General features: G+C 39.5%; 3 protein-coding genes across 3 annotated transcripts; 2 read left to right on the top strand and 1 right to left on the bottom strand.

The window, feature by feature from the left end:
- Positions 1–24,578: 24,578 nt before the first annotated feature.
- BEX5 (brain expressed X-linked 5) lies at positions 24,579–24,920 on the top strand. The gene has a single exon (XM_063082988.1). The coding sequence runs from the start codon at positions 24,579–24,581 to the stop codon at positions 24,918–24,920; it is 342 nt and encodes a 113-aa protein (XP_062939058.1).
- Positions 24,921–53,845: 28,925 nt separating this feature from the next.
- On the top strand, positions 53,846–54,869 carry TCEAL6 (transcription elongation factor A like 6). The gene is made up of 2 exons (XM_063084354.1): positions 53,846–53,933; positions 54,258–54,869. The coding sequence occupies exon 2, from the start codon at positions 54,285–54,287 to the stop codon at positions 54,867–54,869; it is 585 nt and encodes a 194-aa protein (XP_062940424.1). The 5' UTR covers positions 53,846–53,933; positions 54,258–54,284.
- Positions 54,870–63,901: 9,032 nt separating this feature from the next.
- TCEAL2 (transcription elongation factor A like 2) lies at positions 63,902–64,911 on the bottom strand. Its single transcript, XM_063084355.1, has 2 exons — positions 64,835–64,911; positions 63,902–64,510 (listed from the first exon to the last, which is right to left on the bottom strand). Exon 2 carries the CDS (start codon positions 64,481–64,483, stop codon positions 63,902–63,904), a length of 582 nt encoding a protein of 193 aa, XP_062940425.1. The 5' UTR covers positions 64,484–64,510; positions 64,835–64,911.
- Between the last annotated feature and the right edge of the window lie 7,178 nt (positions 64,912–72,089).

The raw sequence follows: 72,089 nt of genomic DNA, 5'->3' as shown, positions 1-72,089 counted from the left end.
CTAAAGAAAACAGAGGGCTTTGAGAGGTCCTATGGGTCTCTTACCCATTGTCCTCCAAATCCTCCTCCTTGCTCCTGACCACAGTGTTGGGTATGTGACATTGGCTGACCTAGTCATGGTATACCATTTCCCTGTCCAGACTAATTGGTTCACTTACGGGTACTTGACACAAGTCCAAAGAGTTGAAACCTTTTCTTGATGATATTTTGGAATAGCTGGTGGTTATTGAAGCCAATAATTTTACCCTCCAAGATCCTTTAAACTTCTCATATTTATGACGGCCTTAGGCTGCTTATGAGAAACTATTTGCATCGAAAAGGAAAAGAACCAAACCAAAACAAACAAACCAAACCTATGTCCACTACCTACTGGTGTCTTTATCAGTCCGTTGCTACCTCCTTTCTTAGGTCTTAGAAACCTGTGGCTCAGTCGTTCCTTATATCACACCCATTCACCAAGGATCTCTTATTAGTTCAGTACTGTTCCAGGTGCTAAGAATAAAAAGGCAAATAAGACAAAGCCCCTACTTCCAGCCACTCAGAATACAGCTGTTCCTATGATTTGTCTGTTCCCCTACTCTTTCTTAGGGCGTTTGGGAAAGTTATTTAAACCCCCTGTACCCCAGGTTTTTTTTTTTCACACACTCTGTTCAATCCACGCTGGCCTCTTTATGCTGTTGGATAGCTCCTCAACACTCAGGTCATGGCTTTAATGTTACCTCCTCGGAGAGGTTTTCTCTTACTTCCCTTTACTTATTGTACTTCCCTTACTTCCTTTGCTTCCCTTACTTTACCATGTTGTAGCTCTCTCTCAATGTACCATGTATGTTCCCTTCATGGTACCCATCGTTCCATATGCATTTGCTCCCTCTGCTCTTACAGCAATAATTTGTGCATATCGTTTACCCGTTGAAGTGAAAGCACTGCGCTTCAAAGACTTAGTAAGAGAATAGAATGTTAAAATAACTAATTAAATACCTGTTTGTATGATTACACATTAAAATGGTAAAACATTGCATTTCAAAGACTTAGTCAGAAAAAATGTAATATTAATTAGTAACTTTTTCTAATCGTTTACATGCTGAAATGCCAACAGACTGAATGTCAATGAATCAGTAACAAAAATGAATGAAAAGTAACTAATTAAAAATTAATGTATAGTGTTCCCTGTTGAAATGAAATCAGACCACAATTTAAAGACTTAGTAAGAAACAAGTTGCAAAGTAGTTAATGTGTTTATACTGTTTCCATGTTAAAATGATAACATACTGCTTTTCAGACTCAGTTAAAAAAATAATTAAAATTAAATAAATTTTGTTCTTGTTGGTTACATGTTGGAATAACATACTGTATTACAAAGACTTAGAGAAAAGAATGTAAAAAATAATAATTAATAAAAGTAGTTAATAATGTTTTTATTGCTTCCATTTTGTAATGACAACATACTGCATTTCCAACTTAGAAAGAAAAACATGTTAAAATAACCAAAACAGAATTTGTATGTGTTGTTTTCCTGGTGAAATAACAGATGGCATTTCAAAGTCTTATTTCTGCTTCTGAGCTACCTGTATAATGCCCACCAAACTGAGAAGGTATCCTGAGACCAAGGAACGAAGCAGGCAACTCCACTTTACAAGGAGTTTAGTTATTATTGTTATTATTATTGATGGGTGGTTACTTACACGGTTCTGGAGAAGTATCAGTCCATCTAAGTGTGGTTACTTACAGGGGTCAAGAGGAGTATCAGTCTATCCTAGTGCTGTGCGGCTGCTTCTTCCACAACCTGAGGGGGGAGCAGTTGAATCTTATAAGGGAGTTTGGGATAAAAATGGAGCTCTGCCAAAGAGAGAAAGTCTATGGAAGTGGAATATTCCCAGGCACCTCACAGCCTCCTGTTGCTTATCCTCGGGGTTGCTGGCATCATTCCCCTTATCTTACAGGAACATAGCATTCTGTTACTTTTCCTCCCTCAGTTTCTGTGCAAGGGAAGGATTGCAACTATTGAAGCCAGAGCTCTGAAGGCCATGAGGATGGAGTGAGTTCTGACCAGCATTCCTACAACTTAGGAATAGAAAATAACACAAAATTAATGAATAACTTTCTCATATTTTCCATGTTGTAATGAAAATGCATAGTATTTTTTTTTATAGAATTGAAATTGCTTATGCATATTTTTGGGGTTCAACATTGAGATATGTCGGTCAAATCAATATTACTAGCATATGTATTGTTACAAATCATAATTATTCTTTATGCCCCTTGAGCAATCTCTCTCCCTCCCCCCTCCCTCTACTAATTACCCTAGATTTCTTCTCTCCTTCTGAAAGAATAATGGTTACTCTGTTGATTTGTTGCCTAGATGTTCTGTCCAATGCTGAGGTGTGATCAGGTCCCCCAGTATTATCATAGAGCAGATACTTCTTCTGTCACTCTGAAATGGGCTTTGTGGAGAGAGATGTCTTCTTTTCTTTATCTCTGCTGGTGACTCTCCTTGTGTCGATGTACTCCAATGGCTGGTGGAACATCTGAGTGGTGGTTGTGGCATCTAGCCACTTTCATGGCAGCCATGGTCATTGTGGTGGCTGTGGTGTGCCACCCACATGGAGGTGATGTTTTTGGTATGCTCCTTTGTGTTGGTGGTGTGCCTGGTTGTAGGGAGTGTCCAGTCCCCTTCTCCATGCCTCGGGTCCCCAGGCAGGCCCCAAGTTGCTAGCATGGTGTGCCTGGTTGTGGGAGGGGGGTCTGGTCCCCAAATCCATGCCTCAGGTCATTGGGCAGGTCCTGAGGTGCTGGCGTGGTGTGCCTGGTTTGGGGAGTGGTTCTGGTCCACTTCTCCATGACTCGGGTCCTTGGGTGGGCTCCAGGGCACTGGCGCAGTGTGTCTGGTTGTGGGAGGGTGGTCTGGTCCCCAACTTTACGCCCCAGGCCACTGGGCAGGCCCCGAAGTGCTGGTGGTATGCTTGGATGTGGGAATGTGGCCCGGTCCCCAGCTCCAAGCCTCGTGTTCCCAGGAGGGCTCCAAGGTGTTGGTGATGTGAGTGGTTGTGGGTGGGGGTCCAGTCCCCAGCTCCAGCCTCATGTCCCCTGACGGGCCCTAGGGCACTGGTGGTGTGCCTGGGCCAGAACTAATTTTTAGTCCTTTGCTTACTTTTAGAACAGAGGAACTTCCTGTGGGAACAAGTACGTGCGCTGTGTGGTTGAGCTAAATTGCTGCTGTTTTCCTAGGGAAGGCTTGTTGTGCAGCTTAGGGTTTAATGGTTGACCTTATAGGTACTTCCAGCTCTCCAGAGACCCAGTTCACCTGGGTTGTGTAGAAACTCTGATCTGGGCCTGAGTTTTTTCATCAAACTGCACTCCATGCAATTCTGCATTCCTGACCAGTCTCCTTGAGTGATCCTGTGCTGATTGTGGAGTGGACTGGCTGTCCTTGCTGTATTCCAGTGTTCTCCCAGTGGGCCTGTCTCTCCCACTGCCCATGCTCCATACACTTCGCATGGGATGTGCCCTGCACTGGTCCCTTACAATGATTCACCAGCTCCCCTTTTTCAGCTGTTCTGGCTCCTCACTCCTGCATGGGTCCACAGGAACCCTATTAGTGGTCTTGCTGTCCTGGGGGCCACCAAGGCCCTCTTCTCCCCTGCTGCCTCCAAGCAATCCATCTGAAGGGCACAGCTGCGGCTTCTGCTGGCTCCTGCTCCATGTGCTCAGCAGCTTGAGCTCTAAAGTGGCAGCAGCTCAAAACCCTCAGAGCAGTTTTTTCTTTCTCTCATCAAGGTTTCTCCCACCTTCGTGAACTCCGTAGGTCTCTCCTCTTCTTCCCCTGGGCTCCAGTGGCCCCAGCTTGGTTGATGTTACATTTTTATAGTTGTAAATTGGTTCATTTGTGGGAGAGAGTGATGCTGGGAACCGTCTATTCACCATCTTCAAAATGCACAGTATTTTAAAGACCTACTAAAAATTAACTAACAATTTATCTATATTGATTTCAGGCAGAAATTATATTTTTTGACATTGTGTGAGATAAAATATGCTATTAAAATTAAACTCACCTGCTCCTTTTAACTTTTTCTTTTGGTTTTTACTTTTGCCACTGTGGCTCTTACTATATATTGTCTACATCAGCTGGATTCCTTTGTCTGAATTACAGTTTGGATCAGTCAATGGAAAAGTGTAGCAGGGTATTGGGAAGGGCACAAATGAGGAGACATTGGAACATTTCTTCCCCTGCCCCATCCTGTTTTGGTGCCATGGTTCTGTCAGTGGCTGGATCCCACCATATCCCGAGGTGAAAAGTAGAGCACTAACCAAAGGGATAAATTAGGAATACTATTGATGTAGTATTGAAAATGTGAATGACAAGTTTAGAATGACGTTTAGAAATTCCTTTTGCAGGATTACTGGTGTGCAATTCTTTGCTTTCAGCAGATTGGAAGAATGACCTAAATGACTCAGCTAGGTGTATTAGTTCATTTCTGTTGTTTACAACAGAATACCTGAAACTGAGTAATTTATAAGAAATAAAATTTATTTCTTACAGTTTCGTAGGCTGGACAGTCCAAGGTCCAGGGGACACATGTGGTGAAGGCCTTCTTGGTGCAGGCTTTGCACAGCAAGACAGGGTATCACATGGCAAGAACAGGCTGAGCAAGAGAGTAAACTCCTCACTCTTTGTCCTTTGAAAGCCATCAGAACCATGTCCATTACTCCACGAATGGATCAATCCATTCACAAGGGCATAGTCTTCACAATCTAATTGAATCTATTAGATCTAATGAGATTTCTAATTAACCCTCTTAACACTGTTACTGTGGGAATTAAGTTTCCATTACCTGAACTTTTAGGAGATGTATTTGACCCATAGCACTAGGGGATGATTAAAAATAATTTTTAAGTAAGTCATAAAATATTCAAAGAACTAGACTGCTGATTTTACAACAAAGGTCCTCTGTCACTATTGGTTAGTGTCACAAACACAGACTGGCATAAGTCCAGGAATTCATTTTGCTTCCTGTACAAGGCCTTATTCTTTAGGACTCATTTTAACAGCATACTTTATTAGAAACCTGGAGCTACCACACTACATCCCATTAGAGTTTTAAAGTAGAATAAGAGAGTCTCAAGGATAAGGAAGCTTCAGAATAAAGAGTTCCACTTTCATATAAGCTATAGTAATCTAGAAAGGGCATCATTCTCACCTTATCAAGGAGAAAAAATCAAATAAATTACAATCATAATATTATTTGAACCCATCAGAAAGCTGAGGTCTTTATAGTGCAACCAAGTAGACTGAATTCCAACCAGGGTCAGGTCTTGCCAGGGAGAGACTGGATGCATAAACCTGTGGTACAGTATAGGAAGAAGGGGCACTAGCCGCCATACCAGTGGGTTAGAAGAAATTAGCTGAACTTTTAGTGAATTGCTAGAGTATGGGCTGGCATGACAGTATAAAACCCCTGAGAGCACCACACACAAGGAGAGTTCACACTCATTTTCAGGCTTGGGTCGGTGAACCTCTACTAGTTGTTCGCAAGAAAAATCATATGGAGAGTGGGAGACCAAAGAGCCCTTTCCTGGGCTTTTCAGGCCTACAGGAGGGGATAAGTCACTGCTTCAGAAAAATTATGAACTCTCAAGCCCTGCCCATACCCTTCCTTCTCTCATATGAATCAAAAGTACTGAGCAAACTTTATCACCCACAGGTCACAGGTAACAAACATTGCTGCCTTGAGATGGGTAGAAGAAAAGAACACTCTACCATTGGAAATGGGGCAGGAAAGTGTCCTGGGCTCATATCTTTTACCAATAGCACTGAGACTGTGCAGGCAGAAAACTCTTCTGCACACAATTTATCACAAATATAAAGCACTTTGGCATCCATATGGAGTCTCCCCCCCCCCCCACAAACCTGTATACACAGGGCTTACTTAAGATTGAGCCTGAACCAAGAGAATGAAGAAAACCCTGCCCACCAACATCAGGCTAGTAAGCACCACATAAAAAGCAACAGAAGTTTACTACTGTGGGAGGTGTGAAAGTGAGGAACCAGACCCTGTCTGTGGTACAGACATGCAGAGATGGCTGAAAACAGAGGATGGAGCAGGAATTTTGAAGGAAAAGAAAAAAAAAAAAACTTCTGGCAGCCCATAACTCTAAGAACAAGAGAACACTAGAAGAATTTGCAACCTGTGGTGCACTAAAAATAATCACATCAAAAACAAAAACAAAACCCAAGTCAATTCTTAATTATATTTGAATCCAAACTATAATATGAGCAAACATTAATGGTGTTAGAAAGCAATTCTCCGTGAGTATCTCACATTTATGCATGTATTCTGTACTGAACCACATTTTCAAGGGTTTTCTTTTAAGCGAATGGTATTAGAAGAGACAGTGTTTGCCTCCAGGACAGAAGGCAGAGTTTTTTGCTGTCTAGGATAATGAAGACATTGTTTCCCTTTGGCATAGAAGACAGGCATGGTTGCTATTAGACCCTTTGTAAAAGATTTCGGTTTCCTAAAATGAGGCTTTTTTATCTGTGATGCAAACCCACTGTGTGCAGTTTTGCCTGAGACCCTGAACATCACTCCTGTGGGACTTGGAAGACTGTGGAACAAGGAGAAACAGCACAAACAGAAAGGTCATGCTGCCTGCTGTGCTGTAAGTGATAAATTCCTTCTTCTCTGACTCAGAAGTCTCATTCCTTCCATCAGAATCTCTGAGACTGCAGCAAGCTAACATTTAACTTGCAAGTAGGATAAAATCACACATCCTTCCCAGTTCTCCAGAGTTCTGATGATGATGGTGATGATGGGATGTTGACAGAAACATGGTTTTCTAAAAGAAGAAAAGACAAGGGTTGTTGTTGTGGGTTAGGAGATATGAGAATGCTCTCCAGGATGCAGTAGTGAATATCCTCTCCTCAAGTGATAAGTGGGGATTATGAAGTGTTTGTAACTCCCTTACTTGCTAATAAATGCATAGAGACTGAGTAACAAGAGGTAGGATTGAAATGAGCTGCATTAAATGATATTTTTTTTTTTTTGCCTGCTGCTCACTCTCATCCAGGGAAGAGGACAAAGGGATTTTATAATGATAATAAGGCAGCAAGCCCTTCAGCCCCTTTCAAAAGGCAACAAGGCTGTGGCTGTTGAGTCAAGCGGTCCAACAGTCAAATAATATGGTGTCAACAGTGAGAATATAAGAACTTTGGGTGGACCATAAAGAGAATGCTGAGCTTGGGCCACTAAGGCAAGTTGAAAGCAATAATAAATGTAACACCTTTCTTACTGGTGGGATGCACCTCTCACTCTTTCCTCCATGCCACTCATTTGTCCCTCCTCCTATACCCCAGTCTTGCTTTTATAAAAAATCTAAATGTACTGAGAAAGCTTGAGAAGGAAAGGGACTTAAACTTTTTTAATGTGGGAAAATATAGCATAACGTAAAATTAACAATTTAACCACTTTTTGAATGTACAATTTAGTGGTATTAACCATATTTACTTTTTCCCCAAAAGTGGCCAATTAGAGAGATGTGGTGCTAGTCTTTATGCCCCATCACCACCACCACCACCAAGAAAAAAAGGGACCAAAACAATAGAAAAAACCACGTATTTTGACTAGAATGACTGAGCAAATATGCTGAGGAGTACCAGGAGAGTAACAAGATCCTTGTGAAGCACAGAAGATGGTAATAGCACCATAAAGAAGAGAGAAGGGCATCTACCTTCTGCCCTGCTATAGGGACCAGCTCAGAATCAGGCGGAGAGAAGGTTAGCTGGAAAAGACCCCAGCTGTTTCCACACCCACCACAAACACCAGGGATCCCCACCACAGGAGAGTCCCCCAGGCTTTGGGGGACCAAGGACCAATTGGAGAGTAGCTGGGAGTAGTTGTAGCTGCACCATCTAATAGTGGAAGCTCAAGCCCTCCTGCCCTGAACAGCCATGATGGAGCACAGTCCTGGAGCCATTTTGTCTAGAGGCCCTGCCTGCATTCTACCATGTTCACATGGGCATTTGAGGGACCACAGACCAGGGTGCTTGGAGCCTAAGACAGACAGAAAGACTAAGGCCCCAGTGTCTTAACCCCTGCAGCACCCCCTTCTCCCTCCCCCAGGTGAGCAGGCAGACAAGCTGACTGGAAAAGCCACCAAGGTGCAGAGGTTCCCCACATCTGCAGCCTTCCCTGCGTGGCCCACAGAGCTGCTGAACCCATAAGTGCCCACATTGGCCCATAGCCAGCCTGGCATTAGCCCCGCCTCCCCCCATGACCCTCCACAAGTTCACACAGGTGCTGGCAGGATCACAACCCTGGTTGTCTAGAGCCTAGGTCAGACAGAAGGACCAAGACCCCAACATCTGAGCCTATGTGACACTCCCTCCCCTTCTGGGCAGGCAGGCAAACTACCTGGGTGGGAAAGCCACCAGTAAGTGGTTATTCCTCACACTTGCATGCACCTGCCCTGCACAACACTTGGACATCTGAGCCTACAGGTGCCTGCACTGGCAGACAGCACATGGGTGGAACTTTCTGACCTTGCAGCCCTCCACAGAGCCATCTGGGATTGCTACTTCCTTGCAGGTTTGCTACAGGCTCAACAGCTGATCCAGTGGCCCTCTGCAGAGTTGCCAGGACCTGTTGCACCAGTGTATACCTGCTCCCAGATGGACAGCAGACTGGTTAGGTGCTTTGACACTCCAAGACAGGCCTCTACAGAGGTTATGGCCTTGGCTGCACTTTTGCAGGCTTGCACCAGGCTCAACAGCTGATCAGGCAGCCAACTGCAGAGCTGCCAGGCCCTATGGCACCTGTGTACATGTACGCCTGGACTAACGGCTGATTGGGTAGCAGCATTTTCTGCCCACATCATGCCTTTAGAGAGCCACTGGGTCCTGCGACATCCATTCAGGCTTGCTAAAGGCTCAATAGCTGATCCAGCAGCCCTCTACAGAGCTGAAAGGACTTGCAGCACGACTGTACATCCACTCACTGACTGATAGCTGATCCCCCACCCCAACAATAAACTGCTGAAGACCTTATCACCTAGGCCACAAAGACACCCACAGACAACTCCAAGATTGAATACAGTTGAAGAAATTGCACAAAGTCTTTACTAACACACTCACCCAGATCCAAATTTAAAATGCCCAACCCAAATGTCAATATAGAACCATTCTGCAGGGCGGGGTCTCTCACTTCAAAAACCACTCCAAAAATTAAAAGAAGCAATTACACCTACAGATTCCCAGACATCAACCACCAACGCAGAGATACAAGAAGCATGAAAACAAACAAACAAAAAGAAAAAACAAAAAATCCTCAAAACATGACACACTCAAAAGAAGACTAATTCTCCAAAGCAGATCCCAAACAGCAAGAAATTGATGAATAGTCTAAAGAGGAATCCCAAATGGCAATACTAAGGAAACCCAACATGATGGATAAAATAATAGATAAACATCACAGTGAAGTTTTTTTTAAAAAAAAAAAAGGAAGGAAGGAAGGAAGGAAGGAAGGAAGGAAGGAAGAAAGGAAGGAAGGAGGAAAGAAGGAAGGAAGGAAGGAAGGAAGGAAGGAAGGAAGGAAGGAAAGAAAGAAAGAAAGAAAGAAAGAAAGAAAGAAAGAAAGAAAGAAAGAAAGAAAGAAAGAAAGAAAGAAAGAAAGAAAGAAAGAAAGAAAGAAAGACACCAGGACATGGATGAGAAATTCAACAAAGAGATAGAAAAAAAAAAAGAACCAAGCAGAAATCCTAGAACTAAAGAATTCATTCAATGAAATAAAAAATACAACCAAGAGCATAAGCAGCAGGCTGGAACAAGCAGAAAAAAGAATTTCTGAACTAGAAGACAGGCTTTTTGAATTAACACAGTTGAACCAAAAATGAAAAAGAAAAAATGAAAAAATAATTTTAAAAAATGAAGAAAACCTGCAAGATCTTCCTGATAACCTTAAGTGTACAAGCACCCTATTATAGGTGTACCAGAAGGGGAAGAGAGGGAGCATTGAAAGATTATATAATGAAATAATAGCCAAAAACTTCCCTAGTATTGGGAGAGATACAGTCTTACATATCCAAGAAGTTCAAAGATCCCTAAATGGATTCAGTCCAAAAAGGACTTCCCATTTCACATTGTCAAAAGTCAAAGACAAAGAAAGAATACTAAAAACAGCAAGAGAAAAGCATCAAATCACCTATAAGGGAATCCCCATCAGGCTGACATCAGACTTCCCAAAAGAAACCCTAAAGGTCAGGAGATAGTGGGATGACATTCAAAGTGCTACATGGAAAACAAAACAAAACAAAACAAACAAACAAACAAAATACTGCCTACCAAGAATAAGATATCCAGCAAAGATTTCCTTCATAAACGTAGGAGAAATAGTCCCTTTAGCAGGCAAACAAAAACTGTAGGAATTCACCACCACAAGACTAGACCTTCAACAAATCCCAAAGGGAGTCCTAAATCTGGAATAAAAAGAGCAATATGTACACTATATATGCATGAGAAAGAATAAAAACTGCTAGGAGAGCAGACAACACAAATGAGAAAGAGAAAGAAAATGTATCATCACTACAAAAGAACACCAAACACCAAAGATAAACAATAAAAGTAAAAGAAAGGGACAAAAGAAATGTAAAACAACCATAAAAAAATAAAATGGCAGGGACAAGGCAACGTCTTTCAAAAACAACCCCAAATGTAAATGGATTAAATTCCCCACTTAGAAGATATAGACTGGCTGAATGGCTTAAAAAATTATACCCAACTATATGCTGCCTGCAAGAAACTCACTTCACCAATAAAGACACACATAGACTAATAGTAAAAGGATGAAAAAAGACATTCCACACAAATGGAGGCCAAAAACGAGCAGTTTTCATACTTACATAAGATAAGGTAGACTTCAAACTAAGAACAATAAAAAGAGACAAAGAAGGACATTACATAATGGTAAGAAGATCAATGATGCAGCCATAAGATATAACAATCATAAATATAAATGAACCCAATATCAGAGTACCCAGATATATAAAGCAACTGTTATTGGATCTAAGGGGAAGGATAGACCTCAACACAGTAATAGTTGGGAATTTTAATACACCACTCCCAGCATTGGGCAGATCATCTAGAAAAATAATTGGCAAAGAAAGATTGAATTAACTAATTAATTAATGATTGATTTTTAAAGGATATACACATTTATTTGTTCAAATAACAGATACATGAACTGAATAAAAGATGGATAACAAAGAACCCTATAGAAAGTTGAGCTTCAAAATTTAACAAAAACTGGAGTTGTAAACTTATTAAAATTACGTACTTTATTTTATAATCTCTACAATTATCTGAGATAGTGTGCTGAAGTCTTCCCAAAACATGCAAATATCAAATTAATTTCAACAGGGGAAGATGAATAAACTTTTCAAAGGAAAATCAATTTCTAAGCAAATCAACATGTCCACTTAATAAAAAGAAACCAAGAACAGAAATTAAATAGCTATGTTTATCAACATAAATTGCATTAAAAAAATACAACAATATAAACACAAGGGTACTTCAACAGGTTCATGGAAAAATAGAATTGAAAGATAATGGAAATTTTTCCATGAACTTTTTTTCATTTAAATTTGTCTTTTCTTTTTTTTAAAAAAAAGAATAAGGTCATAGAAAATATGTTCTCTGGCCACAATAACAGAAGGAAATTTATAAAACTCACAAATGTCTGAAAAATAAACAACACTGTCCTAAACAATGGGTAAAAAGAAAAATCAGAGGGAAAATAGAGAGGACTTTGAAATAAAGATCAAAGTGCAAAATATTCAAATTTGCAGGATTCAGGGCTCATGCAGTGATTAGAGGAAACTTTATACTTGTAAACACCTATAGTAAGAAAAATCTCAAACCAGTAATGGAAACTTTTACCGTAAGAAAATAGAAAAAGTAGAGCTAACTAAATCATAAGCAAATATAAGTAGGAAATAACAAAGATTACAACAGGAATATAAGAAATATGGAATTAAAAAACAAGACAGGAAATCAATAAAACCAAAAGCTGATTCAAACAAAATTTGCAAGCCTTTATCTAGACTGTACAAGTAAAAAGAGAGAAGACAACAATTACTAACATCAGAAATAAAATAGGGGCATTATTACATTGTCACTATGACTTTTTGCAGTGGTAAGATTTAGTTTCTTTCTCTTTCTCTTTTGCATTTTGTTTCACCAGTGCATTTTGTTCTTTCTTCTGCATTTCTGATAGTGATTATTGTTTCTCAGATACCAGATTCAGGACTTCCTAGAAGATTTTTTGTAGGGATGGTCATGTGGTGGCTTTTGTTTATCTGGAAAATACACTATTTTCCCCTCATTTCTTAAGGATAGCCTTTCTACGTACAGTGTTCTTGGCTGGCAGTTTCTTCCTTTTAGTATTTTGAATATATCGTCCCATTTTCTCCTGGCCTATAGAGTTTCTGTTGAGAAGTCTGCTGTTAGTCTGGTAGGGACTCCCTTATAAGTGACTTGACGCTTTTCTCTTGCTCCTTTTAAGATTCTTTCTTTGTCTTTGAGCTTTGCCAGTTTGACTATAATGTGTCTTGGAGACTATCTTTTCAGTTTGAATGTGTTTGGGGATCTTTGAGCCTCCTGGATCTGAGGGTCCGTGTCTCTCCCGATACCTGGGAAGTTTTCTATTAGTATTTCATTGAATAGGTTTTCCATGCCTTTACTTTTCTTCTCACCTTCTGGAACACACATGATTCAGATGTTTGTATGCTTAAGTTTGTCTGCTCTCTCTCTTAGATTTTCCTTATTTTTTAAAATTCTTTTTTCTTCCTTTTCTTTTTTTGGGTCCACCTGGGTTATTTTGAAAAGACTATCATCAAGATCAGAAATTCTTTCATTTGCTTGTTCTAGCCTGCTGCTTAATCTATCAACTGTGTTTTTTCTTTATTTTATTCAGTGAGTTTTTCAGTTCCATGTCTCCTGCTACATTCTTTTGTTAAGGTATTTAGTCTGTTTATAAATTTCCTCCTTGATATCCTGTTTTCCTGAATTCATTATGTTGTCTATCTTAGTCTTCTCACATATGAGTGAGTTTCCTTAAGATTATTGTTTGAAATTCTTTTTCAGTCATCTCAAGGGTTTCCTGCCTACAGGGTCTGGTATTTGAGAATTACTGTATTCTTCTGGTCGTATCATATATTCTTGTGTTTTTGTATTTCTAGCATCTCTACATTGGCGTTTGGTCATCTGGTAGAGCAGTTTCATCTTCTATTATTCTGAAGTGGGCTCTGAGGACAGAAATATCCTCTTAATTCTCCAGTCTCTGCCAGTGACTACACTTGTGTCAGTGTAGTCATGAGTCTGGTGGGCCACATGCATGGTGGCTGTGGCTGCTGTGGTGGCTGCAAGCCACTTTTTCAGCAGCCATGGCTGTGGTGCTGGCTGTGGTGAGCTGCTGGCATGGATGTTGTGTTTTCAGTGGGCTCTCTTACCTGCTTTTGGTTTAGGGGTACTGCCCTTGGCTCCTTGCCTAGCATCCCAGGTGTGTTCACTTACTTGCTTCTGGGAGGAAGGAAAGTATTGGATTTAAACAGTGCTTTAGACCAAATGGACTTGACAGACATGTACTGAACATTTCATGCAATAACTGCAGAACATATATTCACCTCATCAGTACATGGATCCTTCTCCAGGATAGACCATATGTTATGCTACAAATTAAGTCTCAACAAATGTAAAAGGGTCAAATTTATATCAAGTACATTTTCACACCACGATGGAATAAAATTAGAAGTTAACAACAAATACAACATTGGAAACTGTATAAATATATGTGAATTAAACTACATGCTCCTGACGAGCAAAGGTCAAAGAAAAAATAAAGCAGGAAATAAAACAAAAATTCCTTGACACTAATGAAAATACAAGCCCAACCTATTAAAATCTGTGGGATCCTTCAAAAGCAGTGCTAACAGAGAAGTTTATTGCAATAAATGCTTACATCAAGAGAATGGAAAGACTTCAGATAAACAAGCTAATGTTACACTCCAAAGAATTAGAAAAACAAGAACAATCCAATCCACTAATTAGTAGATCAAAATAATTAGTATTAGAACAGAACTAAATGAAATAGAGATGAAAAGAATGATACAAAAGATCAATGAAACAAAATGTTGGTTTTTCGAAAAGATAAACAGAATCCCACGTTATGGTCAGCTCTGTGGGACATTTCTCAATGACTGGGATTTCCGAATTGCAGGCCGAGAGTTGAACGGGGCCATTGCACAATTTATTTCACATGCTTCCATAGTGCTTGCACTTTAGACAACAAGCAGGCCTAATTTTTGACATTAAAGGAATAGCAGTACAAAGTTTTCAAGTTACAATCCTATAAACGATGACATGGTGAGGCATCACCAGTTTACAAATTATGACTCCACTTTCAGGTTTGGTATAAGTTATTTCCGACCACGTGGCATTTTTCAACACTTTAGGGCATTTACATTAGGGAACCCTGCGTTGGAGTGTGGATTTCTTAAAAATATGAGCTAAGGGGATAGTTGCCAATACAAAAAGAATAATGCCTTCCTTGCTCTTCCATGTACTGCCTCGATGGTCAAAGACAAGCTCCCATACCTCTCTAAGCCTCAGGCTTCTCACCTAGGGAACAGAGACCATACTGCACCCTTCTCAGCCTCATTGTGAATAAAAAGAATGTCTCATGTGTTATGGAACAATCGCAGTGCCTAACTCAACTCAGGCTCTGAGAGCTGCCTGGATTCTTTTGTGGGCAGGGAACCCATGGAACCCATGGAACCCATTGCATTTCCCCTCCACTTCCTCTCTCTACATTGTCAGGCTTCCACATCCTTGACCTCCTTCCCAGCCAGTTTGGATGCCAAGGTCTTTCTTTCACTCCTCCTACTGCCAATTCTCACAGTTCCCTTTGGTCCTGTGCTCCCAGGCGAATGCTAACCCTGAAGTCCCTGTCTCTCTGTCTGTCTCTCTCTCTTACTCGCTCTCTTCATCTCTCTTTTCTCTTTCCCTCTCTCGTTTCTATTGCTCACAATAAGACTGAGAAGTGTGCAGTATGGTCTCTATTCCCTAGGTGTGAAGCCTGAGCCTTAGAGAGGTGCGTGTGCACATGCATGCGTGCACACACACACAAACACACACACACACTTCTCTGCAAATTTTCCTGCAAGACAAGTTCTTAGAAGTGTAAATGATGAGGCGAAGTGTGTGCTAAGGTTATTTCTGAAGTTGAAGTGGGGGAAAACAGGTACTCTCATACATTGTTTCTGAGCATGTAAATTGGCATAGTCATTCTTTGGAATCATTTGGAACATAATCATGAACACACACATAAATATGTTTGTATTTTATGTAAGTGAAATCATAGTGCAGCTACATTTTGTATCCATTTCACTTTAGCTGGCAAATTTATTGATACAAAGTTGTTTGTAATACATCTTTATTCCAGCTTTATTGAAAAACAGTTGACATCATAAAAATTTTATGTATTTAAGATGTGCAATGAGATGATTTGATATGTGTATAGATTGTGTAATGATTACCACAATAAAATTAATTAGCACACCCATCATCACCTATGCCTACCATTTAGAGTGTGTGTGTGTGTGTGTGTGCATGGTGAGGACACTTGAAATTTGCTAGCACGAAATTTCAAATAAACAATTCAGTAGTATTTACTATAGTCACCATGTTGTGCATTACACCCTCAGAAATTATCTTATAACTGAAAGTTTATACCATTTGACCAACATCTCCCCATTTCTCTCATCCCCTCCCCCGATACTCCTTATTATCTTTTAAATTTTTGTAGGATTTGTAGTGATGTTCATCTTTTTCTTAATTGAGATGAAATTTACATAACATAAAATTAACCATTTTAAGGTTAGCAATTCACTTCAAAATAAAAACCCATACATTTTAAGTGGTTAGTCCCTATTTCCCCCTTATCCCCTCCCCATAGCCCCTGGCTAACAGCCTGCTTTCTGTGTCTATGTATTTACCTATTTCGGATATTTCACATAAATGGAATCATATGATATATGAGCTTTGGTGCCCAGCTCTTTTCACTTAGCATAATGTTTTCCAGGCCCAAGCACACTAATGCCGGTATCAGTACTTCAGTCCTTTTTCTGGATGAATATTATTCAGTTGCATGTATATACCATTGCTGTGGATTGAATACCACCACTCCAAACTCACTGAAGCTTAAATTGTGTCCCCCAAGGTTCCAGGTATTGGCAACGTGGCCCCCACTGTGACAGTATTGAGAGGTTGGAAAATCCCATTATGGTAATTGAAAGGTGGGGCCTTGATGAAGACCATGCAATAGTATCATTCTTCTGCATATGAGTCTCCAGTTTTCCCAGCACCATTTATTGAAGAGATTGTCCTTTCCCCACTGTTTGTTCTTGGCTCCTTTGTCTAAAATCAGTTGGCTTTAGGTACATGGATTTATTTCTGAATTTTCTATTCTGCTCCATTGGTCTATTTGTCTGTTTTCGTGCCAGTAAAATGCTGTGTTGATTACTATAGTTGTGTAGTATATTTTGACATCAGGGAGTGTGATGCCTCTCACTTTGTTCTTTTTGCTTAGGATTGTATTGGCAATGCAGGGTCTTCTATTGTTCTACATAAATTTTTGGATTTTTTTTTCTTATTTTTGTGAAGTATGCCATTTGTAGTTTGATGGGGATTGCATTGAATCTGTAGATTGCATTGGGTAGTATGGTCATTTTGACAATATTGATTTCTCCAATCCACGAACATGAAGTATCTTTCCATTTTTTAGTGTCTGCTTTCTTTAACCAGTATTCTATAGTGTTCCCTGTCAAGCTCTTTCACCTCCTTGGTTTAATTTACTCCTAGGTATTTTTGGTTGTTGTTATTGTACATGGGATTGCTTTCTTAATTTCTTTTTCTGCTAGTTTGTTGCTGGTGTATAGAAATGCTACTGATTTGGGTATGTTAATTTTGTATCCTGCAACTTTACTGAATTTGTTTATCAGGTCTAGGGTTTTTTTGGTAGAGTCTCTAAGTTTCTCTGCATATAAAATCATGTCATCTGCAAACAGGGACAATTTGACTTCCTCCTTTCCCACATGGATGCCCTTTATTTCTTCCTATTGCCTAATTTCTCTGGCTAGGACTTCCAGTACTGTGTTGAGTAAAAGTGGTAAGAGTGGACATCCTTGTCTTGTTCCAGTTCTTAGTGGAAAAGCTTTTTCCTATTCAGTATGATGTTAGCTGTGGGTTTGTCATATGTAGCCTTTATTGTATTAAGATATTCTCCTGAAGGGATGTTGAATTTTATCAAATGCTTTTTCTGCATCTATTGAGATGATCCTATGGTTTCTTTCATTCTGTTGATGTGATGTATTATTTTATTGATTTGCATATGTTGAATCTCCCTTATACCCTTGGGATGAATTCCACTTGATCATGGTGTATAATCTTTTTGATGTACTGTTGGATTTGGTTTGCTAGATTTTATTTATTTATTTATTTATTTATTTATTTATTTATTTATTTTTGCTAAGAATTTTTTATATTGATTTATTTTTTATGGATTTATTTTTTTGTTGTGTCCTTGCCTGGTTTTGGTCTAAGGATAATGTTGACCTCGTAGGGTGAGTTTGGATATCCATGTGTAGAAGAATGAAACTAGTCCCTATCTCCTACCACATACAAAAATCAACTCAAAGTAGATTAAAGCTTTCATTGTAAGACCCAAATCTATAAAACCACTATAAGAAAACAGGTGAAATGCTTAGGACATTGGTCTGGGCAAAGATTTTATGAATAAGACCTCAAAAGCACAGGGAAGTTTATCACAATAAATTCTTACATCAAAAATTAGAATGACTTCATATAAAAAACCCTAACATTACACATAAAAGAACTAGAAAAACAAGAACAATCCAATCCCCAAATTAGTGGATGGATAGAAATGATTAAGATTAGAGCAGAACTAAATGAAATAGAGACAAAAAAATAGAAAAGATCAACAAAACAAAGTGTTGGTTTTTTGAGAAGATAAACTGTATAGACAAACTATTAGCTAGGATAACTAAAAAAGAAGAGAGAAGACCCAAAAAACAAAGTCAGAAATGAAAGAGGAGACATTACAACCAATATCACAGAAATATAAAGAATCATCACAGACTATTATAAACAACTATGCACCAACAAATTTGAAAAGCTGGAGGAAATGGATTAATTTTTTGACACATACAAACTACCAAGGCTAAATCAAGCAGAAATAGAAAACCTGAACAGACCAATAACAAGCAATGAGATTGAAGCAGTAATCAGCAATCTTCCAACAAAGAAAAGCCCAGGACTAGATGACTCTGCTGCTGAATTCTACCAAGCCTTTAAGGAGGAATTAATACCAATTGTCTACAAACTATTCCAAAAATTTGAAACATAGGCCATTCTACCAAACTGATTCTATGATGCCAGCATCACCCTGATACCAAAACCAAACAAAGATACAACAAAAAAAGAAAACTGCAGGACAACATCTTTAAAAAACATAGATGCAAAAATACTCAACAGAATTTTAGCAATCAGAATACAGCAACATTTCAAAGAAAACATACACCATGATCAAGTGGGATTCATCCCAGGAATGCAAGGGTGGTTCAACATATGCAAGTCAATAAATGTGATAGACCACACCAACAAAAAAAAGGACAAAAACCATTATTATCTCAATAGATGCTGAAAAAGCATTTGACAAAACATCCCTTCATGATAAAGACTGTGAGAAAATTAGGTATAGAAAGTATCTCAACATAATAAAAGCCACATATGTCAAACCCACCACCAATATTATCCTGAAAAGCTACAGCTTTTCTCTTAAGAACAGTAAAAACAACAAGGACGTCCACTTTCACTACACCTATTTAACACAGTATGGGAAGTACTAGCCAGAGCAATCGGGCAAGAGAAAGAAAGAAAGGGTGTCCAGATAAGCAAAGACAAAGTCAAACTGTCCCTGTTTGCAGATGACATGATCTTATATACAGAAACACCAACACTATACAAAAAAAATCCTCTTAGAGCTCATAAACAATTTCAGTACAGTCACAGGATACAAAATTAGTAGCATTTTATTTTTATTTAAAATTTTTATTTATTATTAGCATATTCATTCTTACAAATTGTTTTATTTCTTTATTCCCTTTGCCCGACCTTCTCCCTCCCTCCCCCCATCTCTAGTATCCTTAGGTTTGTTTTCTCATTCTGAAAGTTCAACATATTATTGTGATCTTTTCTTTCTTTCTTTCCTTCATTTCTTCCTTCTTCTTGCCTTCCCTCCCTCCCTTCCCACCAGCCAGTTATGAGGGAGAACATATGGTATTTCTGTTTCTTTGTCTGGTTTATTTCACTTAACATAATATTCTCCAGACTCATCCATGTTGCTGCAAAATGCAGAATTTCATTCTTTTTTATGACTGAGTAGTATTCCATTGTGTATATATACCACATTTTCTTTATCTAGTTGTCTGTCAATGGACACTTAGGTTGGTTCCATATTTTGGCTATTGTAAATAGAGCCTCAATGAATATGGGAGTGCAGGTATCCCTTCAACATGATGATTTCCATTCCTTTGGGTATATACCCAGTAGTGGGATTGCTGGACCATGGTAGCTCTATCTGTCAGTAGACTTTTTATACTCCAACAATAAACTAGCAGAAAAAGAAATGAAAAAAGCAAGCCCATTTACAGTACTCACCAAAAAAGAAATACATAGGAATAAATTTAACAGAGGAAGTGAAAGATTTCTACAAAAAGAACTACCAATCACTGCTGAAAGAAATTAAAAGGACACAAAAAGATGTAAAGACATTACATTGCTCTTTGATTAGAAGGATTAATATTGTGAAAACATCCATACTACCCAAAGTGATCTACAGATTCAATGCAATCCTCATCAAAATACCAATGACATTCTTCACATAGAAAAACAATCCTAACATTCGTAGCGAACAATGAAAGACCTCAAATAGCCAAAGCAATCCTTAGCAATAAATAAATAAAGCCAGAGGCATTATACTACCTGACTTCAAATTATACTACAAAGCTACAGTAACCAAACAGCATGGTACTGGCATAAAAACAGATACATGAATCAACAGAACAGAACAGAGAATCCAGAAAACAACCCACATACTTACAGCCAACTGATCTTTGACAAAGGCATCAAAAACATACATTGGGGAAAGGACAGCTTCTTTAATAAATGGTACTAAGAAAACTGGATACCCATGCATAGAATAATGAAACTAGACCTGTACCTCTCCCCATATACCAAAATAAACTCAAAATGAATTAAATATTTAAATATAAAACATGAAACTATAAAACTCCTAAAAGAAAGCATAAGGGAAGCACTTCAGGAAGTAGCACTGGGCAAAACTTAATTAATAAGACACCTGAAGCACAGGAAACAAAAGAAACAATAAGCAAATGGGACTACATCAGATTAAAAAGCTTCTGCACAGAAAAAGAAATGATTAACAGAGTGAAAAGACAACCTACGGAATGTGAGAAAATACATGCAAACTATGCATCCAACAGGGGATTAATATCCTGAATATACAAGGGAACTCAAACAACTTAACAATAGAAAAAATAAGTAACCCGATTAAAAAATGGGCTAAGGGGCTGAATAGGTGTTTCTCAAAGGAAGGTGTATAAATGGCCAACAGACACATGAAAAAGTGCTCAACATCACAAAGCATCAAGGAAATGCAAATCAAAACCACACTGAGATATCATCTCACAAAATTTGACTGGTTATTATCAAAAAGACAGAGAATAACAAATGCTGGTGCAGAGAAAGTGAAACCCTCATACACTCTTAGTGGGACTGTAAATTAGTGCAATCATTATGGAAAACAGTATGGAGATTCCTCAAACATCTACAGACAGAATTGCCAAATGATCCGGCAATCCCACTGCTGGGTATATACCCAAAGGAATGGAAATCATCATGCCAAAGAGATACCTGTACTCCCATGTTTATTGCAGCACTATTTACAATGGCTAAGAGTTGGAACCAACCGAAATGTCCATCAACAGATGACTGGATAAGGAAAATGTGGCCTATATACTCAATGGAATGCTATTCTGCCATAAAAAAGAATGAAATTCTGCCATTCACAGCTACATGGATGAACTTAGGGAAAATTATGGGAAGTAAAATAAGCCAGGCTTACAGAAAGAAATACTGCATGCAGTATTTCTTACAAGCAGGAGCTAAAAAAAATAAAATAAAATAATAAAATAAAGAAAGACACAACAATCACAATAATTCATTGAACTTTCAAAAGGAGAGAACAGAACTGAAGCCACCAGAGGTGGGAAAGGGGAAAGGGAGGGGGGCCAGCAAGAAATTGGTAAAGGGCCACACACACAAAAAAAAAGATTACATTGTGTAATATTGAATATACTGATTATCCTGATTTGAGCATCACATATTGCATTCAGGCATTGATATTTAATGCCGTACCCCACAGATGTGTACAATCAATTATGTTTCAATTAATAAATAAAAAATAATTTGGTGTCTATAATTAAGTATATAAGAATAAAGCACTTTGTTGTTTTTACAAATAGTTGACCAATTATCCCAGCACCATCTTTTGGACAACCTAACCTTTCCCTACTCATCCAAAATGTTTCAATCAGCTTATTAGTATCTCTCCATATTTGGGTTTGACAGCTGGCTTTTTCTCCTGGTTCATTTGTTCTATATTTATTCCGGTTCAATATTATTTTAACACTGTAGTTTCACGATACATTGTTTTCTGTCAGTGTAACTTCCCCCAAATTATTGTTCTGAATTGTTGGAAAACCTCACTGTGGTTCTACTTTAGAGGCGAGGTTAGAGTGTTACTGTAAAGCGAGGTTACACTAAAACAATTTAGAAACCATCAGTTTGTCACAGGCTGTAAAAATCTGAAAATCTCTCAGCAAATCTCTATTAGACTCAGTGCATCAACTCATGCAAGGACCCACAGACAGGGACCCTACACAAGGGGAACCACAAGCTGAGGTTTATATTTCAATGAATTTAACAGGGCAGGGGAGTGCTGTCTGGAAGATGTGTATTTATAATATGATTCAGCAACAGAAACAGGCTGCCATGTTTTTACAAATCAAATCCTCTTTTTTCAACTGAAAATAATTGTACTGTCTAATTATAACATTCGAAAAACAAATGCCTGCTGATGGGAAATAAAAGTAAAACACCCCCCCAAAAAAGAAATAACTAAATAAACAGGAAAATAAACTGAAAAAAGAATTTTTTTAATGTTACTCTCTACCTACTTTCCAGACCTAGTCTGGTTCTCCCTCCCTCCACTCCCTGCCCGGGGCCCCAATCTGGGACAAAACCAACTAGACACTAGTGGTTAGGGTAAATTCTGGACTTAAGTTGATGGAGAGTGTAAGGGATAGAAGTGGGCATTTAGGGGGCATAGAAGCGGAAGAAGCAATAGTTTAAATTAAACGTTCCAGCAGAAACCAGGAAAAGGCAAATACAAATTACAGGATATTATGACCCGTTTGGTCTCGGGGATTGCTAAATAGCGGAAAAAATGGGGAGGGGAGCAGTAGACTGTGGTAGTGGTGGGGAAGGCGGGAATGAGGAGAAAGGTGGCTCCGCCCATGCTCCCGCCCTCCCCCTCCTGCCGCACTGCAGGTGTGAACGGTAATTAGAAATCTGAGCTCACAGTGACGTAGGAGACCCAGAACTGACGCTTGGATTAATTTCTCCTCTTAGTTGCGGTGTGGTAGTCGTTTGTAGCGGTGCGTCGGTTCGCTACTGCCCTGAAGGCAAGCGAGCCTGTTCTGTTGCCTCGGGAAGGAGGGAAGTGGTAGAAGCTGACCCGGATCCGTGGCAGGTGGGTGGACGCTGGCTGCGGTAGGAGTGGCAAAGAGCAAATACCATAGCGGGTCCAGGACCGGATTCTCTGTCCTCTTCCCGATGCCCTCCTGTTTAGTGCAAGAAATGGAGGGCTTGGGGGAAAGAACTCGAGAGGGGCCAGGGGTTGAGAATGAGCACCAGTTGGGATCTCCTCAAAAACGAGCATCGATCGAGCAATGTCTGATGGAGGGGAAGGACTGGGGGAGGGGGATGGCGAGGAAACGTACTGATTCCAGCAGGGCCGCGGGAGCGGGATGTAGCCAGTGACCGGGGAATGGGGAAAGCGGACTCTGCCACGGTTCCAGGCCTGTGTTCCCGGTATATTTTCTTCACCCTCAGTCCATTTGGAGCCGGAAATGCTGGGCTGTGGGGGCCGGGGAGAGGAGTTGCTGCAGAAAAAGGGGTACAGGGATCAGGTCTGGGAAGCAGGTCCCTATTGCGGAGGAGGCGGTTGAGTGGTAGAGCTTCTGACTGAGGGATAGAGGCGGGGTGCGCCTGTTTCTTGTTCCTGCAGGTCGGTGAAAGCGTGGGTGCTGCTCGTGTACCTTGGGGTAAGAATGACAAAGCTCAACGACTGCAGCGGGTCCTGGTTTGCAGTGCCCACTCACCTCTTCGCCCATCATCCATCTTGATGTATAAAATGGTGGGCATGGGAGGGGGTGGGCTGGAGAGAGGGCAGTGGGTCACATGGGGTCCTGGAGGATACCCAGATTGAATTTTTTTGTAAATAAATCACATCTCCACCCAGCAAGCTCTTCTGACTCCTCTGCCCCACAAGTTATCCATCTGCCTTCAAGAAACGATAAATAGGTGAAGGGTGGTATGAGACAGTGGGGATAGTGGGCCTAAAGAAAAGGTTAAAACGGTTTGGAAATAATTATCTTTGATTACAATGCCTATTTCTGGAAGGTGGGGTAACCTGTCACAGGGCGGGAAAATAAACTGTGAAACAGGATGGGGGAGAAACTGAAGGTGTTGACATTTGACTAGGAGAGCTCTAAATCAACAAAGGGGCTGGTGCCCCCAATACAGGTACTTTGATCAACTGATCTGTCCTGGATATTGTCACATTTCTGTCTGCAGGTCTTTAGGTCCGTTGGTGTAGCAGATTTCAAGGTTAAGAGAGAAAGACTGCCTCTGATCCCTGCAGGTAGGGGGTTTTCTGGGGCCCTCTGGTGTAAGAGTATCAGGGATCAGAACAGAATCTTGGAGATTCACAGCCCTCCCTGCTTGAATTAAGTGCAGGAGAAACCTAGCAGGGTGTGAACAAAATGGCGGTCCTATGTCTAGTGAAGGAAGAAAGGAGTTGAAGGGTGAGGTCTGGGGGTGCCCCTGGAGGACTTATCAGAATCCCTGGGAGCTGAGGCCTGGTCTCTCAACCTCGGCCCCGCCCCCCACCCGTCCTAAATGAAGTGGCCCAGGGAAAAATTTTCAGAGAAAATGTTGGGCTTTGGCCCAGGGCTGGGTCTGGGGCGCCCCCTAGAGGGTGCACGAAGTCTCTCAGGTTGGAAAACCTTTGTTCTGAATCCTGTTACCAAGCATTCGATCCGTCTTCTTTTTTTATGTTTTAGGAAGACAAAACAAGAAAAAACCACAACATGGAAAATGTCCCCCAAGAAAACATAGTTGGGGAGCAGGCCCCGGGGCCAAAAGAAGAAGAAGCCCACCCTCTACGAGGTGGTGAAGGCCAGGAGCCTGGAGGAAATATTAGAGGGGGGTGGGCTCCACCTGTCCAGGATTTTGGAGAGGATATGCCCAATAGGCTTGCCAATAACATCGATATGATAGATGGGGATGCAGATGATATGGAACGATTCATGGAGGAGATGAGAGAGCTAAGGAGGAAAATTAGGGAGCTTCAATTGAGGTACAGTCTGCGCATTCTTATAGGGGACCCCCCTCACCATGATCATCATGATGAGTTTTGCCTCATGCCTTGAATCTTGAGGTTAATAATCATAAACCCCCTGCTTTCCAAACTTGCATTTTCTGGGTGTACCCATTACTGTGAATCTTTTGTGGTTATTCTGCCATTTTCTGATTGGAGATTTCATTTTGTCAGCAGGGGAGTTTCATCAACCTGCATGAAAAGATGTTTATTATATATTGTAAAGTTAATAAAGCAATTTTAAAAGCAGTCTTTAGATATACTGTCTCATTTAAAAGCATGCATATTTACACTATATATCATGTATTTAAGATTATATATATGTATAAATATATAAAATACCAGAATGTGGGTTTTTTTCTATGTGGTGTACTCATTAGTACTTTTTATTTTATTTTTTTCTTGTCTATCTGTTTTTTTCACTTATCCAAAATGAATGCATATGTTTTATATGTGTCAGAAAAAAAGTAAGAAGCAAGGAACTTGCCAATCAGCTTATAAAGAGAGTGGAGGCAATTAATAAATTCTTGAAACACAATTTAAAAACATATAAATTTTTTATTACCTTTCGATCTCTTATTTAGAAGCACAAACCTGGTGATTATTATAGGTACATTTCTCTAAAGTCAGCCTATTCATCTATAAAATGGAGATAATGTATGCCTTACAGGCCTGCTGTGGTTTTCAAATGAGGTAATGACTGAACTCTGTGGCTGGTTCTGTCCACACATGCCAGGCCCCAACCTTCTAGGTGCCCTTCATTTTTAGGGAAGGACCCAAAGAGTACGCCTACCAGCAAATCCAGTTGACTGCCAAGATCGTAACACTTTTCTATTCCTCTGCTGCTCTGTCTTCCCTGGGTAGTGCTATGACTACTGGGAATTTCTCCTTCTGCTTGATTTTGTTCCTTCTACTGGTGGGGACCACTGCTGATGTGCTAGACTCACAAAGGTGACAAAGACCCACTGATTTCTCTGGAACCCTGGGTGGTCTGGAACCCCATTTTGCCCTTTCACAAATGTGCAGAATGTCCCTCTCTGCTTTAGAGTTATACTTGAACCAGGCAGATATTTCATCGGTGCTGCTTAGGGATGCAAATAGTCCTTTACGGTTTTCCCACACTTTCTTCCTTAACACCTTCCCCTAGACAAATCTGGATGACACTTGTTATAGCATGCTCAGAATTGGAGTATTGCTTCCATCTTCTGACAAATATGACCCAGTCTGTTTGACCCTCTATTTTCTATGCAGACTGCTACAGGTTTCACTCTGCACATACACAGGAATTGTAGGGGTGGCTTTATGTCCCCACGACTGTTCTGGTTCATACCACCTCACCCCAGGAGTCCCCAGTAGTCTCTACTCATACTTACCTACATGGATCCAGAGGAGTTTCTCTCCTCCTTTGCTTCAAAGTTTGCTGTGCCAAATAAGCCTGTAATCACAACTCAATGGGAAACAATGGCCGGGACTAGGAACCTCATAGGTAGACCCTGGTTTTAGAACAATTTTCACATTCATCACTGTTTTCCCCCTAGACTGTGCCCTTCTCACAGTAAATATTTTGTCTCATTTATCCTGGTACCCTTAGCATTTAGCACAGGGCCTGGTAAGTTGTAGGGCACAACAGTTCATTATAGCTGAGTCAAGAGTCCTGCAATATAGACCCAGGTTTGCTTCTGATCATTTATGGGCAAGTAACTAATTTTCCCTACAGACTGTAACTTGCAATTAAAAAATGAACACAGCCTGAGCCAGCCATACCAGAGAAAGCAGGCAGGGCTGTACCTCTGGCCCACGCTGGTCCCCACTGCTGGGAGAGAATTAAGAGGCTCAGGGCCCCCACACCCTGAGCCAGCCAAGCAGGAAAAGGCAGGTGGGGTGAGACTTCTGGCCCCGGCCAGTCAATCTGCCAGGAGAGAATTAAGAGACTCCCATGTTTATTGCAGCACTATTTACAATAGCCAAGAGTTGGAACCAGCCCAAATGTCCATCATCAGATGGACATCATCATCTGATTACTGGCTAAGGAAACTGTGGTGTATCTACATAATAGAGTACTACTCTGATATAAAAAAGAATGAAATACTACCATTCGCAACAACGTGGACGTACTTAGAGAAAATTATATTAAGTGAAACAAGCCAGGCACAGAAAGAGAAATACCACATTTTCTCACTTATTTGTGGGAGCTAAAAATAAATAAATAAATAAACCCACAAACAAATCGGGGTGGGGAGAGAAGACAGAATAACCACAAAAATTCCTTGAACTATTTAATTCAAGTGAACAGATGTGATTTATGGGGGGTAGGTGGAGAGGAACAGGTAACGGGGCATGAAAATCAACCACAATGTATATTCAGAAGTAAAATTTTAAAAAACGAACACAGCAGAGGAAGCGTTATACACCAATTTCAACATATGGACTTATAACATTATACGAGAACAAGTTCATGGAAAGACTGTATTATCTTTTATTTTCACGAATTTTTATTGAAACATAATTGATCTGTGGGGTACAGCATTGAATGTCAATACCTGTGTGCGATATGTGATGCTCAAGCCAGGATAATTAGTATATTCAACATTACACAATATAATCATCTTTTGTGGCTTTTTACCAATTCCTTGCTAACTCTTTGAAGTACCCTTTATATGTCAGTGTTTACAAACATGTGATATACAAACCAGCTGCGTCAGAATCACCTGAAGAACTGGCTAAAAATTCAGAAAACTTTTTCACTCCACATCCACTGCATCCTAGTTAATCAGACATCTCTGGATTTACATAAATTAAAGTGGAGTTCTCAGCTATAGTTCAAGTTTAGACACTCCCTTCCCCATCCCCTACTATGTAGAGATAATAGATAGATAGACAGATAGATAGATAGATAGATAGATAGATAGATAGATAGATAGATAGATAGATGGAGAGATAGATAGATAGATAATAGATAGATTGATAGAGATATAGATCTAAGACCCGCGAAAGCACTTTTTAAGGCCTTAATTAATCTGTATACATCAGACCTTATTTTCCCACTCAACTGTGCCCTTATTAAAGAGACAACTGTCTTTTTTTAATGCTGTTATCTTTAGTGCATAGATTCTTAAAATTGGCTGCAGGTTTTAATTACCTGAGGATATTTTAAAGTGTAGCTCAGGACCCACTTTCAACCAATTGAATCAGACTCATTAAAGGTGGGACCAAGGAATCATAATGGTGTAAAAAAGTCCCATTCCAATGTACATGTAGATTTGAAAACAACTGAGTGTAGCTTGTGCCTAAAATATCTTTGGTTTATTTTCTCTGCACTATCCATGATTGATTGCATGATCATAAGCAAGTAATTTCATTTATCTAGAATATGTATCTTGAGAAAGAAATAGCTCTGAGGAATTACACCATAATATCAACACATGAGGTTAAGATAGTATATGCCAGTGTTCAACCAAGTTTGCTAGCCTATCAAATGCTTCAGAATCACACATATAGTGTGTTTAAAATACAGAATCCTAGCTCTACACCCAAAACCACTTTTTGGCAATGGTGTCCAGTAACTACATTGTTAACAAGCACCCCCTTCCCAAGTGATTCTGACGCACACTAGAGTTTGAGGATTACTTGGGCCTACACTTTACCTCAAGCATATTAAGGACAAACCAATAAAATAACTAAATAACTAAAAGAAAACCTATATAAACAGTCTGAATTCAGGGAAAGTAACAGCAAGAAGAAGACCTATCTGAGTGTCAAAAAATAATAAAAAGTTGAAGCCATAAATGGAAATATTGGCATTCAACTATGTAAAAAATATTAAATCTTTTGTAGATAAAAACAGGACTATAAATAAAAGTTCCAGGAAAGGGCCTGTACATCTTAATAAGATGTATTTCCTCAACTGAAGATAATGTAATGTCTTTCACTCTTCATTTTAGTATAGGTAACATGTAAACAATAAAATGAATAAAAATCACATTCTTCTTGCCCATTTAAAACCTTGATTGAGAACAGTCTGTCCTGGCCTTGCTCAGTTTGGATTTATCTGGTAACGCAAGAGTGTTTATTTGCTTGTCTCAGGGAAAACGTGGTGAGGTGAAACACCCATTTGCCACAGAGCCTGCCACTCATGATTGGTATTAGTTTCCTGTGGCCGCTGTAAAATATTACAACAGAGATTTATTCTCTCACCTTTATGGAGGCCAGAAGTTAGAAATCAATGTGTGGACAGGGCTGTCCTCCTTCTGGAGGCTGTCTGGGAGCATCTGTTCTTTGTCTCTTCCAGCTATTGGTGGCTACTGGCATTCTTCGGCTTGTGGCTGCATCACTTTTCAATCTCTGCCTCTATCTTTAAATCACCTTCAGTTATGTATATCTTTGTGTATCTGTCTAATATCCCCTCTGCCTCTCTTAAAATGACATTCGTGGTGGTATTTAAGACCCATCCGGATGGTCCAGGACAATCTCCTCTTCTCAAGATCCTTAACTTAATTACATCTCCAAAGACCCTTTTTCCAAATAAGTTAACATTTACAGTTTCCTGGGATTAGGACAAGGACATGTCTTTGGAAGCCATTATCAGCCTACCATGCTATTGCACCACACTATTATATCACAAAATGTAGTATTAAATATTCTGTTATCTGGCTGTCTCCCGAAGATAGAATTTTTAGTCCTCTGGATGACCCTAGTTTATTTGTTGTGCTTAACTGAACTCCATATGCAGAACCAAAATGGAAAAAAGAATGGCTTATCTATAATGCTGCTGTTTGTTGATATTGTAATAAAAGCCAACAATTAATTTCAATAATATTTTAAATCTATAATTGCAATGTAAAATTATAAGCGTTCTATTTGTCAACAGGCTAGCTCAGCAAACACTGGAATTAAAATTTTACCTGTAGGACTTCTGGTCCAGAAAAGATGGTACAGATTTATTTCTCTCTTCTTCTCCTCACTAAGTACAACTATAAACCCTGGAAATAATACAAAAAGGAAAAGAAGAGAACTGTGAAAATGGTAAGAGGAATACAAAATAGTTTTGAACTCCAAGACTGGAGGGAAAACATAGAAGATTATTTACATAACACCAACCAACAGAAGAAGGTTACCAGGCCCACCATTTCCTGATAGCCCAATCTAGCATGTACGGCAGCACAGGTAAGCTCATTTCTCCTTTTGATTTAAGAGAAGTTTTTGCAGACAAGAACACTATAAAGAGGAACTCTGCCATAACAAGCATCCCAGACCAGGAAGCATCTTCGTCCCCACAAACCTGAGACCCTCTCCACTACTGAGAGACAAAAAGATGGCCGAGTGACACCAACAAGGTGTAGTCCCACTAAAACAAGGTGCCTGAGTAAAATAACTTCTTGTCCTTGCAGGTCTGAGACTTCCCTCTCATGACCAGACACTGAGCAGCCTAGCCTGGAAAAATCCCTTCCGAACACTCAGACAACACCAGCAGGGAACACTGAAAACATAGTGTCAACAAATAAACAAAGTAGACCAATTTAAAAAAAAAAAAAAAAAACTGGAAAGGCCCTGAATATTAAACTGTCATTGAATCCAAAACCCACTGCTGTGGATTGAAATGTGTCCACCAAAGTTTAGTGTATTAGAAACTTAAACCCACTATGATAGTGCTAAGAGGGTGGGAAATCTTATTATTGTAATTGAAAGGTGAGGCTTTTATTTTTTTTATTTTTTTATTTTATTTTACCAATATACAATGTAGTTGATTTTTGTGTCCCCTTACTGATTCCTCCTTCCCCCCTCCCTCTCTCCCCTCCCACCCATCAACATCATATCTCTTCACTTGTCTTAACAAGTTCAAATAATTGTGATTGTTGTACCTTCTTCCAGTCCCCCAGCAACCTGGGATTGCTTGTGTACTTATTTATTTATTTTTAGTTCCCACAAATAAGTGAGAACATGTGGTATTTATCTTTCTGTGCCTGACTTATTTCACTTAATATGTTTTCTAAGTCCATCCATGATACTGTAAATGGTAGTATTTCATTCTATTTTATAGCAGAGTAAAATTCCATTGTGTAGATATACATTTTCTGTATTCACTCATCTGATGATGGACATTTGGGCTGGTTCCAACTCTTGGCTATTGTAAATAGTGCTGCAATAAACATTAGGGTACAGGTATCCCTTTGACATGACGATTTCCACTACTCTGGGTGTATTCCCAGCACTGGAATAGCTGGGTCATATGGTAGATCTATCTGTAATTGTGCGAGGAACCTCCAAACAATTTTCTGTAAAGGCTGCACCATTTTGCAGTTCCACCCACAGTGTAGGGGGGGGGGCGTTCCTTTTTTTCTGCAACCTCTCCAGCATTTATCATTCATGGTCTTTTAGATATTAGCCATCCTAACTGGAGTGAGATGGTATCTCAGTTTGGTTTTGATTTGAATTTCCCAAATGCTGAGAGATGCTGAATGTATTTGCACGTGTCTGTTGGCCATTCATATACATTCTTTTGAGAAATCCCTATTCAGCTCCTTTGCCCATTTTTTAATTGGGTTACTTGTTTTTTTGCCATAAAGTTGTTTCAGTTCCTTGTATATTCTGGATATTAATTCTTTGTCCGATGTATATTTCTCCCACTCTGTTGATTGTCTTTTAACTCTTAATTGTTTCTTTTGCTGTGCAGAAGCTTTTTAGTTTGATTTAATACCATTTGTTTATTTTTCCTTTGGTTGCCTGTGCTTTTGGGGTCATATTCATGAAGTCTGGATCCAATCCTACTTCCTGGAATGTTTCCCCTATGTTATTTTAAGGAGTTTTATTGTTTCAGGGTGTATATTTAATTCTTTAATCCATTTTGAGTTGATTTTGGTATATGGTGAGAGGTATGGGTCTAGTTTCACACTCCTGTGTATGGATATCCAGTTTTTCTAGCACCATTTGCTGAAGAGGCAGTCTCTTCTCCAGTGTGTAGACTTGGTGCCTTGTCAAAGATCAGATGGCTGTAGGTATGTGGGTTGATTTCTGGATTCGTAATTCTATTCCATTGATCCATGTGTCTGTTTTTATGCTAGTTCCATGCTATTTTGGTTATTATAGCCTTGTAGTATAGTATAAAGTCAGGTAGTGTTATGCTTCCAGCTTTATTTGCTCAGAATTGCTTTGGCTATTCATGATCTTTTCTTATTCCATATAAATGTTAGGATAATTTTTTCCATTTCAGAGAAAAACTTCATTGGAATTTTGATGGGGATTGCATTGAATTTGTAGATCACTTTGGGTAGTAAGGGCATTTTACAATGTTAATTCTTCCAATCCAAGAGCATGGGATGTCTTTCCATCTTCTTGCATCCTGAAAGATGGGGCTTTTAATAGGTGATTAGATTGTGAGGACCATGCTCTAGTGAATGGATTAATCCGTTGATGGTTTGATGGTTTAATGGTTCTCATGGGCATGGTTATGCTGGCTTTAAAAGGAGAGTGACTGGGTTTAGCTGCCTTCTTAAGACATTTGCAAAGTGATACTCTGTGTCTCTTTAAGCCCTTGCTAGATGTGCTCCCTGGACTTTGGACTTCCGACCTTCTGAAACTGCAAGGAATGAATTTTATTTCTTCATAAATTTCTCAGCTTCAGATATTCTTTTATAAGCAACAGAGGTGAACTAATACACTCACCAAAAGAGTCCAGGGCCTATGTGATAAATACAAACAGGGTTATTATCTGCTAAAACCTAAAGACTTAAACAGGACTCAGAATTTCCTAACATAATTGACATAATGTTCAGTGTACAATAAAAAATCCCCCATCATATTAAGATACAAGAAAATTATAGTTTAAATGGGAAAAGACAATCAACTGACTACAATGAAATTTGTCAGATGTTGAAATTATCTAAGAAAAATTTTAGAACAGCCATCATTAAAATGCCTTAACAATCAATTACAAATTCTTATAAAATCTCAGTAGAGAAAGAGAAGTTACAAAAAAAGCCAAATGAAAATTATAAAAATGAAAAAAAGTGCAGTAACAGAAATAAAAATTTGCTGAATGGGCACAGCAGTTCAATGAAGATAGTAGAATAAGTAAACATGAGATAGATCAATAGAATTCAGTAATTGAGAACAAAAGAGAGAAAATAGACTGAAAAAAATATGAACAAATTATGGAAGTTACATCAGTAAGATGGTTAGATAAGGAAGCTCCAAGCCCTCAATCCCATATGAAAAGAAGAGAGTGAAACTTGTTTGCAATGTTCAAGCTTGTCTGCCTGAAGGAATGCCTAAGGAACTGCTTTCTGTCTTGCCTGACTCAGAGTGCTGATGAAAATGGTAGCATAGTTTGAATATCAGGTCATAGACCACTGGAAGAAGTGGCAGGCACCATGGCGCATGGAAGCAGTGGGAGTACTGCAAACCCACAAGTGCTTGGAGGCAAGAAATTATGGACATAAGGATTCAATAGAGCAACTAAGGCCTGAACAAGAATTAGGGGTTGAAAGTCTTAGGAAAATTAAGACATCTGAAAGTAGTCATGTATATGAGGGAGTTCGGGGGAAAGCACATGCTCAGGCCAAAGGAAGATGAATCCAGAGAAAAGGCTATAGAAGGCCATGAGCCTTCATGCTGGTTAATTATTGAAGTTACTCCTCTGCACTGAGCCAGTCTTCAAAGAGAAGGAGAGGTTGCTGTTTTTCAAATGCCCAGTTTTTAACAGAAGATCACAAGGCATTCAAAGAAACAGGAAAACATGACTCATTCAAAGAAATCAAATAAATCCCTAGAAACTAACCCTAAAAGAAACACAGACATTGGACTTATTTGAATTTAAAACAATTTTCTTAAATATGCTCCATGAGCTAAAGGAGGACACAGAGAAATGAAGGCCATCAGATAAACAATATATGAACAAAAATGAGAATCTCAACAAAGAGATAGAAACTGTAAAAAAGAAACAAACAGAAATTTTAGAGCAGAAAAATTAGCAGAATTGACAAATTTACTAGAGGAGTTCAACAACAGATTTGAACAGGCAGAAGAGATAATCAGTGAAGTTAAATACAGGTCATTTGAAATTATTGAGTCTCAGGAGAAAACAGAATGAAGAAAAGTAAACAGATCCTAAGGGAATTATGGAACACCCTCAAATGGATTAATGTATGCATTATGGATGTACCAAAAGGACAGTAGAGATAAAGGGGGAAAAAAGTTTCTTTGAAGAAATAATGAGCAAAAATGTCCAAAATTTGAGTAATGACATGAACACACAAACATAACAACTACTTCAAGTAGGATAATCCCAAAGACAACCACACTGAGAGGCATAATAATGAAATTGTCAAAACTCAAAAACAAAGTGAGAGTCTTAAAAGCAACAAGATAAAAGCAAATCATATGTACAGGAGGTCCTCAATATGATTATCAGTAGGGAGCACAAACCTCACATGCCAAAAGACAGTGGGATGATATATTTATAGTGTACAAAGAAAAAAATTTCAACTGACAATTCTATCTTTCAAAAATGAGGAAGGAATTAAGTCATCCAGGCAAACAAGAGCTGAGGGAGTTTACCACTATACTTGCCCCACAAGAAATCCTAAAGGGAGTCCTTCAAGTTGAAATGAAAGGATGCCAGACAATAACTCGAAGCTATACAAAAATATAAAGTTCTACAGTAAAGGCAAATATGTAAAAAAATATTAAAACCTGTATTATTGTAATTTTGCTCTGTAATTGCAGTTTAATTGTTTTATGGGATTTAAAAGACAAAAGCTAAGAAATAGGAAATCTGTGTTAATGGGCACACAATATATGAAAATGTAATTTTAACATAATTTACAAAAAAAGGGGCTGGAGCTAAAAGGAGTAGAGTTTAGGTATGCAATTAAAATTAAGTTGTTATCAGTTTAAAATAGATTATAACTTTAAGAAGTTCTATCAATAACTTTCTAAAATTATTTAATCTTCATGGGAACCACAAGGAAAATATCTATAGCATACACACAAAAATAAATAGGAAAGGGATCAAAATGTGTACTAGAAAAAATCAACTAAAAATAAAAGAAGGCAGTAAGGGTGGAAATGAAGGATCAAAAAAGGTATAAGAAATACAGAAAACAAAGTTTAAAATGGCAATAGTAAGTCCCTCACTATCTGTAATTATTTTAAATGTAAATACATTAAACTTCCCACTAAATATAGATTGGCAGAATGGATTAAGAAAACAAAACTTGACCTAACTATATGCTCTCTACAAAAAACTGACTTCCAATCTAAGTACATACATATGTTGAATGTGAAATAATGGGAAAAGATATTCAATGTTCATGGCTTGGAAGGTGTAATATTGCTAAGGTGACGATACTACCCAAGGTGGTCTACAGATTCAGTGCAACTCCTATAAAAATCCCTGGCAGTTTTTTCAAAAATAGAAAAAAATCAGTCCTAAAATTCATATGGAATCCCAAAGGATCCCAAATTTCAAAGCAATCTTGAAAAAGAAAAACAAAGTTGGAGGACTCACATGTCCATTTGAAATTTACTTCAAAGCTACAGTAATCAGGACAGTATTGTGCTGGCATAAAGACTGATATTTATGCCAACAGAATAGAATAGAGAGCCTAAAAATAACTCTTCACACACAGGGTCAAATGATGTTCAGCAGGGGTGCTAACACCATTCAAAGGGGACAGGGAACTATTTTCAAACAATGGTAGTGGGAAAACTGATATCCACATGATAAAGAAGGAAGATGAACATTTATCTTACACTATATACAAAATTTAATTCAAAATGGATCAAAAACCTAAACATAGAAACTAAAAGTGTAAAATTCTTAAAAGAAAATAGGAAAAATCTTCATGACATTGCATTTGGCAATAATTTCTTGGATATGACACCAAAACACAGGCAGTAGAAGAAAAAAAATAAACTGGACTACATTAAAATTCAAGACTTCTACCCATCAGAGGATACAATCTACAGAGTGAAAGGGCAATCCAAAGAATGGAAGAAAATATATGAAAATCATATATCGGATAAGGGATTAATATTGAGAGATTACGAAAAGTCCTGCAACTCAATAACAAAACAACAAACCTAAGTTTAAAACGGGCAAAGAATGTGAATAGACATTTCTCAAAAAAAAATACACAAATGGTTGATAAACACATGAAAATATGCTCAACATCACTAATTATTACAGAAATGCAAATCAAAACCACAATGAGATATCACCTCACACCCATTATGACAGTTACTGGGAGAGAGAGAAAGAGAAAGAAAGAGAGGAGAGAGAGAGACAGAAGGGAGGGAAGGAAAGAGGGAAGGAAGGAAGAAAAGAGAGAGAAAGAAAGAAGAAAGGAAAGAAAGAAAAAGGAAGGGAGGAAGGAATGAAAGAAAATAGCAAGTATTGATGGAGATGTGGAGAAATTGGAATTCTTGTGCACTGCTGGTGGAAATGTAAATCATGCTGCCACTGTGAAAAACAGCATAACATTCCGTCAATTTTTTTTTTAATAAAAGAATTACCATATGATCCAGTAACTCAATTTCTGGGTATATACTCAAAACGTTTGAAAGCAGGGTTTCAAAGAGGTATCTCTATGCCCCTGTTCATAGCAACATTACTCCCAATAGTGAAAAAGTGGAAGCAATCTGAATTTCCATCAACAATTGAATAAATAAAATGTGGTACATACATATGATGGAATATCATTCAGTCTCAAAAGGAAAGGAAATTCTGACACATGCTACAACATGGATGAACCTTGAGAACATTAAGCTAAGTGAAACAAGCTAGTCACAAAAAGATAAAAACCGCATGATTTCCACTTATATGAGAATTTTACCTAGAATAGTAAAATTCATAGATGCAGAAAGTAGAATTGTGGTTGGTTGCCAGTGAATGGAAGGAGAAGATAGTGAAGAATCGTTTAATGCTTAAAGAGTCTCAGTTTTGCATGATGAAAAGAATTCTAGAGATGGATACTAGTAATGGCATCACAAAAATGTGAATGAACTTAATATTACTGAACTGTACAGATAATAAATTTTATTTACCACAATTCGTTAAATAAATAAATGAACAGAACTTTCATAAACTGTGGAATAACAACAAAAGATCCAACATGCAAATAAAGCTTCTGAAGTGTAGGAGAAGAGAGTAGGGCTGAAAGAGTATGCAAAGAAGTAATGTCTGACAACTTCCCAAATGGAGTGAAAAGCACAAAACTACAGATTCACAAACCTCTGTGAACCCTAAGCAAAGTAAACCTAAAAAAATCCATGTTAATATACCTCATGATTAATCTGCTAAAAATTAAAAATGAACAAAAAACCTTGAAAGCAGCCAGATAAAAAGATGTAATACCTACAAAGTAGCACCTTGATTGAATGCAGATTTCTCTGAGAACATTCAGACCAAAAGAAAAATGCACAGATATATACATCATGATTCCACTTAAATGAAGTACTCAGAGTGTTCAAAATCATAGAGACAGCAAATAAAATGGTGGATTTGCTGACTTTGGAATTGCAAGGAAAGAAATTTCAATGGGAAAAAACTAAGGAAAGAAAATAGAACTGTGGTTGCCAAGTGCTGGGGGGAGGGGAAAATAAGGAATTATTGTTTAATGTGTATAGAGTTTCAGTTTTACAAGAAGAAAATAATTATAGAGGTGAATGGTGGTGACAGTTACATAGCATTACGAATATATTTAATACCACTGAACTGTAGAGATGAAAATGGTAAAGATGGTAAAGTTTATTTTATATGTATTTTACCACAATAAAAAAATAGAGAAAATAGAACAAGCAAAGGGACAATATATTTCAAATGCTGAAAGGAAACTGTCAACTATGAATTCTATATCTGGAAAAACAATCAAAACATTCTCAAATGAACAAAAACTAAAAAAATAAAAATAAAAATTTGCCACTAGCAGGTTGGCCTTTAAAGAATGGCTAAAGAGAGTTCTTCAAACAGAAAAGAAACTATGACAAAAGTAATCTTGGAGAATCTGGAAGTAACAAACTAAAGGGAAAAGACAGAAATATGGATACATAAAATGGACTCTTCTTTCTATGAGCTTTATAGGTAATGTTTAGTGATGAAAACAAAAATTTTAACACTATCTGCTAGTAAAGAAAGTGATATTTAAAAATGTGGAAAATAGAGAGACTAGTGGAAGTGAGGTTTTTACACATCACTCCAAGTGATGAAATGTTAATATCAGTAGATAGTTATAAGTCACATATGCATATTCTAAGGCCCAGAATAATCACTATGAAAACTATATAAAAATATACATTCAAAAACACTATAAACAAATCAAGATGGAATCCTAAAATAGGTTCAAGTAAACCATAAGAATGCAAGAAAATAGAAAAAGAGCAAGAACTGAAGGGAATAAAAATTGTAAGTCATATAATAAAAGTTATATAATAAAATATAATAATTAAGCCTTAACATATCAATTATTACATTAAATGTAAATGGTCTAAATACACAAGTGAAAAACTAGCAGAGGGAACGAAAAATCAAAATTCAACTTCTTCATTGCAAGAAACACACTTCAAATTGAAAAATATAGGTAGATTAAAAGAGGAGAGGAGAGGGAGCAAGATTGTGACTAAAAGGAGACATCACTTGTCTCTCTCAGGAGAATGAAGAATACATTGAATGCATAGCCACACTTGGACAAGAAAAACAAGAGAGTAGGAACACATCAAGGGAGTAGTGGAGATGTTGGTGAGTGCAGAAATTCAGGATAGTCACAAAGAGAATTGAAAAATTCTCAACCAACACCACCCCATCACACACCCTGGAATGACAGGGACTGAGGAGGAGTTTCTGACTGCAGGAAGTTGAGTGGACCAGCAACACAATCCACGGGAGAGTCTTTACTGCCCCTATGGCTGTGCACTAGATGTCAGGAACTGCTGTGGGCATGAGCATCTGCACTGGCCTAGGGAGGGTCATGCGCCCCCACCCCACTGGTCACAGACTGCTGTGGTGAGCTTGGGACCAGTATCAGCCCTTGGCTTTGGCCCTGTGCCCTGAGAACAGATTGTTCAGTGCAGAGAGGGTGCCACCCACAGGACAGAAGGGGTAGGTGCTTGCTCCCTGCAGACCCAGAAGGCACCTTATTCACATGCCACAGACAGTGTCCCTGCCTAAGCTGGAGGGACGCAAATCAAATGCAATACTTATAATCAAGAGGAGGGAAGGGGAGGAGAACCCACACACCTATCTCACGGGTGGCCTCTACAGCCAGACACTTGGTACTGGGAACTCCTGGTGAAACATGGGACTCCCTGGTGACCCAGGGAAAGTCACTTGCTAAACCACCCTCAACCCTCAGGGCTCAGACTTCTGCAGTGGTCACAGATTTGAGATCAACCCAGGCACACAAGACTATATCACTCTGGCCCCCACAGAGGTCTCATTCTCCTATAGCCACATCATTGTGCCAGATTGCCCACAGCCACACAGCATCTTGTGCCCTAGGAACAGGTAGTCCAGTGCAGCAAAGGTGCCACCCTCAGCACAGAAGGGGTCAGAACACATTCCAGAGTCAGAAATCTGCCTAATTGGGGCATCTAGTCCCTGCTGGAAACCTCGCCTTCATGAATGAGGCACCCTAGCATTTGGTGCAGCCAAAAAGAGTTACTGGAGGATTTGTAGTCCTCTCTCCAGCACAGACACTTGCCTGCAGAACCAGTGAGCCTACCCAGGAATTCTGGCCCCAGCAAGGGGGCCTCAGAGGAACCCAGCATCTCTCCTGGGGGTACAGCAGCCTGCCCACAGCCCCAGTGACCAAGGCTCAGCAGGTTGCCCCAGTTGAGAAGATCCAGAGTGTCCCGTTAATGCTCTTAGGGTTACAGGGGAATGTCCACAACCATAGCAACCTTGACCAGAGGGGTCAATCCAGTTGAACAGCTATAGAGGGCCCCAGCATCACTCTTGGGAACAAAGGGTTCCACCCAAAACTGCTAAAACCTCACACAGAGTACCCCACTTCTACAGTAGTGCTGCAGACCATTGCAGTGTCCTTCCGGAGAATATAGGGCCCCACACACAAATCCAATGACCCCACTCAGTGTTGCTCCCTTCAACAGTGAAGCTACAGAGTACCTCAACACCACCACTTGGGGGTACAGGGCTCTTCCAAAGCCTCAGGGACACTTACCCATTCTAACTAAGGGGATGCTCAGGACCCCATTATCCCCCTGAAAGCCTAAGGTCCTCATCCTGACCCCCTGAATTTCCACTCAGTGTCATCATCTTAAACTTAAGGCCTTCACCACACCACAGCACCTATCAGGGTCACAGGTCACTAGCTAGGGTGCCAGCAAGTCTGCCCAGGGTCACTCACCTAAGCCAAAGATCAAGAGGGCATCCAGGCACTTCTTACCAAGAACCTGAGATCTCACCCATAAACTCAATGACCTAACCAAGTGTCACTCACTTCAACAAGTAACTAACTACTAGTGCCCCAATGTCTAGGCCACAGAGGCACTCACAGACAACTCTGACATTGAAAATAGCCAAAGTAACTGCAAAGAGAATACACTACTGCATCTATCTGGAACCAAAACTGAAACACACTACCCAACAGTCGATATAAGGCACATCTACAAAAAGGAATCTCTCTCCTCAAAAGCCATTCCTGAGTATTAAAAGAAGCAACTGCTCAGCCAAATGCTGAGACATCAGTGTAGGAATACTAGAAATACAAATATATATATGACACCCCCAAGGAATACAATAACTCTCTAGTAACACAATGAGATACAAGAAAACTCAGATAGACAAAACAGTTAAATGAAAAAAACAACCCAGGATATGAAGGAGGAACTTTATAAAAACATAGATATCTTTAAAAAGAATGTAGCATAACTCATGGAACTGAAGGATTCATTCAACAAAATAAAAAATACAACTGAAAACTTAAGCAACAAATCAGAGGAAGCAGAAGAAAGAATTTGTGAACTCAAAGACAGACTGTTTGAAATAACGCAAGTTGACACAAGAAGAGAAAGAATAATTTTTAAAAATGATGAAAACTTAACAGAGCTGTCAGACAACCTTAAGTGTAAAAACATCCAAATTATGGCTATTCTGGAAGGGGAAGAAAAAGGAAAACACATTGAAAACTTGTTCAATCAAATGGTAGCAGAAACCTTCCCAGGTATTGGAAGAGATATGGACTTCCAGACACAAGAGGCTCAAAGATCCTCAAACAGATTCAATCCAAAAAGTCCTCTTTAAGACACATTGTAGTCAAACTGTCAAAAGTCAAAGACAAAGAGAGAATCCTGAAATGGCAAGAAAAAATCATAAAGTCTTCTATAAGGGAGCCACCATCAGACCAACAGCAGATTTCTCAGCAGAAAACTTACAGGCCAGGAGGGCATGGGATGATATATATTAAGTACTGAAAGAAAAAAAAAACTGCCAGCCAAGAATGCTATTAAGCAGCAAGGCTATTTTTCAGAAATGAAGGGGAAATAGTGTATTTTCCACAAAAGCAAAAACTGTGAGAGTTCTCCACCACACAATTAGCCCTACCAGAAATTCTCAAGGGAATCCTGCATGTGGAATCCAAAAAATGATAACACCACCATGAATACAAAAGATAGAACAAAACCCAGTGATACAGTATACATGCAATGGAAAAAGAGAAGGAATCTATATATGAAAACTTCAAAAATACATCAAACACTGAAGACTAACAATAAAAGAGAAAGAAAGGGAAAAAAAACAATATTTAAAACTACCATACCAAAATCAATAAAATGCTGAGAGTAAAACAATACACTTCAAAAAATAATCCTAAAAGTTAATGGATTGACTTCCCTAGCAGAAGACAAAGACTAGATGAATGGATTACAGAGCAAGACCCAATTCTGTAATGCATACAAGAAACTCACATGTGAAGACTCACACAGACTAACAGTGAAGGGATGTAAAAAGATAGACCATACAAATGGAAATCAAAAACAAGCAGGAGTAGCTAAGTCATATCAGATAAAATAAACTTTAAACCAAAACTATAAAAAGAGACAAAGAAGGCAACTATATAATGATAAACAGATCTATCCAGCAAGAAGACATAACAATTGTAAATACATATGCACCCAACATTGGAGCACAGAGATATATAAAGTAAACACTATTAGACTTAAGGAAAGAAATAAACCCCAATACAATAATAGTAGGGCACCTAAACACTCCTCTTTCAACATTGGACAGATCTTCTTGGCAATAAATCAACAGAGAAACGTAGGATTTAAACCACATTTTAGACCAATTGGACTTGTCTGACATCAACAGAACATTTCACCCAACAACCATAGAATATACATTCTTCTCATCACCACATGGAATATTCTCCAGGAAAGACCACGTTAGGTCACAGATCCAGTCCCAACAAATTTTTAAAAATTGAAATCATTTCAGTTATCTTTTCAGACCTCAATGGATTAAAACAAGAAATCGATAACAAGTGAAACTTTAGAAACTATACAAATATACAGAAATTAAACAACATGCTCCTGAATGATCTATAGGTCAAAGAAGAAACTAAACAGAAATTCAAAAAATTTCTCAAAACTAATGAAAATAAAGACATCTCTTACTAAAACCTATGGGATACTGCAATAGCAGCAGTGACGGAATTTTGTTGCAATAAATGTTTACATCAAAAGAGTGATTAGACTCCAACAAAACAGCCTAACCCTAAACCTCAAAGAACTAGAAAAACAATAACAATACAATCCAACAATTAGGAAACAAAAAGAAATAATTAAGATCAGAACAACTAATGAAATAGAGACAAAAAAACCACAAAAGATGAAAAAACAAAAAAAAATGTTTTTCAAGAAGATAAACAAAATAAATAAACCATTAGCTAGACTAACTGAAAAAAGGAGAGAAGACTCAAATAACAAAAATCAGAAATGAAAAAGGGGATATTACAACCAATACTTCAGAAATAAAAGAATCATTAGAGACTATTATGAATAATTTTATGTCAACAAATTGGAAAACATAGAAGAAATGGATAAATTTCTGGAAACATACAAACTAACAAGACTAAACAAGAAGAAGTAGAAAACCTGAACAGACCTATAATGAGTAATGAGATTGAAGCAGTAATAAGCAGTCTCTAAACAAAGAAAAGCCCAAGATTGGATGGTTTCCCAGCTAAATTATACCAAACCTTTAAAGAAGAGCTAATACCAGTCCTTTTAAAAACACTCCAAAAATTGAAACACAGGCCATTCTCCCAAACTTATTCTCTGAGACCAGCATCACTCTGATACCAAAATCAGACAAAGACACAACAAAAACTGAAAACTGCAGGCCAATATACTTGATGAGCATAGATGCAAAAACCCTCACCAAAACATTAGCAAACAGAATACAATAGCACATAGAAAAGAGTATATACATCATGATTAAGTGGGATTCATCCCAGGGATGCACATATGGTTCAACACATGCAAACCAATAAATGTAATACACCACATCAACAAAATCAAGGACAAAAACTGTATGATCATCTCAATAGAAAAGAAAAAGCATTTGACAAAATTCAACATCCCTTCAGGCTAAAGATGCTCAACAAATTAGGTATAAGAGGAAAGTATCTCAACACAATAAAAGCCATATATGACAAACTCACCACCAATATCATCCTGAATAGGGAAAAGTTGAAGGATTTTTCTTAAAGAACAGGAATAAGACAAGGATGTGCACTCTCACCACTCCTATTTAACACAGTATTAGAAGTATTTGCCACAGCTATTATGCAAGATAAAGAAATAAAGGGCAACCAAGTTGGAAAAGTCAAAGTCAAATCATCTTTATGATCCTATATATAGAAAAACCTAGTGACTCTACCAAAACTCTCCTAAAGCTGTTAAATAAATTCAGTAAAGTTTCAGGATACAAAATGAATATACAAAAATCAGTGGCATTTTTATCCACAAACAATGAACTACAGAAAAACCAATAAAGAAAGAAAGCCCATTTACAATAGCTACCAATAAATAAAATACCTAAGAATAAATTTTACCAAGGAGGTGAAAGATCTCTACAATGAGAACTACAAATAACTGCTGATGGATATTAAAGAAGACAAAAAATTGAAAGACATCCCATGCTCATGGATTGGAAGAATTAACATTGTGAAAATGTCCATATTATCCAAAGTGATCTATAGATGTAACACGATCCCCATCAAAATACCAATAACATTCTTCACAGAAATAGAAAAAAAAATCCTAACATTCATATGGAACAGCAAAAGACCCCAAAAAGTCGAAGAAATGCTGAGCAAAAAAATAAATAAATAAAGCCTGAAACATCACACTATCTGACTTCAAAATCAACTCAAAATGGATGAAAGACCTAAAGATAAAACCTGAAACTGTAAAACTCCTAGAGGAAAACATAGGGGAAACACTTCAGGAAGTAGGGCTGGGCAAAGACTTTGTGTATAAGACCCCAAAAGCTCAGGCAACAAAAGAAAATATAAACATAGTGGATTATATCAAAATAAAAACCTCTGCACAGTAAGGAAACAAATCAACAGAGTGAAAAGACAACCTACAGAGTGGGAGAAAATATTTGCAAAATATGCATCTGACAAGGGATTAATATCCGGAAAATTAAAACGCCTCATTATAAAATGGGCAAAGGAGCTGAATAGACATTTCTCAAAGGAAGTCATACAAATGGCTACCAGGTACATGAAGAAATGTCCAGCATCACCAAGCATCTGGGAAATGCAAATCAAAACCATTTTGAGATATTGCCTCACCCCAGTTAAACTGGCAATTATCAAAAAGACAGAATATCATAAAGGCAGAATATCAAATTCTCGCAAAGATGTGGAAAAAAGGGAATACTGGTTGGTGGGACTTTAACTTAGTACAGCCATTATGGAAAACATTATGGAGGTTCCTCCAACAACTATGGATTGGACTACCATACAATCCAGCACTACCACTACTGGGCATAAACCCAAAGGAATGGAAATCATCATGTCAAAGGGATACCTTCACTGCTGTATTTATCACAGATCCATTTACAATAGCCGAGATATGGAACCAACCTAAATGTCCATCAATGGACAATTGGATAAGGAAAATGTGGTATTTATACACAATGGAATACTACTCAGCCATAGAAAGGCATGAATTTTGCCATTTGCAGCAACATAGATGAGCTTGGAGAAAAATATGCTCAGTGAAATAAGCCAGGCACAGAAAAACAAATACCATATGTTCTCATTCATAAGGGGGAACTAGGAAAGAACGAAAGAGAGGGAGGGAGGGAGGGAGAGAAGAAAAAGAAAGTGAGAGAGAGAAGAAAGGAAAAAAGAGAGAGAGAAAGAGAAAGAGAGAAAGAAGGAAAAGAAACAACAATCACAAGAATATGCTGAACTTTCAGGAGAGGACAGAACTGTGGTTACTAGAGGTAGTAAAGGAGGAAGGGTAGGGGGATTAGAGAGAAATTGGTTTATGGAAACAAAGAATGATAATGATTTGCAAAGATGAATATGCTAATTATCCTGATTTGACCATCACATATTGTACACAAATACTGCTAGTCAACTCTGTAACCCACTAATACAGTTTGGATATGTTTGTCCTCCCAACCTTTGTCCCCCCAAAGCTCATGTTAAAATCTTATCCCCAATGTGGCAATTTAGGGAGCTGTTTGGGTCATGAGGGGCAGATCCCTCATGAATAGATTGATTCCTTCCCTTGGTGGAGGGGAAATGAGTCAGTTCTCCCTCTATTAGCTCACGTGAGAGCTGGTTGTTTAAATGATCCTGGCACCTACCCCCCACTCTCTAGTGTCCTCTTGCCATGTGATCTTGCACTCTACCTTTCTCTGCCATGAATAGAAGCAGCCTGAGGCCTACATCAATTGCAGTTGTCCCAGAATCACAGGCCAAATAAACCTCTTTTCTTTAAAAGTTCCCTAGTCTCAGGTATTTTGTTACAGCAACACAAAAATGGATTAATAAGGCCACAAATGTGTATAATTATGTTCAATTAAAAAATGTAGAAGAATAGAATATATGTACCAAACCAGAAGGTTAATGTTACCAAGATGGTAGAGTAGGAGATACCAGCCATCATACTTCCACAAAAAAAAAAAAAAGACAGTTACCCACAAACAAAAATAGCCCTGAGAGAGCTCAAGGGCTCATTAAAGAATCTACAGCAACACAGTAGAACAAAAAAAAGGAAGTATTCACACAGAAAGGATTGCTGATAATATCATCATACCTGAGATGACAGGAGATGGCTAGAAACAAAGAAGAAAGGCAACAGCTATCAGTGTCAACAATGCAGTAGGAACCACCATGATCTCTACTGTTCTCCTCCACAGAGAAACCAGCATCTTTTGCCACTGAGGTAACCAACACTTATTCACACTGAGGAATCCTAGAAAGGGAAATGTAGCTGCATACCCCACCCATCCCCCCAGAAAGCATCCTCAGTTGAGCCACTTCAGGAAAAGAGCCACCACTTCTCTCAACCCCATGCATGGCCCCATCCCCAACCCTCTGCCATTCCTAGGTTATCCACACCCTGAGCTGGGCTCTGTGACTTCACTGCACCTGCCCTTGTCTCAAATACCAGAGCTATCTCCATAGTGAGCTAGTTTTCACTTCAGGCTCCAAAGCCAAGGTCTCTGATTGTGCTTACACTACAGGCAGCTCAGCCACCATACAGACCTAGACCTTTCCCTGACCACAAAGCCACTGTACCTCTGTGCATGCCTGTCCTACCATTCTCAGCTCCCCTACTGCTTTACAAGCATCAACACCTCACACACTGTTATCAACACAGCAGCAGGGGTGCCTATGCTCTGGGCACCAGTGCCTTTACTGCCCAGAGATCCCAGAGCTATAATCCCTCCACATGTGCCTGTGCTTCAGGCATTAGGACAGTGGCCACTCCGCAGGTGCCATTCATCAGAAACTAGTGCGACTGTCACTATGAGTGTGTATGCAACCCAGACCCAGTTCCAAAAGGAAACCTCTCAGGCACAACTTCTCTAGAAAAAGATAAGAAAGAAAGAGAGATCAGAAAGACCTTATCAGCTATCACCATCAAAGACCCCAATAAAATCCTCACCATCACTGGAAATCCAGTGTGGCTGCTGAGTATCCCTACAATCTTCATTCACACTAACCTAAATAGACAGCTTCACAAAGCCTACACAGCTGTGCCCTCACTGGTGCTGGACCACTGCATACCACACATCAAGGGTTGGCATACAATCCCCTGCACAATAGGAGAAGGACTTTCAACACAGAAACTAGTTTGTAAAGTCTGAAAGAGTTGATTGCTCCACCAAATACATAGACATCAATCTAAGGCAATGAGAAATATGAAAAATCAAGGAGAAATAGTGTCACCAAAAGAACACAGTAATTTCCCAGTAGCTAGCCCCAAAGCAATGGATATACTTTCTTTCTTGACATAAGAAGAATTCAAAATAATTTTATTAAAAAACTCAATGAACTTTGAAGAAATAAGGAGAAACAAGTAAAAGAAAATCAGAAAACAGTAAATGATGAAAACTAGAAATTTAACAAAGACATTAAAATTATAAAAGAATACAATTAATGAAATGAAAAATGCAATAAAGAGGAATTGGTCAATGAACACAAAGAACGACTGTGTATCGTAATGATGAATAAGCTAACTATACGGATCTAACCACCACACATTCTACACAATTATTGAAAATCAACATGGTACCCAACTTGTGTGTATAATAAAAAAATAAAATAAATAAAAATAATAACAATAAGCAAAAAAATCATCAAATGCAGAATTAATCAAGCAGGAGAACTTATGAACTCAAAGACAGGTTATCTGAAAATGTAAAGTCAGGGAAAAAAAATAAAAGAATGAAAGGGAATGAAAAAAATCTTATAGGATTTAAGGAGCAACATCAAAAAAACAAATGCTTCAAATATAGAAATTTAAGAAGAACAAGAAACAAAGGGACAAAAGCTTATTTTAAAAACATAGCACAAAACTTTTCAAATATGGAGAAAGATATAAATATTCAACTACAGGAAGCTCAAAAATCTTCAATCAGAATCAATCCAAAGAAGACTACATCAATACATATTATAATCAAACTGTCAAAAAATCAATGACAAAGAGTCTCCTAAAAGCAGCAAGAGAAAAGAAACAATTCTCATATAAAGGAGATCCAGTAAGGGATTTCTCAGCAGAAATCTTACAGGACAGGAGAGAGTGGAATGATATATTCAAAGTGCTAAAGGAAAAAAAAATGCTGAAAAAGAATACTTCACAAAGCAAAGATGTCTTTCAGAAACAAAGGAGAGATAAAGACTTTCCCAGACAAACAAAAGCTGAGGGAGTTCATCACCACCAGACCTGTCTTATAGGAAATGATAAAATTTGTTCTTTAAACTGAAAGAAGTAACCCAAAAGCATATGATTGTATAAAATTCACTGGTAAAAGTAAGTACGCAGTCAAATTCACAGTACTCTAATACTGTAATGTTGGTATGTAAGTCACTTATATCTTTAGTAAGGGTATTAAAAGACAGAAACTATTAAAAGTAGTAGTAGTTACAGTAATTAGTTAAAGAATACACAGTATAAAAAGATGTAAATTGTAATATCAAAAACTTAAAATGGGTAAGAAAGAGTAGAAGTGCAGAGTTTTTATTTATTTGATACAAGTTAAGCTGTTAGTGGCTTAAAATAGCCTTTATATCTATTAGATGTTTTTTTGTAAGTCTCATAGTAACCACAAAGCAAGAATATATAATAGACACACAGAAGATAAAAAGTAAGAAATCAAAGCACACCACTAGAGAAAATCTCTAATAACAAAGGAAGACTGCAAAAAGGAAGAACAGAACAAAATAAGTACAAACAACCAGAAAGCAATTAACAAAATGGCACTAGCAAGTCCTTACCTATCAATAATTACCTTTAACGTAACTGGATTAAATTCTCCAATAAAAAGATAGAGTGACTGAATGGGTTAAAAAGAAAGAGTCCAACTATATGCTGTCTTCAACAGACTTACCTCACCTTTAAGGAAACACACACATTGAAAGAAAAAGGATGGAAAAAGATATCTTATGCATATGAAAACCAAAGAGAGCTGAGGTAACCATACTTAGATTAAACAGACTTTAAGTCAAAAACATAAAATATGACAAAGAAGGTCATTATATAATGGTAAAGAGACAAATTCATCAAAATGATGCAATTGTAAGTATACATGCACCCAACTTTAGAGCACCTAAAGATATAAAACAAAGATTAACAGATCAGAAGGTAGACATATCGACTGTCATACAATAAAATAGAAAATTTCACTACCACACTTTCATCAATAGACAGGTCATTGAGTCAGAAAATCAATAAATAAACATTGGACTTGAACTATACTTTAGAACAAATGGACCTAACAGACATATACAGAACATTCTGTCAAACAGCAGTATAATATACATTATTTTCAAGCATACACAGAACATTCTTCAGGATATATCATATGTTAGGCAATAATACAAGTCTAATCAAACATAAGAAGATTAAATTATCAAGTATGTTTTCCAACCACAATGGTATGAAACTAGAAATCAGCAATAGGAGACTTTTTAAAAATTTATATACATGTAGAAATTAAATAACATACTCCTGAACAACCAATGGGTCAAAGAAGAAATAAAAAGAGAAATTTTAAAATATCTAAGAAAAAAAAAAATGGAAACACAGCACACCAAAACTTATGGGATGAAGTATAAGCTGTTCTTAGAAGGAACTATCTAGCAATAAGTGCCTACGTTAGAAAAAAAGAAAGAAAAAAATGAAATAAACAATCCAATGTTACACCTTAAGAAACTAGAAAAAAAAAAGAGAAGCTAATAACAAAGTTAGTAGAAAAAAGGAAATAATAAAGATCAGAGCAAATATAAATGATATAGAGACTAGAAAAACAACAGAAAAGATCATTAAAACTAAGAGTTGTTTTTTAGAAAAGATAAACAAACTTAACAAGCCTTTAGCTGCACTAAAGAGAAAGGTGACTTAAATAAATAAAATCAGTACTGAAAGAGAAGATATTGAAACTGATACCACAGAAATACAAAGGGTCATAGGAGACTACTATGAAAAATTATATGCCAACAAATTGGATAACCTGGACTAAATGGATGAATTTTGAAACATATACAACCTTCTAACACTGAAAAATTAAGAAACTGAAAATCTAAACATACCAATAATGAGTAAGGATATCAAATCAGTAATAAAAGGTCACCCATCAAATAAAGCCCAGGACCAGATGGCTTCATTACTGAATTCTACCAAACATTTAAAGAAGAACTAATACAAATTCTTCAGAAATTCTCCCAAAAAACGGAGAAGAGGGAATACTTTCAAACTCATTTTATGAGGCCAGCATTACACCTAAACTAAAGTCAACAACAATAATACAAGAAGAGAAAATTACAGACTAATATCCTTGATGAAGATACATGTGAAAATCTTCAACAAAATCCTAGCAAACTGAATTCAACAGCATATTAAAAGGATGATACATCATGATCAAGTGGGATTTATCCCTGAGACACAAGGATGGTTCAATACATGCCAATCAATGTGACATATCACACTAACAGAATGAAAAACAAAAATCAAATGATCATCTCAATAGATGCAGAAAAGGCATTTGACAAAATTCAATGTCCCTCTCAACATATGAGATATAGCAGAATTGTACCTCAACACAATAAAGTCCACGCATGACAAGCCCACAGCTAACATCATACTCAAAGGTGAAAAGTTGAAAGAAAGCTTTTTCTCTAAGATCAGGAACAAGGCAAAGATGCCCACTCTCACCACTTCTATTCAACATAGTACCAGAAGTCTAGCCAGAGCAATTAGGCAATAGAAAGATATAAAAGACATAAAAATTGGAAAAGAAAAATTTAAGTTGTCTCTGTTTGTAGATGACATAATCTTATATAGAGAAAACCTAAAAACTCCACCAAAAAAGCTGTTAGAACTGATAAATTAATTAAAGTCGCAGGATACAAAATCAACACACAAAAATCAGTAGTGTTTCTATACACTAACAACAAACTATTTGTAAAAGAAATCAAGTAATCTATCCCATTTACAATAGCTACAAAAACAGTAAAATACTTAAGGTTAACAAGGAGGCTAAATATCTCTACACTGAAAACTGTAAGCCATTGATGAAATAAATTGAAGACTACAAAACTAAATAGAAATATATCCCAGTTTCTTGGATTAGAAGAATTAATATTCTAATATATCCATACTACCCATAGCAATCTACAGGTTCAATGCAATCCCTGTTAAAATACCAATGACATTTTTTACAGAAGTAGAAATAACATCTTAAAAATTACATGAAACCACAAAAGTCCTGAACAGCTAAAGCAATCTTAAGCAAGACGAACAAATCTAGAAGTATCACACTAGCTGATTTCAAAATCCACTACAAAGCTGTAGTAATCAAAACAGCATTGTACTGTTCTAAAAACAGATACATAGACCAATGGAATAGAATAGAAAGGCCAGAAATAAATCCACAAATGTATGATCAATTGATTTTTAAGAAAGTTGTTAAGAACACACAAGGCAGAAAGGACAGTCTCTTTAATAAATGGTACTGGGAAAACTGGATAACCACATACAGAACAAAATTAGACCCTTATCTCACCCCATATACAGAAATCAACTCTCAGTGAATTAAAGACTTAAATGCAAGACCTAAAACTGTAAAACTACTAGAAGAAAATATAGGGGAAATTTCCATGGGTCTGGTCTGGGTAATGATTTTTTTTTTTTTTTTTTGATGTGACTCCACAATCACAGGTTACATAAAAGTAAAAAGCATCTGCACAGCAAAGGAAACAATCAACAGAGTGAAGAAACAACATACAGATTGGGAGAAAATATTTGCAAATGATGCACGTGACAAGGAGTTAATTTCCCAAACATACAAGGAACTCAAATAACTCAGCAGCAAAAAGCCAAATAACACTATTAAAGTGGGTAAAGAATCTGAATAGATTTTCTCAAAAGAAGACATACAAATGGTTGATAGGTATATGAAAAATGCACAGTATCACTAATCATCAGAGAAGTGCAGATTAAAACCACAATAAGCTATCACCTTATACCTGTTAGAATGGCTATTATCAAAAAGAGAAAAGATAAAAGTACTAGAGAAGACGCAGAGAAAAAGAAACTAATGCACTTGTTCGTGTAAAAGTAAATTAATGCAGCCATTATGTTAAACAGTATGGAGATATCTCAAACAGTTAAAAATAGAACTACTATATGATCCAGCATTTCCACTACACGTCACACATCTAAAATATGTGAAATCATTACATCGAAGAAATATCTGCACGCCCATATTCACTGAAGTATTATACATAGTAGCCAAGATATGGAAACAGCCTAAGTGTCTATGAACGAAGAATGGATAAAGAAAATGTGGTGTATATACGTATTTCTAGTTTCGAGTGCGGAGAGAGGTAAACAGAGATGGCGAGCAGGAAGTTTTTGAAATCAGTTTAGGTACAAGAACTTTGAGATCTCAGAAACATTCTGGCAGTGATGTCCAAAAGACAGTTGGAAAGTAGGGTATGGAATTCAGAGGACAAAATACCCTGGAGATGTACATGAGATAGTTGGGTGTTTAGAGGGACGTGAACAAAATCTCCCAGGAAGAGGGAACATGTGAACTAAGGAGAGAAGAGGCCCAGGACAGAACCCAGGAGAACAACATTCGAGGTGGCAGCACAGCTTCCTGTCAGGTACCACCACCGGGGGTCTGGAGTCGGGCAGATCCAGTTTTGAAAACGAGCTGTAATGTTCAGGAGCTGAGCGTTCTTGGCAGTCAGGTACCTTCTCTGATCAGTTGTCACACCTGGCGATAAAATGCATCTAAGAGGGATGTGGTGCGAGGATGCGGTGAGATGCGCCAGGTCAAGCACCTGAAGCCAGGAAGTCTCCCCCTAATCTTTTGGGTGACCCCTTCCCACTTTGTTACACTCCCCACACACACCCCACCATCTCCAGCTATCTGGTCCCTCAAGGAAGTGGGAGTTAGGTGGGAGGGGCGGGTGATGGCCAAGCTTCTGTGCTGTGGTGGTCACGTGACTGGATGGACGCCTACGTGGGCACCAGCTCTGGCGCCAGCCCTCCCGCCAGCCCGCCCTGCGTTCCAATACCAGCGTCAGCTCGGAACCTGCTCCGTGAGCTGACAGGGCGGCGGGCTAGCGGCGAGCGGGCTTCTGCGAGCTCGAAGAGGCGCAGGCCTGTCCCGGATCCCCGCAGGTCAGTGTGAAGCCTAGTGCTGCCGGCGGACCTGGGGCAGGGGTGGAGGCGGGTGGCCGTAGGATCCGGGAGCACCGGGAGGGGGCGAGGAAGGGATCGGGGAGCTTGGTGAGGAGGCGACGCAGAGCCGAGCGAGAGGGGGAGAAGCGGGTGGGGGCGGAGAGAGAGGAAGGACCCCCAGGCGCCGGCCCGCCTTTTCCTACCCCCTCTCCTGAGCCCTCCGTCCATTTTAGAGCATGAAATGCGGATGGGGGGCGGGGGGCGGAGGCGCAGTGCGACAGTGAAACGTAGACATTCTGGAAATAGTCCCCCTCTCACACTCGGCGCCTATGAAGTAATAGTGGCCTCCGCGAAAACGGGATGGGGATGGGGCAGGTTGCCTCGGGAGCGGGGGACACAGAGACACAAACGTAGTTTGGAAAGCATCGTGGTCTGGTGCCCAAGGCCTGAGAACAAATGGCGGCTGGGGTGCGGGGGAGGTAGGGGAGGAAACAGTCGGGTGAGGACGGTGAGGAGGGCCCGGATCAGGAAAGGGACCCGAGTCCGCGTGAGGCCATGAGCGCGCAGCCCCCGCCCCTGCCTCCCGTCTGTCTGCAGGTCTGCGTGGCTGTTGTCCCCAGCACTCTGTGACGCCTGACAAGGAGGCGCAACCTGTCCAGAGTCTCTGCAGGTCAGTGAAAGGGTGGGAGGCGTGGACAGGGACCCAGAGGGTTGAGAGTGTGGAGGCACGGCCTGGGCAGAATTGGGGGCCCCGCTGCCCGTCCCCTCCCCCCCTACAATGCACACACACCTTGCACGCTGCCGAAGGAGTGCAGAGGATGTGGCAGGGTTGGCTCACGTGTGCGGGAGGATTGGTGGGGTAAGTAAGGGGTGGGCAGGTAAGGGGACCCCTCAAAAGGGGCGAGGTGCAAGTCCTGTCTGCACCTGCATTCCACCCCACACCTGCAGGCTCCCATGTCTCCTCTTTGTCTCCTCTTCCCTTCACCCACCCCAGGCCAGGAAAAGCAGGGGAAACCTCACCATGGAGAAACCCTACAGCAAAAATGAAGGAAAACTTGAAAACGAGGGAAAACCGGAAGATGAAGTAGAGCCTGAAGATGAAGGAAAGTCAGATGAGGAAGAAAAGCCAGACGAGGCGGGAAAGCTAGAGGATGAGGGACAGCCAGGTGATGAGGGACAGCCGGGAGATGAAGGAAAGCACGAAAAGCAGGGAAAGTGCGAAGATGAGGGCAAGTCACAGGGCGAGGGCAAGCCAGAATCCCAGGCAAAGCCAGAGAGCGAGCCGCGGGCAGCCGAAAAGCGCCCGGCTGAGGATTACGTGCCCCGGAAAGCAAAAAGAAAAACGGACAGGGGGACGGACGATTCCCCCAAGGACTCTCGGGAGGACTTACAGGAAAGGCATTTGGGCAGTGAGGAGATGATGAGAGAATGTGGAGATATGTCAAGGGCTCAGGAAGAGCTAAGGAAAAAACAGAAAATGGGCGGTTTTCACTGGATGCAAAGAGATGTCCAGGATCCATTCGCTCCAAGGGGCCAAAGGGGTGTCCGGGGAGTGAGGGGCGGAGGGAGGGGCCAAAGGGGCTTAAACGATATCCCATACCTTTAATGCCTTTGGCCTTCAATTCTAACTTCTCTGATGAAGATATTGCTGGCCCTGCTTTCCCTGGTAGATATTTGCCAGGCCCTGTGCTTTAACCTTAAGCTGTTACTTTGCTTTAGGTGTCACTCTCGTTACCAGCAGCCTTTTGATTAAACTATAGCTTTCCTGTCTTTTAGTAGAAGATTTTCACCCATGTGCATGGAAGAGATGTACATTGTCAAATAACAATAAAAGTTTGCAGCACCGCATATATAGTATTAGCCCATTTTTATAAAAATGCAAATGTTTGTGTAATGCATTTGTGCACAGACAACTCTGAAAGTGTGTACACTGAGAAGTAACCATTGGTTATTCCTGCATGGTGCCAGGAATAGGTCTCGTCTGCTCTCAGAAGTGTGTCTGACCACCCGATGGCTTGGCACCTCCATTGCCATTTCTCTGCTAGTGTGCCCATCCCCATATCTTCCCCAGGTGGGTCTTCTTCCATTCTTTGGCTCTCCAGTGTGTGATTCTTTTTTCTTTGCTCACTCATCTCCACTTTTCCCTAATGGATTTGGATGGCATTTGCCATAATAATAATTTTTTAAAAGCTAAAACCAGAAAATAATACATCATAAGCAATTAAACTGTTCAGTGAGCTTATGCGAGCAATGAAGACACTCAAAATTTCTGTTGTCAAAATGTAAGATGACAGGTAAAATTCACATTACCTCTTGGACTCATAGCTAGAGGAATTAACCTGACAGTTAGATTCATTGCTGTGAGGTCAGTTTTGTCATCTATGAAACAGGAATAATAGTTGCCTCCTAGGACTGTCCAGTGGATCAGATGAGGTACTGAGTATGTGAGCTACGTTGTGACCTGGCCTCCAACAGACACTCGGGGGAGGAATGGTGACCACACCACTCCCATGCAGCAGCAGGAGGTGGGTAAATTCAGATGCTTGGGGGAGGACTGAGAGAGGTCTCAACTGTACACAGGAACAAGTCCAGGCAGCTGAGAGGTAGGTACCACTCTCTCTTGAGTACTACCATGTCTACTGGGCACTGTGCACTTTCTCCTGAGTCCTGCACCCTTTACTAATAGAAGCATTGAGGTGTGAAAGCCCTGCCAGTTTTTCTGGAGTTACCAGTGAGCCAATATCCACCCACCTTGACCTCTATAGAAGTGGATAAAGCCCTCTCCCTACTTTAGAGTTACAGCTATCAGTTACCTGTAGGTATCAGCTTAGTGCTGCTTGGGCCTCTAATTAATACCTTTCAGGTTCTTTTTTAGCAAAACAATTATTTATGTGTATCTTATTGATTTGTTTGTGTATTTTTGCATACATAAAGATTCTCTTCATCAAATTCAGATATTGCAGGCCAGGCCAGGAGAAAAAAATATCTGCATGATAGAGGCTGTGCTATTCTCATGGGTCTATATCTTGCCTATAGACTCTCTTTCCTAGGTTGAGTTCACTCCCAGGAAACTCTCCTTAGGCCCCACCTTAGCAGCTCAGCAGACCTATCAACACATTTGAGTTTTAAATTCACTTGGTAGTGAACATGTGGTTCATGGACAAGCTATGTCAACATCACCTGGGAGCTAATTAGAAATGCAGAATCTAAGGTCTACTGAGTTAGAATCTTCATTTTAACAAGATCTCAGGGTGAGTCTTATGAACATTGATGTTTGAGAAGCACCAGCTTAGAGGGAGATTATTTTCAGTCTCCCCACTTCTGCCTTCACTTGAAATATGTGCCTGAAAGGATAAAAATATGAAGTACATAAGGTGCACATCACAGATTATTAAATAGAGCCATTTTGTCAAACTGTAGTTGCCCTTCCCCCATACAAAGTAGATATTGAAAGCAGTTCAATGGGTCAAGATCCTGCAATTTTTAATGAAGTAAGATAGAATAGAACTGAATAGAGTTAAATACAAAATAGCAAATTGCATTGCAAGTAGTTAGAGTGAATATTGTTTTCTGATATGTGTGCTTCACTTATGTATGTATGTATGGATATGTGTGCACCGTGACTTGTGATTAAAAATGTATTTCTGACTGTGGGATGCAGTTAAAAAAAAGAGAGAGAGAAACATTGCATTGGATTCTGCATCTCGAAGCATATCCTGTTCATTTATACTTGTATTTTTAGTATCCAGGACAAGTACCTGACAAGTAGTAGGTACTTAATAAAAGTGTAAATAATAGTTACTGAGTCCAGAACCATGAGTTTTTCTCCAAGTTTAACCCCTGCCTATATAAATAACCTTGTACAAATAACTTAAATTGTCCAGCAAAGTTTGCTTACAGTCCCAAAAGGATAGGGTCAGGAAGTCCTGGGCTTCACAGGTTGGACAGAGCCTGCTGTAGATCATAGTCAAAGAGGCCATTATTGAAGAACATATACTCAGCAGCACCAAGGAGAGCTCCTGGGCCTTCAAAACCACAGGAATACAGGCTCTGCAAAGTGAAACTAAACAACTGTGCAATCTGTGCTGTAAAAGGACCCAGTGGAGGGCTCTGTCTATGCCACAGGAGCACAGCCTCACAAAGGAACAGAAGCATGCCTGCCAGGGTGAAAGGCCAGGTTGTAGGGGTCTGCCTTGGAGGGGTGGCAGTTGCGCACATACTGGCAGACGATCTTATTCCACTTCACTTGAGGGAATTAAGGCCTTGGATTTTAGAAACAACATGTATCATATTGGTTTTGTGCTTGGACTCTATATGGCTTCCAGTTTTGAGTGGTACCTAGAGCAAGAACAGTAGGTTTAGACTGTAGCACAAGCTGCTTTGACACTTCTGCCTCATGATCCTGCAGATCCAATTGTATTGTGTCTGTGCCAGAAAGAGAGGCTCCATGAAGTCTTAGAAAGCCCCAATAGTAGAATCAGAGTACACCCCTAAGGTTTTGGAGCAACTAGTCTACATTTAGAAGACCGTTGTAGAGACAACACCAGACAATGAGGTACTCATTTTTTGCACAAATGAACCACCAATTATGAACTTGTTTCTGTCAACAGTGTTGAACAATAAAGTTTGGTGTGGAGAATAGCTTTCTACTATTAACTGCAAATGGCTTGAAAAGATCTTGCCTGAAGGGAAATCTGCTTCCAAGCTCATTCAGATCGTTTTCAGAATTCAGTTCCTTCCAGCTGTGGGACTGTGACCCCCACTTTTTTTTTAATTATTATTGGCTGTCAGTAAGGCTGTTTTTAGCTCCTAGAGGTCACCTGCATTCCTTACCATGTGGCCTCCTCCAATCTTCACTGGGCAATTGCACACTGATTCTTTCTCATGCTTCTAATTTCTGACTTTTCTGTCTCTGTCTCTACACCCTTATTTAAGGAGATGATGTGATTAGGTCAGGCTCACCCAGATAATCTTCCTATGTTAAGGTCAACTGATTTGGGACCCTATTAACATCTGCAAAATCTCTTCATAGCAACACATAGATTAGTATTTGATTGAGTAACTGGGAGAAGATATGTACACACCATGGGCTGGTAAGCTGGAGAGCCATCTTAGAATTCTTCTTTCCACAGTCTGTCTTCTGGTCCCCAAAATTCATGTCCTTTCCAAATGCAAAATACATTCAACTCCTCCCAAGATTCCTAAGAATCGCATTCCATTACAACATAAACTCAAAAGTCAAAATATCATCATCTAAATCATCTAAGCCAGATATGAATGAGGATCTTGGGCATAATCCATTAAGTAAAGCTCTTGAAGACATTTGTCCCCATCTGTGAATCAGTGAAACTGAGGAGAGAAATTCTCTGCCGACAAAATTCCCAACATATGATGACAATATGCAAGGTGTGAAAAGACACAAGGTATTGGAGAACCACAAGGGATACTGAAATAACCCATAGCTAGTAAATATGAGATTATCAGCAGTTGACCTGAGGGACAAAGGGAAAGAGAAGTTACTGAAAGTTGGAGATACAGAGTCTATGTGGACAGGGCTACCTTCTAGAAATCTTGGGAGGAGGGACCCTGCCAGCAACTGATGATACTGCAGGGAACAATCTGGGAGGAAAATTTCCTGACCACATTCTCCACAGATGGCTCCTAGAGGACAAAAGAGCTTTTTGATGTGTCCATACAGATCAGACTTTCTTGGGACACAGAGCTGGTTAAACAAGGGTGGAGAGTAAATCGGGATGGGAAGATGGGGAGGTATCTGGCAAGTGGCTGAGGGCCATGTTAGTAGTACTTACTGGGAATTGTGCCTGCAGTGGGAAAGAGTACCTCTTTTCAGCTTTATTTTCATCATAAGGAGACAGGCAAAAGGCATATTGTTCTATGAGGGTTAACTCCAACAGAAATGCCCCTAAACAGCATTGACCCATGTTAAAAGTATAAAACATACTGATTAAGCATGTTGTTTTATAACCATGGGTCTGAAGAGTTTTGGGTGATTTGTACGAGCTTATCAGCTATATTGATAACAGTGAGATTGATTGCTACACTTCTTGCTGTGTAACAGAGATGAAAAAAGATTACTCAAAGCAACATGAATGCAATGAGAAGCCCAAAGGGACTGAACCTCAGCAACTCCTCTGTTAGAAGGAGAAAACTGGGTACAGCCCTGATTTAAAGTTAGCTTCTGTTTTTATTGTAAAGACAAGGAAGTTTCACAAGAAAAATCAGTTGATTCAATCATTTCAAAAGGACACAAAGACATGGGCAACATAACAAAAGGTACTGATGGCTAAGTATAGCTTAAACAATAGAAACTAGTAATGTCATTTAAATCAACAAGGTGACATTCCAAAGTACAATTTGTGAAAAGCTAAATTGATCAAACTGCTATCATTATCTAACCCAAAATATAACCTCTCCCCAAATGATTTAAGCAAAAGTTACAATCTTATGATAATTGTCTCTAAAGTTTCCACCAACAAACAGCTTGCCCTTAGCAAACATTTTTTCAAATTTTTCCCTACAGAAATTCTTTCAACATCTTTTAACAACAATCAGTATGTTAAATAATCAAAGTACATAATCCCATTCCTAAACAGTGATTAGAATTGATCAGATGGGCTTTTGCCACACTATCTGTAGATCGTTGTCTCTTAATTGAGGGCTTTTGCCCCATACATGCATCACCTAAAACCCCTGTTCTAAAAATCAAATGAGAATCAAGATTTCTAAGCCTCTAGAATTGATCATTTGCACCTGGTCTTTGTGAACCTCTTTGACAAAGGCTCTGTTGTTGATGCTGGCTACATAGCAAGAATATGCCTTCATAACCAGCAGCATATTGAAAACCTGGACTGAGACTCCATTTTGTGCTCTCTGGTTCTGAGGTGTTCTAGGCATACATCGGTGGTTCCTTATCCCAAAGAAGAAGTACATCTTGCCAGGGCTTTTATAGAGAGGGGAAGCATTGGAACTCATACTTGGCCACTACAGATCCCTTGCTATGAGACAGCTTTTGGCAATGATGTATATATCCTTAAAGCTGTGCTGTTACCTCAGTTTTTCTGCAAAAATCTGTAGATTTGCCAGAATTGCCATTTAGAGTCTGAAGAGACTTCTTTAGCAAGAACTGTTTGGTTGCCACAGTTAATGTGGCAACTGGAGCAGTAAATACACCATACTATGAGATGCCTTGTCTTTGCCTTTGTCTACAGGTGATTTGCTGTAAAGAAACATTGAGGTTCCAGTAGATATATTAATTTTTGCCTTTATGAATTCTTACTCCCAAACTTGAGTTATAACTTATAAAGTCCTTCACCTATTCTCTACCCCCCCAAAAAAAAAACAAAAGAGACACTGAAACTCTTTTCTTCTGCTTACCTTATGGTTGACACTTAACATAACTAAGGGTTTACACTTAACATGACTGACATCTATGACTATATAAATCATATAAATAAAACATATAAATGAGATAATGACTATAAAAATCAGTGGCCATTAGCCTTTACTGCAAATCAGAATCACCTAGGGAGCCTGTTATACATAGAGATTCTCGAGTTCCACTCAGTGGATCTGAGGCGGAGCTCAGGAGTTTACATTTTTAACAAAGTTCTCTGGTGATTCTACATGGGTCAAACTAGCACACACGAAAAATGAATTAATAAAATGAGATAAGGTTAAATCTCCATGGTGTTCCTTTTAGAACTGCAAGTAAATGCTGCTAGGGAAGTAGAGTCCACAGTAATTTATGTAGACAAGATAGGAACTCTTGACTCAGCTGTTATTTTTTACAATGTTATTAAGAACCTATTACTTGTCAGGCACTATGTTGAGCATTAGGGGTACCAGGATAAAGGACAGGATGTACTTTCAGAGGCAGAGTCCAACGTTTTTCAATTTTTTTAAATTGCAGCCCACAGTCAGAAGTGCATTGTACATCACAACTCAGGTGTCACTTGCACAAAAGAGTGTACTTCAAAAAGTTCATGGAAAGATTCATATTATCTTTTAACTCTATTTTTCCATGAACTTTTTGAAGTACTCTCAATATATACATAACCGAAACAAATTTCACAAAACTATACTCATTTTACCTACCTTCAATACTATCTGATATTTACTCTCTGGATCTGATTGATTCTATTCTACCCTACTTCATTAAAAAATATATTGCCCGTTGTAGGGAAAATAGAATAGTTTAGTCAGGCTCCCTCGACTTTGGGCAGGTTGGGAGTCATGCAGAACATTTCTTGTAAACAAGTTGTGTGTGGGTGGAGTTATTGCACATGTGCACCTATGCATCTTTTTAGTTTGTTGCTATTGTGTGTTCTCCAGTTTGTGAAGCAGAAGCTGGCTGGCACAGCTCATGTCTAAAAATAGAGCATGTTTACTCTGCTGGCAGGTGCTCAGTTTTTCTTTGGACTTTGCCAGTAGCAGTTGAGTTTCTGAGTTTCTCTTTGTACTGCTTAGCTCTTAGATGTGTGTGTGCCTACTTCAACCAAGGCTACAAGGACCTTTTTGCTGGTTACCTAGCTCATAGACCTGTGTGTGAAGGTTTTGTGAATTGGCTCAAATGCTCTGTGAGCTCCAGACCCAGCCCTAGCTCTACACAGGTCTTGACCCACTTAATTTGCTTTAAGTTCTACTAATGTAGGGGGATAAAACTGCAGTTTGACAACCACAGGCCTATTTAATAAACTGTGTTGTGTATCTTATGTATGTATCTTTATAGGCACATGTTTTATGAGAAGATGGGAGTGGGGAGGCTAAGGAAAGTCTACTTATAAACCAGTACTTCTCATTCTTTAATGTACGTAAGAATCATCTGCAGATCTTATTAAAAAGATTTAGTAGGTCTGGGGTAGGCACCTCAGATTCTGCATTTCTCACTACCTCTCAGGTGATGCTGATGCAGCTGGTCTATTGCCCACTATTTGAGTAGCAAAGTTCTAAAAATCACAGTTGTGAGTAGGTGTATTAAACTGGTAAGATGAGACTTGGATGCAGTTTTCTAGGAGAGAATGCCCTCTAAGGAAAGAGAAATAAAGCGAACAAGGTACTGACAGAAGTGTGTATCACTCAGATTTTACCCCAGTCTCCCATGTCTCGATCAGGTGAAGAAATGACTATACGCCAAAAACACAAATCGACAAAGAAAGAAAGGATTGTTTTACTACAAAAAAAATCTGAAATCCCTCAGGAGCATCACTAAGTTGTTATCCTATTGGGTAAGTATAACTCTTTTTTAAAAGAAATTATTTGTTTATTTATTTATTATTAATATTCATGAGATACAAAACTAATTGTCACCCCTCGTGCCCATGATGTGAGGGCCAGATTCATACTGCGGGCATACCCACTACAAGAAATTACTTTTGTACCCTGTGTCCCCCACCCAATTATCCTCCAACCTCCCTCCGCCTCCCTCATTCCTCCCCACTCCACTTTGTAGCCCTAGGAATGTTCCCTCCCTCTGTAAGACCACCACAGTACTGTGGTCTTTCTTTCTTTCCTTCCTTTCTCTCTTAGCTCCCACATATGCGTGAGCACATGCAGTATTTATCCCTCTGTGCTTTGCTTATTTCACTCAACATAAGTTTCTCCAGTTTCATCGATGTTGCTGCAAATGGGAGTATTTCATTCTTTTTTATGGCAGGTAAGTATAACTCTAAAGTGAGGAAAAGAACTTTATGCACACATCTATAGGTGAGATGGGGTGGGGTGGGCTTGGCTCACTGGGTACTCCAGGGAAATCAATTGGGCTTTGTCATCTTGAGGATTCCAACCCATCAGCAGCAGTGGGAACCTTAGGAGGATGCAGGACTTATGAGAAGGGGCACAGTACCCAGCAGACATATTACCCAGCAGAGGATGGCACCCACCTTTAAGCTTCCTGGACATATTCCTAGGTACAGGTAAGATGTACCCCAGTCCTCTTCCAAGTGATTGAAGGGATCTTGGTTCTGCTACTGTGGGGGAGAAGGCAGAAGCCAAACCAACACACTTCACATACTCTGTACCTCATCTAATCCACTCAGTAGTGTGGGAAAGCAAGTTTCATCCTTATTTGACAGATGACAAGACTGTCCCTTAAAGCAATGGATCTGCAATAACCTCAGGTTGATTCCTCCAGATAAGTCCCAGAGCTAATGATTTACCTAATATTTTAAGTTCTGACAACAAGAATTTTAAGTGTCTCCACAGCCTTCATAATTTCACTAAACAGTTCTTTCATTGTTTTTTATGTACTCTTTTCTGATTTTTAATATTTTATTTTTTGTGTGAAAAAAGTGATATGTGTTTTTTAGGAAAAAATAAACAGATGAGTAGAAAGAAAGAAAACAAAGAAATGAAGTCACCCACAATCTCACAACTCAGAAAACCACTGTTAACCTTTTAGTAAACAAAAGTTTCTACTTTTCCTGTGCATAAATATACTACATAAATTTGTTACAAAAACAAACCAGTTCTGTAGATATTATATGCTGCTTTATTTTTCCAAGAAACATAAAGTCTTTGCAATGTACATGGGTGAAAATCCATTATTGAAACATACTGGCAACAGGAGACAGCTAAAGCAAAATTATAGAACAAGGGCCTGGCAAATGCTGGCCAGGGGCACTATACATAAGGAATGTCTTCAGTGTCCCTTCGTGGGGCCCTGCAGCCACCCCTGAATTCCCTTGGGCCCCGCGGGTAGAAGGGGTCTTGTAAATTTCTTTGCATCCACAAAAACGCCCCCAACTTCTGTTTGCTTTTTCTCGATTTAGCCTCCACTTTAGCCATATTGTCAAATTCTCTTATCATATCCTCATTGCTGAAATTCATATCGTGTATGGCCTCTTTATACTGCTTGAGGTACTGGGCCAGCCCCTTGTCGGTTTTTCTTTTGGCTTTCCTAGGTATATCATCCTCAGATGGGCGCTTTTCTGCAGCCCTTCTTTCACTTTCTGGCTCGCCTTCCTCTTTGGACTCTGCCTCCCTCTCTGGCTCTCCTTTTTCATTTGCCTTTTCCTCATTATCTGGCTTTTCCTTATCCTTTGGCATTCCCTCATCTCCTGTCTTTCCCACGTTTTCTAACTTTTCCTCATCTTCCCGAGTATAAGCTACTTCTGGCTTTTCCTCATCCTGTGGCTGTTCTTCATTTTCCATCTTTCCTTGGTTTGAAGGCATTCCTTCACTTTCATTGTAGGGTTTCTCCATGGTGAGGTTTCCCCTGCTTTTCCTGGCCTGGGGTGGGTGAAGGGAAGAGGAGACAAAGAGGAGACATGGGAGCCTGCAGGTGTGGGGTGGAATGCAGGTGCAGACAGGACTTGCACCTCGCCCCTTTTGAGGGGTCCCCTTACCTGCCCACCCCTTACTTACCCCACCAATCCTCCCGCACACGTGAGCCAACCCTGCCACATCCTCTGCACTCCTTCGGCAGGGTGCAAGGTGTGTGTGCATTGTAGGGGGGGAGGGGACGGGCAGCGGGGCCCCCAATTCTGCCCAGGCCGTGACTCCACACTCTCAACCCTCTGGGTCCCTGTCCACGCCTCCCACCCTTTCACTGACCTGCAGAGACTCTGGACAGGTTGCGCCTCCTTGTCAGGCGTCACAGAGTGCTGGGGACAACAGCCACGCAGACCTGCAGACAGACGGGAGGCAGGGGTGGGGGCTGCGCGCTCATGGCCTCACGCGGACTCGGGTCCCTTTCCTGATCCGGGCCCTCCTCACCGTCCTCACCCGACTGTTTCCTCCCCTACCTCCCCCGCACCCCAGCCGCCATTTGTTCTCAGGCCTTGGGCACCAGAGCACGATGCTTTCCAAACTACGTTTGTGTCTCTGTGTCCCCCGCTCCCGAGGCAACCTGCCCCATCCCCATCCCGTTTTCGCGGAGGCCACTATTACTTCATAGGCGCCGAGTGTGAGAGGGGGACTATTTCCAGAATGTCTACGTTTCACTGTCGCACTGCGCCTCCGCCCCCCGCCCCCCATCCGCATTTCATGCTCTAAAATGGACGGAGGGCTCAGGAGAGGGGGTAGGAAAAGGCGGGCCGGCGCCTGGGGGTCCTTCCTCTCTCTCCGCCCCCACCCGCTTCTCCCCCTCTCGCTCGGCTCTGCGTCGCCTCCTCACCAAGCTCCCCGATCCCTTCCTCGCCCCCTCCCCGGTGCTCCCGGATCCTACGGCCACCCACCTCCACCCCTGCACCAGGTCCGCCGGCAGCGCTAGGCTTCACACTGACCTGCGGGGATCCGGGACAGGCCTGCGCCTCTTCGAGCTCGCAGAAGCCCTCTCGCCGCTAGCCCGCCGCCTGGGCAATTCAGGAAGCAGGCAAGCGTACAGAGCTGCTGGGCGGGCGCGGAGACTGGTGCCCACATTGGCGCCCAGCCAGTCACGTGAGTGTCGCATCACCCAAGCTTGCCCCCTCCGCTCCGCCCACCTCACCCCCTATCTCACCTTTCTCCATTGCGGAGGTACGGGGGGGGGGGCGGGGGGGATAGCAAGGAAGAGTCACCAAGAAGAAAAGGAGGAGGGGGAGGCTTCCTGACCTCAGGTGCTCTACCTGGCGCATCTCAGCGTACAGAATCCCTCTCAGATGCCTGTTATCGCCAGGTGTGACAGCTGATCAGAAAGAGTACCTTACTTTGCCAAGAGCGCTCAGCTCCTGAAACTTACAGCCCGTTTTCACGATCGGATCTGCCCGACTCCAGACCCCGGTGGTGGTGCCTGTCGGGAAGCTGTGCTGCCCCCTTGAGTGTTGGTGTTCTCCTGGGTTCTGTCCTGGGCCTCTTCTCTCCTCAGTTCACATGTTCTGTCTCCCTGGGTGATTTTGTTCACTTCCCTCTAAACATCCATAACTCCCACATATACATCTCCAGGGTATTCCCTCCTTCCAAATTTCAAACCCGACTTTCTATTGGTCGTCACTGCCGGAATGTTTCTGAGAGATCTCGAAGTTCTTGTACCTCGAACTGATTCCAGCAACTTCCCTCTCTCCATCTCTGTTGGCTTCTCTCCACATTCGAAATTTACCCTCCAATATTTGACCCGTTTTTATTGAGAGAGAATGTCAGACAGCTAACCAAAAGAGCATTAAAACATTTTTAATATTAAACACAAAACATCTTGAATATGTGAGGACATGTGCAAATTTATCATAACCCCTGGTTCACAACTTACAATCGACTCCTGCTTCCCTTTTCTTTCGTTCTGCACTCTTCCCTTCACCACCCTCCCTTCCCTTGTGTTTCTTTTTCCTTCACATTTGTGAAACCACCACCCGATTCACAAAACTAGAGAATTGTCAATATTGTAGTTTCTACAACATAGTGTCATTCTTATTTATTTATTTATTTGTTTGTTTGTTTGTTTATTTATTTATTTATTATACAAACACGTGAATGTATGTAGGCATACCTCAAAGATATTGCTGGTTAGGTTCTAACCACTACAATAAAGTGAATATCACAATAAAGCGAGTCAGAATATTTTTGGTTTCCCAGTGCATATAAAAGTTATGTTTATACTGCACTATAATCTAATAAGTGTGAAATAACATTAAGTCTAAAAAGAAAAGTACATACCTTAATTAAAAATACTTTATTGCTAAAAATGCTAACAATCATCTGAGCCTTCAGAGAGTTATGATCATTTTGCTGATGGAGGGTCTTGCCTTAATGTTGATGGCTGCTGACTGATGGTGGTTGCTGTAAGCTGGGGTGGCCAAGACAGTTTCTCACAATAAGACAGTAATGAACTTTGATGCATTGCTTGACTCTTCCTTTCACGAAAAATTTCTCTGTAGCATGCAATTGTGTTTCAACAATGTTCACAGCATGTTCAGCAGGAGTAGTTTCCATCTCAGGAAACCAGTTTCTTTGCTCATCCCTGTGAAGCAACTGCCCATTCATTAAAATTTTATCATTAGATTGCAGCAATGCAGTCACATCTTTAGGCTCCATTTCTAATCCTAGTTCTCTTGCTCTTTCCACCACATCTGCAGTTACTTTCTCCACTGAATTATTGAACCCCTCAAAGTCATCAATGAGGGTTGGAATCACCTTCCTCCAAACTTGTTAATGTTGATATTTTGACCTCCTCCCATGAACAATGAATGTTCTAGTGGCATCTAGAATGGTGAATACTTTCCAGAAAGTTTTCAATTTACTTTGCCCAGATCCTTCAGAGAAATTACTTTTTATGGCATCTATGGCCTTTTGAAATATATTTGTTGTATAATAAAACTTGAAAGTCAAAATTACTACTTGATCTATGGGCTGCAGAATGGATGTTGTGTTAGCAGGCATGAAAACAGCATTAATCTTCTTGCACATCTCTATCCGAACTCTTGTGTGATCTGGTGCATCATCAATGGGCAGAAATATTTTGGAAAGAATCTTTTTTTCTGAGCAGTGTACCTTAATAATGGGCTTAAGATATTCAGTAAGCCATGCTGCAAACAGATGTGCTGTCATCCAGGCTTTGCTGTTCCATTTATAAAGTACAGGCAGAGTAGATTTTGCATAATTATTAAGGGCCCTAGGATTTTCAGAATGGTAAGTGAGCACTGGCTTCAACTTAAAGTCACCAGCTGCATTATTACCTAACAAGAGAGTCAGTCTGCCCTTTGAAGCTTTGCAGCCAAGCATTGACATTTTTCTATCTATGAAAGCCCTAGATGGTATCTGCTTCCCATATAAGGCTATTTCATCTATGTTGAAAATCTGTTGTTTTTGTGGCCACCTTCATCAATGATTTTAGCAAGATCTTCTGGATAACTTGTTGCAGGTTCTACATCAGCTCTTGCTACTCCACCTTGCACTTTTATGTTATGGACACGGCTTCTTTTCTTGAACTTCATGAACCAACTTCTACTAGCTTCAGACTTTTCTTCTGCAGCTTCATCACCTCTTTCATACTTCAGAGAATTGAGTAAAGTTAGGGCCTTACTCCAGATTAGGCTTTGGCTTAAACGAATGTTGTGGCTGGTGTGATTTTCTGTCCAGACCACTGAAACATTTTTCATATCAGCAATAAGGCAGTTTCACTTTCTTATCATTCATCTGTTCACTGGCGTAGCACTTTTAATTTCTTTCAACTTTTCCTCTGCATTTAAAACTTGGCTAACTATTTGGCACAAGAGACCTAGATTTTGGCCTATTTTGGCTTTCAAAATGCCTTCCTCATTAAGCTTAGTCATTTCTAGCTTTTAATTTAAAGTGAGAGACTTGTGGCTCTTTCTCCTTTCACTTGAACACATAGAGGCCATTGTAGGGTTATTAAGTGGGCTAATTTCAATATTGCTGTGCCTCAGGGAGTAGGGAGGCCCAAGGAGAGGGAAAGAGATTGTGAACAACTGGTCAGTGGAGCAGTCAGAACACACACAACATTTATCAGTTAAGTTTGCCGTCTTACAAGGGTGTGGTTTGTGGCACCCCAAAACAATTACAATAGTAACATCAAAGATCACTGATCACAGATCATGATAGCATATAATAATAATGAAAAAGTTTGAAATATTACCAAAATGTGACACAAAAACACAAAGTTAGAACATGCTGTTGAAAAATGGTGCCAATAGACTTGCTCAATGCAGGGTTGCTGCAAATCTTTAATTTGTAAAAAACGCAATGTCTGGGAAGTGCAGTAAAATTAAGCACCATAAAATGAGGTATGACTATATATGTGTTTAAATATGTGTACGTGCATATGTGTTGTGTAAATCTGGGAAACCACTGCTTCTATTTTGACTTGAAAAATACCATATCTGGTTTGCACAATTGTGAATTATGTGTGCAACATAACCAATATTGATTATATTTCTGCTACATGTTTTTTAATATATTAAAACATTGATCTTCCTACAACGTTGTGCTCCACCAAAACATGTACTCATATTATCACCATATAGTAAATAATTTTATCTTTACTGTTGAAATTTTTAATTGAATTTGCATGCTATTCATAACAAGGCTGGGTGTTTATCTTTCATCAATATAAACTTTCATAAAATTATTATTCCATGAATTTGATGAAAAAATATCAAATCATTGTTGAAATTCGCTGATTTTCTGTTTTAATTACCTGATGATACTGATTTTTAAGCTACCATCAATAATTGTTTACTAAGTTCTTTTGCTAATGGAGCCAACATGTTAACAGCTATAACTTCTATCTTCGAACATGCTTACAAAAACTTGGAATTCAAAATTAGTCTAATTAAATTATAAGAACTGTCATTTTATTTAAATTAGAAGTTCTATTCACACAATAAGAAATCAACACAACTTCTACTTTTGCATGTAGCAAATTGACACATTCTTCTTAAAGTAATTTCTACCTTCTGATGTAGATGTTAATGCTTCTTCAACAGGCTTGTAGATTTTGGGTTTCATGAGTTCAAAGATATCACAACAGTCCCCTTGATGCATAGCATATTTTTTGCACGTTAAGTGTTTATCATCAACTTTCTCAGAAAAATAAATGTTACTTAATTTGCCATTCAATATGCACTTTTGTTTCTTATTGCAAAATTAAAGAATCAGTCCTGGAAGTAAAATAAATATAGATGTAGATTTACAGTGTATCATAAATGACAAAACCACTGAGTGATACAATAAGAAACATATCTTTGGGTTTTTGTACTCAATTTCTAACACAGAGATTCTAAAACCCTTGGAATTTCCTGAGTGATAATAAAGTGACTCTTAGTGGGCCCCAAGATAGATTCATGATAGGACCCAGTTGCCAAAGGAACCAACTATGTGATTAGAAGGTTACAGTCTTCAATCCCATTCCCAGATCTTCAGGGAAGGGAGAGGAGCTAGTCAGCGATTTAATCAATCATGCCTACAGAATGGAACCCCCACAAAAACGCTTAAATAATGGAGTATGGTGACCTTCTGAGTTAGTCAGCACATTGACTTGCTGGGAGAATTGTATGCCCCAAAAGGGAATGGAAGCTCTGCACCACCCTGCCCCCATTCCTTACACTATGCGTAATTTCCACTTGGTTGTTCCTGAGTTGCATACCTCACAATAAACAGGTAAATGTAAGTAAAGTGTGTTCCTGAGTTTTGTGAGCCATTCTAGTAACTTATTGACCATTAAACGGGAGTCATGGGAACCCCCAAATTTGTGTTGCTTAGAACTACGAGTTGCTGAGTACTTGTGATTGGTATCTGAAGGGGGGGGGCAGTCTTGAGAACTGAGCCCTTAAACCTGTGGAGTTTGATGCTAACTCAGGATAGTGTCAGAATTGAATTGAATTGTTGAACACCCAATTGGTGTCTGGAGAATGAGAGAATTGGTTGTTGGTATCAGAGAAAACATCCCAGAAATTGTAGCAAGAATCTTCATGCCTTACAGCAGAACAGCTCAGCCTCTATTTCTCACACATATTTCACATACAACTTAACCTATAATTTGCCATGTTTCCCTCTGATCTTGTTTTCTAGTGGTCTGGCACTTCATGAATATTGGATGTTCATAGCATGGACATAGCCCAACTAGCTAATCACAAATAACTGGCAGAGATAGCAGCATCAAATACTTTTCCTACCATCACCCAAGACTAAAAGGAGCTAGCTCTCTAGCTGCTCCTGCGTGATCCAACCATTTTAACAATGAGTACCTTGCATGTTGTCCTTGAAAGAGATATGTTAATTATATTGAATTTGGAAAGGGACAGAAGAAAGAAGACTGGTTAATACTCATCATATTATAAGTGTAACAAAGTGTTAAAAGGAGAACTACTCACTGCAAATGCATTTCACACACTACCAGGCAAAGCCGTAGCATAAATGAAAGTAAAAAGTGGAGGTCTGTGGTAAGCTGAATAATGGTTCTCAAAAATATACAGGTCCTAATCCCTGTAACCAGTGAATTTTACCTTATATGGCAAAAGAGGACTTTGCAAATGTGATTAAGTTAAGGATATTAACTTAAATGAGAAGAACTGAAATGGGGATATTATCCTGGATTATCCAGGTAGGCCCCAAATGTAATAATAAGTGCTCTTATAAAAGGAAGGCAGAGGGAGATTTTACTACAGAAGAAGGCAATGTGACGACTGAAGCAAGATGCTACCCGGCCTGCTGGTTTTGAAGATAGAGGAAAGGGCCATGAGCCAAGGAATGCAAGGAATGAAGCTTTAGAAGATATAACAACCGCAATTACTTGAAGTTGATACGACAAGCAAACAGAAAGGACATTGTTGGGAGGGAGGGGGGAGGGAGAAGGGAGGGAGGTTTTGGTGATAGGGAGCAATAATCAGCCACAATGTATATCGACAAAATAAAATTTAAAAAAAAAAAAAAAGAAGCTGGAAAAGGCAAGAAAATAAATTCTCCCCTAGAGCCCCCAGAGGGAGGAAGGCCTTGCCAACACCCTGATTTCAACTCAATAAAGCTGATTTTGGATTTTTTACTTCCACGACTTTAAGAGAATCAATGTGTGTTATTTTAAGCCACCAAGTTTGTGATTATTTGTCACAGCAGCACTAGGAAATAAATAATAAGGTCTACTAAACCCATTCTGGCTTAATTTAACATAAATATCAGTAATAATAATACATTGTTTAAAAGTAAAAAATTTCAAAAAATGTTAAACTAGATGGGATGCTAGACCTACAGACATGTATTGAGCTCAAAACCCATACTGTCCTATTGGAAGGTCTCATTAACTCTAATGTAGAAATAAGAGAGTGAGAAAGGAAATGAATATTGGGAAAAATAAAGGGATAAATCTGAGATTAGATGGCTTCTTCACATTAACTTTTAAACTTGTTCAAGTTTCGGTGACTTGAAGATTTTTAAAAACCCTTCT

Source organism: Cynocephalus volans, chromosome X, assembly GCF_027409185.1.
Source record: "Cynocephalus volans isolate mCynVol1 chromosome X, mCynVol1.pri, whole genome shotgun sequence".
Lineage (NCBI taxonomy): Eukaryota > Metazoa > Chordata > Mammalia > Dermoptera > Cynocephalidae > Cynocephalus > Cynocephalus volans.
This window is presented reverse-complemented; position numbering and strand designations above follow the sequence as displayed.

Coding starts and splice junctions, on each gene's coding strand:
- TCEAL2 (XM_063084355.1), bottom strand. CDS start 64,483: ATGGAGAAACCCTACAATGAAAGTGAAGGAATGCCTTCAAACCAAGGA.
- BEX5 (XM_063082988.1), top strand. CDS start 24,579: ATGGAAAATGTCCCCCAAGAAAACATAGTTGGGGAGCAGGCCCCGGGG.
- TCEAL6 (XM_063084354.1), top strand. CDS start 54,285: ATGGAGAAACCCTACAGCAAAAATGAAGGAAAACTTGAAAACGAGGGA.